This window comes from Zingiber officinale, chromosome 1B (assembly GCF_018446385.1).
Source record: "Zingiber officinale cultivar Zhangliang chromosome 1B, Zo_v1.1, whole genome shotgun sequence".
In the NCBI taxonomy this organism is placed as follows: Eukaryota; Viridiplantae; Streptophyta; class Magnoliopsida; order Zingiberales; family Zingiberaceae; genus Zingiber; species Zingiber officinale.
In genome coordinates, this window is record NC_055986.1 from 110,454,885 (window position 1) to 110,526,633 (window position 71,749).

Below are 71,749 nucleotides of genomic sequence, written 5' to 3' on the forward strand. Positions count from 1 at the left end.
ATTTAAGGAAATTAAACATTTTCTCATTTAAATCAGGTAGCTTAAACAGGCTTTACCCTGACCTAATAATTTATCCCCTTAACCTAGCTCTAAAAAATTCCCAGAAAAGTTTTAAAATTTTATAAAAATTATGTTAACGCTAGTTGCCTATTAAACCTTATTATTTTATTTTTAATTTGGGCACCATATTTTACAATAAAAATTATCAGTCATTATGTTATCAGTAGCTAGCAACTCTGACATCAATTGACACATATCATCGTAACATCTTTCTAAAAAATGATGTTCTGCTTTCATATTCAATAACCTTGAGTAACTAATAGTTGGGAATGACTAGAAGGAATGTCTTCCCACACTTCTCTTTTACTAGCCTTTAATATTTCATATAGTTGTTGATATTTGGGTGTTTATATTTTAAGTACCCAAGGATAGTTTTGATGTTAATCAACCGAGTTAAGTTAAGTCATGTTTGTTTGATATATTGTGTCTAAGTGTACAGGAATTTAAGAACATAAGAAGTTGAGCCGAAGATGCAATAAGCGAGAAGGACAACACGGGAAATGAGTCGACATGTTTGGTGCATCTGAGGGATGATAAGCTGTGGAAAAGTACACTGATGGATCGAGAACGACACATGCGGTGCATTCGAGGGATGAGAACCCAGGGAGGAAGCTTGCTCGAGGAAAAGACCAGAGTTGGGTTTGGGTGAGCTCTGATGGTGCAGTAAGCACCAATAATCAAACTTAGGTTTTGATGAATGACAAATGGATTAAAGTTAGATATTATATTATCTAACCTGGTTATCAAGTGTGTAGAACTTGATGAGTCTAAAGGACCTGATACCGGGCTGAAATCTAACTAGGTTTGTTGGACCTAATAGCTAGTGGGAATTTCAGATAGGTTAAGGAGTGACCCGATATTTGGCAAGAAGTCTGGCTGAGTCTACAGAACATGATAGCTGGCCGAAGTCAAGTTGGGTTTACGGACTTGACAATTGGCGAGAAGACCTGGTGGGTCAAGAGGCAAGTCAAGAGACTACAAATGATAAGTGAGGTAAGTCGTTGAAGGAAAGTGATCCAGTGAGGACGAGTCCTAGTGGGACTATAAGCACTAGTTCAGTTTAGGTCCATTTTAGAAACCTAAACTGAGACTATAACTTGATCCTGATCTTGGATAGATAGAATCTAATTAATAATCATTTTATTGTGTGCTAACTTTGTTTTACAGGTTAAATATCTTTTTGTTAGATTAACAAATTTTTACAGGAGCAAAAACAAAGTAAAGTCTCAAATGAATTGAGGCACCTAGGAGGGTCGAGGAGGCACCTCGAAGCTGCACGGAGGTGCCCTAAATCCAGAGGAGGTACCCTCGTGCGAATGAACTTTGAGGATAAAGTTATTACGGGGGAGGCACCCTGGAGTGCACTGGAGGCACCTTAGAGTGCTTGAGAGGCACCTCGGAGCACCTAGAAGGCACCCTTGAGTGGATAGAAGTTGCAGTTGGCGTGACTTATCACAACCGAAGCTTAAGGGATCAAATTTATACCTAGAGGCACCTCAGACAAGGATGGAGGCAGCCTCAACAACCTATAAATGCCTTGTTCGACCAGCAAGCATATAACTAATTCTTGAGCTTCCACGATTATACTACTGCACTGTCTTCACAATACTGCTACTACGCTATTGTTCCACGACATTCGACCACTGGCAGCAGACTAATACCAACACACGAGCTCGATTAAAGTCAATCCATCTAGTGTTGGTAACGAATTCTTAAATTGTGCATTCTTTTATAATTGTTTAAGGAACTGTAGGTTTGTTATAACGTCCTTTTTGGTCATTTGTACTCAATTCACTTTTTCAACAGATCCAAAAAAGGTTTTTAGTGGATTTCCCATTGATATGGTCTGAGGGATTGTGGGTCTTGGAGTAGGAGTCGCCGAAGGCTCCGAACCAAGTAATCAATCATGTCTTTGTCTTTTCGCCTGTTTTATTTTTAATTTTGCTGCATACTTTATTTCCAAAACTAGAAAAGATAGTTTTTTTAAAATACACATGATTTACCCCCTCTCACGTTCACCGATCCTACAAGCTCTACTCAGGACGACCGCAGCATCACCCAAGCAGGCGGAGTCCAAAAATGATCAACTCGGAACTTGACCATGAAAACTTGGAAGAACTTAGGTGTCTCAGTTGACTTGAGGCGCCTCAGATGCCCAGCAGAGCAACTATAGCATAAGAGACTCAAGGCGCCTCAGTTGTTTGAAGACACCTCGGATGAACAGTAGTTGAGGCGCCTTCAATTAGCAGAAGGCGCCTCCGATGGCAAGGAGACGTTGCGGCACGGATAAAAATAGGAATCCACATTAGCACATCCGAGGCGCTTCTGATGAACCGAGGCACCTCTAGAGCCACCAAATCAACCGAATATTGGTTAAGATGATAAACACTCAGCCAAACTAAGGCACCTCCATTAGACCCAAGGCGCCTCCAATAGAACTAAGGCACCTCCATTAGACCCAAGGCGCCTCCAATGGAACTGAGGCGCCTCAAATTGATTCAAAGCGCCTCCATTCGCCACGTTATCATAACGGTCATTTTGACTATTGAGTTATAAATAGAGCCCTTGAGCTCGAAATCTGAACAACACACTTTGTACCTTCACTTCTAATTGCATTATTTCTAGTTGTGCTTTCAATTCGTGTAAGGGGGTTCCCTGCCTGTGACATTGTTGAGGGAGTCTTTAGTGCGCTTGATTTTGCCTTGGATTAGCAACCTCCTCAGTTGTAAACTAAGTAACTATTTCTGTTGCCTTTACTTTTTATGTTATTTATTTTTGCTTAATTTGTGTGTGTTCTTGCTAAGTAAGTAGCAAGAGAAGATCGTAATTTAATTTGTCGGTTACACACTCCCCTCTAGCCGGTGTACATGATCCAACAGGTATTTCATTTATATTGGAACAATCAAATGCATTCATCACATCGTGAACCATTGATTGCATTACAATATCATTAGTTGATGATTCCCCAACAACAGTTGTGTCAGATGATGAACCACCAAAAGACTTAATTGGTTCATACAAATAAGGCTCTCCGTAATAGTACCAGTTGTAGTAATTCAACACAAAATCATTTCTATATATATATACTTTCACGGTATCATTATCACAGAAGACTTTCTTTATATATTTATAGTGATTACACAGACACCGCAATTGGTCACCATTCGTATATTCTGGATGACTCTTAGCAAAGTTTACAAACTATGCAACTTCGGCAATAAAATCATCTTTAATAAATTCATTTTCTAATTGATTGTGCATCCAAACTTTGCTCATATATATTGTTACCTAATGAGAATACAATTTGAAACATTATTAAACTTGTAGAATTTGAATTAAGCTTGTACATTATTAAACTTTAGTATGTATCAACCTAAATTACAAAAAACCTAAATTTCATATCAGACAAATAATATATATTATCATGCATTCAATATTCAAGAAACCTATAAATCACCAATATGATTTTAAACTATAGTCTTTGTAAAGGTTTTATTTATAAGTATTGTTTAATAAATTATACCTGAAGATGAGTAGCCGGAGATAAGCAACCAATGAGGAGCATAAAATGTAGTATGCTACAAAATGCAAAAAAAAAAAAAATTGCTACAAGAAATTACAAACAATCACAATAAAGGAACAATTGAGCTTGTGGCAGGCCAAGCTTGCGGTTGACCAAGCTCATAGCCACGAGCTAGGGCCAACCCAACTGCTCGCCGCAAGTTGGTGGCTGACCAAGCTACTGGTCATGAGCTGGCAGCAAGCCAAGGTCGTGACTGCAAGCTGGTTGCTACCGCGAGCTCGTGGCGGCAAAGCTCTCGGCCTCGAGCTGGCAGCCGACCATGCTTTCGGCTATGGGCTAGCAGTCGGCCAAGCTCACAACAGGGAGCTAGCAGCCGACCAAGCTCGCGATCGAGAACTAGTGGTAGGCCAAGGTCACAGCCACAAGTTGGTGTCCAAATAAGCTCATGGCCATGAGCTAGCAGTTGCCCAAGCTCGCAAGGAAAGAGAGACGATGGAGAGAGAGAAGTGTGTTGGGACCTTAATGTCTGCTAGAGGGGGTGAATAGCTCGTCACCCAAATCGTCGCTTCCTACACTTGTTAGTACGCAGCGAAAATACAAAACAAAACTAACAAGAAAAAGGTAGACCCTAGAAGACAAGAAATACAAACAAACCTAACACGTTTATGTAACATGGTTCGGAGATCACTTACTCCTACTCCACAATTGTCCGTAAAGTGGACGATCTTGATCCGTCAGTAGATGACTCCCAGGAAAACCTCCGGCTAGCTTAATCTTCTTGTGGGTGTAGAAACCTCATCACAACCTTGCTCAAGTACATTTGAACACACAAGAGGGCTTTGGTAGACTTCTAATAGGGATTCACCATCTCTATTTCGTCAACCTTGCCCAAGCACCCTGAGCTCTATTAAATAGAGCTCGAGAGGAAAACACCAAGCTATTTTTCCGCCACCAGTCGAATGGTAAAAGTACCAATCGACTGGTCCTAAGTGGAATTCGACCATTATAGGCCAACGGCTCGATATCAGTCGACTGCTACAGTGCACCAGTCGACTACTACAGTACTGCTATAGTACCCGGTTGACTGCTACAGTACTACTCACCTGTTTTGGCAATATCAAGCATAGAAACATTCTACGTCCTGCCCCAGTCAACTGGTCAAACCCTAACCATAGGATTTAACCCCTGAGTACATTCACTCAGCACTCGTCCTCGCCCGACCAACCTAAACCTAGCCTTCTAGCCTCCTCCATTAGCCTCGCGTCCATCGGATGCCTCCCCGTCCTTCACACCTTACCTTCTAGAGTTTCTTTTAGTTTTATCCTTATTGTCAGGTCTTCCTTTGCCAAGAGGTTGTGCCTCTGGGACTTCATCCATTGCTAAGTCACACTTGGACTTACGTTGCCAAGACTACATGCTTGGACTTACACCGCCAAGACTCACCCTTGGACTTCCCTCCTTTGCCAAGATCACACTTGGACTCTCCTTGTTGTACCTATATCCTGGACACTCACAATGCATATCAAATACAACAATAAACTTAACTTAAATATTTGCCCAAACATCAAAACCTAGGGCACCTAGATTGATCTGACAATCTCCCTCTTTTTGATATTTGACAACCCATTTAAGTTAGGGAAACATAAAAGTAATAATAATGTAAATAGACATGCAATCTACACATGCATAAGTCATGAAAAATAAGTCTAGACTCCCCCTTCACCTAAACTCCCCCTTGAGTTAGGATTTCCCGCAAAGGTAAACTTCTCCTCTTTTGCTAATAAATGAGCAATCACTCCCCCTTCACCTAAGTTCCCCCTTGAGCTAGGATTTCTTACAAAGGTGTGTAGGTTTCCCACTTAAACATAAACTTCTCCCCCTTTGCCATACATTAAAAAAAGCTCTAACAATATCCCAATTATTGGACTCTTTGACTTCTAATGACCGCAATTATTATATATTAACCCCCCGTAAGATTACATACATGTTCATCATCCTTTTGTCATTTTCTATTTCTAAAAAAATACTTCTAGCCTATATCAGTCGATTGACACTGACCCCAGTCGACTGACCTCATCAAATCGAGCTTACAGAAATATTTTGTGCTAAAAAATATTGTTATCAGTCGACTGGTACTCTGTTTTAGCAAAAATCAACCTTTCTGACCCACTTTCATAAATACACCAGAAATTCTACAGACCTCCAAAAATTTCTAAATTTTATGGAGAGGTCTATTTTATCAATGTATACTTGGAAAAAATACATATATGTAAAATATATTTATAAAAAATTCTAAGATTGACACAAAATCCAAAATTAGCGAAATAATTTAATTAAACCTTGACCTAAAATCCTAGTTTTTGTTTCCTCTTGATATATTTGCTCATACTAAACCATAATGCATCCTATCATTAGTTTATATGACATCTATACATCAAAATCAATTTTCATGCAATATGAATCCAAATCATATTTTCATGCATGAAACTTAACCCAATTGTGCAAATTCCCTAGGTTTTAGACTCAAGTCCATCTCCAAAACCCTTTAGCACATTTCATGGCTCTTTTAGACTCCCAAGTAATACTCACTTGAGATCCATTTATCATATGTCCGAAAGACTCTTTGAGATCCCCCTAGAGCTCTTAGCCTTAGCCACCTTCCTAAGTGACTCATCCACTATGGGTAGGTCACTTCGGTGCACCTCGGATGACACTTAGCCTACAAACTTTACCTTTTTAACCTTAGACACCTTGTCTTTGGTTAATTTCTTCTTGTCCTTAAACTTGGACACATCATCCTTGCCATAAACATATGCAACCCTAGCATATTTCTTCTCATTAGCTTCAAATGGCACTCCCTTGTCCTTGGTCACTCCTCCTTTACCAACGTCATGTGCCACCTTAGCACTTGACCTCCTTTTGGTCTTGGAATGACCTATTTTGACATTTTTTGGTCTTTGACTATCCAAGCACATGTCAAGTCCTTTAGGTCCAATAATGAACATATCTATGACTTTCTCCATTTCCACAAGTCTTGCCTTCAAGGCTTGATTTTCCAACTCTAGGGTTCTAACTGTTGGTGCAATATCCGTCAGGTCAAGGTTGACCTAGTTGACCAAGCTTGAGTCTTGGTCATGGTTTTGATGTTTGACAATACAGGTAGACACATGGACAATGTAGGTGCAGTTGTCTATGTGGGAAGAGTCTGATCAGGGACTGATCAGTGTGGATGAAGAAGAGTCAAGTAAGTCAAAGTTGACTGGATACTTGATGAGGAAAGTCCTAGTGAGTGAAGCTAGGTGAAAGTCCTGGTGAGTGAAGTCAGGCAGTTGAAAAGTTCTAGTGAGTGAAGCTAGGCAGTATGAAAGTCCTAGTGAGTGAAGCTAGGCAGTATGAAAGTCCTGGTGAGTGAAGCCATGCAGAAGAGAAAGTCCTAGTGAGTGAAGCTAGGCAGTATGAAAGTCCTGGTGAGTGAAGCCAGGCAAGGGAAATCCAGATGGGTCAAGGTTGACCAGACATTTGGTGAAAAGTCCAAGTAGGTCAAAGGGATTGATCGGATACTTGGCACAAGGAAGAAAAGACCAAGTAGGTCAAAGGGATTGACCGGATACTTGGCAAGAAGAAAAAAGCCCAAGTGGGTTAAAGAGATTGACCGGACACTTGGTGAGAGAGTCCTAGCTGATCAAGGGTGACCGGATGCTAGGTTTTATGTACCAACAAGTCATGGTTGCCCGGATGTTGGTTTGGGAGGCTTGGGACTTGGTTTTGGGTAAAAACCAAGAGCTGAATCAATCAGTGGATCGATCAGTGGATCGATCCAGGCTTTTCCCAGCGAACAGAAAGCCTCTGGATAGATCAGTGGATCGATCCAGGCCTCCGGATCGATCAGTGGATCGATCCAGGCTTTTCCCAGCGAACATAAAGCCTCTGGATCGATCAGTGGATCGATCCAGAGGTCTCAATCGATCAGTGGATCGATTGGGACGCTGCTGCTTCGCGCGATAAGCGCTGGATCGATCCGTGGATCAATCCAGACATTTTTTCAAAGCACAGAGGCGCTCTGGATCGATCCGTGGATTGATCCAAAGCCTCCCCAATCGATTAGGAGCAATCCAATCGATTGGGATTCGACCGTTGGCGTCGTTTATAGCTGTTGGCGTGCGATTCCTTCAGTACAACTTCACCGATTCATTCCAGAATCATCACAACTCCTCCCCAGCACTCTCTAAGCTCCTCACCGCCAGTTCTTGAAGGTTCTTGGAGGTTCATCCAAGTCAAGAGGCGAGTTGCAACGAGAAGAAGAAGAAGCTAGGGTTTTTACTGCATCTCTTGTAAGCTTTTGCTTATTCTTTACTACCCTTTCTTCTACTTGTATTGAGAGTCTTGTAGGGCTTCTCCGCCTTCGGTAGTTACCGAAAATGAGTGTTTATTAGTGGAGGTGTGTGTGTGTGCGTGGATCCTTGGACTAGTCACCTCTTGTGAGGTGGATACCAAGTAAAATCCTATTGTTAGCATTGTTGTAGTTTGTTTCTTTGTATTCCGCTGCGCATCACTTTGAAGAAACAAGCAACGAAGCACGACGAGCACACGCAAAGCTATTCACCCCCCCCCCTCTAGCTACTTTTCGGTCCTAACATGTGGTATCAGAGCAAGGTTGCTCTTCACCGGAATCACCGCCGGAAGGGGCAAACATAACAAGCAAAGCTAGAGGGTGAAGAAGTTGGAGCAAATTCATCAAAGTCAAAGAATTCAAGAAGCTCAACTTCAAGATGCAATTCCAAGATGGACTTGGATTTGATACAAGGGTGGCTCCACCATACACATCCACAAGCTTCGATTCTTGGAGATCAAGAATTGAAAATTTCTTGATAATGGAGATAGAGCAATGGTTTGCTCTAATGGAAGGTTTTAAGGCTCCAAGGAATTCAAAGGGCAAAGTTCTCAAAAGGAGCAAATGGAGCCAAGAACAAATCCAAAGATGTGAGGCCAATGACAAAGTGACCAAACTTTTGGTCAATCTATTGCCGAGCAACATCTTGGAGAAAATTGGAGAAGTTGAAGATGCCAAAGAGCTATGGAGCAAATTGGAAAAGGCTCATGAGATCCCCTCCACTGTACCTAACCAAGAAGAATCCAAAGAGGGTGACTCATTGGAGCAAGATCAAGAGGAGGACTCCGAAGTTGAGAGATGCTCAACTTCCGAAAAAGAGGAAATCCAAGAAGCTTCATTCTCAAGGGAGTGTAATCAAAAGAGCAAGGAAGGAGCATATTCCTTGTTTCATGTACAAGAGGATGAAGAAGAAGGTGAAGCCTCCACCTCTAGGATTGAGGGGGAGCAACTCTTGGTGACACCGGATCAAGAAGAAGGAGAATCCTCCACATCCGGGTCAAGAGAAGAAGAGGATGAAGAAGCTTCCACCTCCACAAGTCAAGATAAATCAATTGGAGGGAAATCGATTTCGGATCAAGAGGAAGCCTCTACATTCATATCAAATGGAGGAGCAAGTGTCACCCCTACACAAGAAGGTATAAATAGTTCAATTAATAATAAGAATCATATTATATGTTTTGAATGTAGGGAACATGGGCACTACAAAAGCAAGTGCCCTAAATTGGCCAAGAAGAAGGGCCAAGTGGCACCTAAGGGCAAGGAGAAGCCAAAGGAGACCATCCCCGGAACAAAGAAGAGCAAGGAGCACATTGTGTGCTTCTCTTGCAATCAAAAGGGGCATTACCGGAGTCAATGCCCTAAGGGGAAGAAGATGGTCAAGGCTCAAGGAGGAAGCTCAAGTCAAGGGGGAGCCTCTAAGGTAAAAAGGAAGGTAACTTTTATTGAGCCTACCCCTTTACATTATGGTAAAAAGCATGCTAGTTCTAACTTATATCATTTTAATGCTATTTACCATAAGAATAGAGAGCATGGTAAAATTAAGGAAAATAATGTAGCTTACCATGATAAAACTACCACACCTAGGATTAGGAAGGTAGATAAAAATCTAGGCAATCACACTAAGGACCTTAGCTACAAGCCTAGAAATAAAAATGCTCATAAATTTAATGGAAAACCAAAAACTAAGGACTTAGTGATAGAAAATCAAGTCTTGAGGTCAAGGCTTGATAAAATGGAAAAGACCCTAAAAAGGATGGAAAATATCCTAAAAGGGCAAAATGAGCATAGCCTAGGTCTAGGAGCACAAAGGTCATCTAATGGCCATAGGGGTTTGGGATACAAACCAAAGGCTAAGAAGGATGTAATCTCTTACCATAGGGTTCCATATAGTTATGGAAACAACCCTAGGTCTAGTGGTCAAGCCAAAAATACAAGGGAAGTTATCCCTAAGAGTATTTTTGCAACAAATGTGACTAAGACTTCTAAGAAGTCTAAGAAAGTCACAAAGAAGGTTACAAGGGAAGCAATCCCTAGAGTTGACCTAGAAAAAGTGACCAAGACTTCTAAGAAGCCAAACAAGGTCACTAGAAAGGTATCTAGGGAAGTTATCCCTAGTGAATACCTAGAGCATCCAAGGAGCACCAATAGGTTTTGGATTCCTAGGAGCATTTTCTCTATCCCATAGATGGGTTAGAGAGTGTCAACTCTGAGAAGAAGGGTAGTTAACCCAACTTTGAAGAAATTGACACTCAAGGAGCATTTTCAAGGTTTTTGTTAACTTTTGAAAATGAAATGGATTTATTGTTACTCTTGGAAAGAGTAAAATGTGCTATAAAGGAAGAAATTTGAGATGACTTTAAATGGCACAAGAAATCAAGTGTTAAGAAATACCAAATTGGGACTTTGGTATTGTCTTAGGAATTTAAGGCAAATCTAAGCCTTAATTTAAAGTGATTACTCTTATGGGAAAATGAAATATGCCAACATTTGAGGAATGTTTTAAATTTTTAATTGGCATAATTAATTCAAGAGATTAAAGAAATGTCAAGTTGGGTTTTGACATTTTCTTAAGGAAATTGGGCAATCTAGGGTTTATGCTTTAGGATTAGCTAAGGGTTAAGGATACTTAGATAGATAATCTAGGTATATTTTAATTATGCTAAATCTTGTCATGTTTGGTTGCCCATTATATGCCATGACATCATGTTTTATTTGTGCATTCATGACTTATTATGAAAAACTCAAAAATACCATGTCATGATATACATACATCATGTAGTTATAGGAAATTTTCTTCTGAAAATTATTTCTTTTTGATGTATGTCATAACATTATCATGCATTATGTTATTTCCTTAAAATTAAGGACAAATGGCAGTTATCATCAAGTGGTATACCAAATGACATCCTAGGTGGATGGTCAATATCCACAAGATGCCTAAATAAATATGCATGAACCCTAGGTTAGGGCAAAATCAAAATTAACATCTCACAAAGACCTATAAGATGACTTGTATGTGTTTTATGCACAATAGATACAAGTGAGATGTTAGGAAGACGAACAAAACTCAACATGCTGAGTTAGTGCATTTCCTTGAGTTTTAAGTTCATCAAAACACATAGTTATGTGTTTTCCCATCATTGGGAAAGCTAATGTACAAGTCATGTGCATTAAGCCCAAGGAACATGGTGGGATATTGGTTTTGAAAATATTTTTAAAATGCTTTTGGAAAACCTTGGTGAAGGCTATCTTTTGATAGTAATCATCATTGAATAGTTAGACACAAACTTGAAGAAAACACTAAAGTTTTTGCAAGTTTTCAAGTTTGTGTCAATCTTTGAAAATATGAAGTATTTTCTTAGAAAACTATTTTTCCATTATAAAGTATACCCTAAATAATGTCTACACAATTTTTTACGATTTTTGGAATTTTGTAGATTTTTCTAGGGGTTTCTGAAATTCACTGAAAGTGAATTTCAGAAATATCAGGGCTTCAATCTATCACCCGATCGATTGGAGTGCCTCAATCGATCAGTGGATCGATTGAGAAGGCAGTTTCCGCGAGCAGAAGCTCACTGGATCGATCAGTCGATCGATCCAGGAAGCCTGAATCGATAAGTGAATCGATTCAGCATGGTCCAATCGATTGGAACCCAACTCCAATCGATCCAAGTTGCTGATTTTAGCTGGGAAAGCCTAATTTCAGCACTTTTGAACCATGTTTAGTCTAGGGAACCTTTTCAAACCCTCTAAATACATTTGTATACATAAAAAGGGTGTTTTCATGTTGAAAATAAGGATGGATTGGCTAAGTGAGACTAAGAAGAAGTTTAGGCTGAGGTTGTTTCAAATTTTGAATATTTGAATCTCGAAACTTCTAATTTTGGGTTTCCTAAAGGTTTAGGGATTCCAAGTCATTGTTGGTGCAATGACAGAAGTTACCACCATGTCTTTAGGGAGAGTTACTCACTAAGGGCATGAAACCTATTTTTCATGAACCTTGGAAGGTGGTTAACCTTCTTTTAAAAATATGCTCAAGGTTGAGCGTTGGAACTTTAATGGGGAGTGCATATCCTCATTGTTCAAGTGGTTACAAGTTGTGACACTTTCAAAATGCTCAAGGATGGGCATTTGACTACATTGGGGAGAATGTAGATTTTAGGATAAATGAAGGGTATGGGACCTTCTTTATCGTGTTGATCACAACAAGTGAAGTTGTGAACAACGATGAGCAACTCTTCAGGGGGAGAGTCTCAAAGGGGAGAGTTATTCAACAAGTTAAGTTGTTGATGTGTGCCCATAGATGGGGGCATGTTTGTGATGTGTGCCAATAGGGGGAGAATGTATGATTAAGTTAGGTCTTCATTACCTAAAGGGGGAGTTTGCCCTCTAGAAAAGGAGGAGAATGAAGGAAACCATCATTTATATATTGGCATGAAGGGAGTTGAGGCTATGGGATTAGTCAAATTTCCTAACTCAACATGTGGTATTGTCAAACATCAAAAAGGGGGAGATTGTTGGTGCAATATCCGTCAGGTCAAGGTTGACCTAGTTGACCAAGCTTGAGTCTTGATCATGGTTTCGATGTTTGACAATACAGGTAGACACATAGACAATGTAGGTGTAGTTGTCTATGTGGGAAGAGTCTGATCATGGACTGATCAGTGTGGATGAAGAAGAGTCAAGTAGGTCAAAGTTGACTGGATACTTGACGAGGAAAGTCCTAGTGAGTGAAGCTAGGTGAAAGTCCTGGTGAGTGAAGCCAGACAGTTGGAAAGTTCTAGTGAGTGAAGCTAGGCAGTATGAAAGTCCTAGTGAGTGAAGCTAGGCAGTATGAAAGTCCTGGTGAGTGAAGTCAGGCAGAAGAGAAAGTCCTAGTGAGTGAAGCTAGGCAGTATGAAAGTCCTGGTGACTGAAGCCAGGCAAGGGAAATCCAGATGGGTCAAGGTTGACCAGACATTTGGTGAAAAGTCCAAGTAGGTCAAAGGGATTGATCGGATACTTGGCACAAGGAAGAAAAGACCAAGTAGGTCAAAGGGATTGACCGGATACTTGGCAAGAAGAAAAAAGTCCAAGTGGGTTAAAGAGATTGACCGGACACTTGGTGAGAGAGTCCTAGCTGGTCAAGGGTGACCGGATGCTAGGTTTTATGTACCAACAAGTCATGGTTGCCTGGATGTTGGTTTGGGAGGCTTGGGACTTGGTTTTGGGTAAAAACCAAGAGCTAAATCAATCAGTGGATTGATCAGTGGATCGATCAGTGGATCGATCCAGGCTTTTCCCAGCAAACAGAAAGCCTCTGGATTGATCAGTGGATCGATCCAGGCCTCCGGATCGATCAGTGGATCGATCCAGGCTTTTCCCAGCGAACAGAAAGCCTCCGGATCGATCAGTGGATCGATCCAGAGGTCTCAATCGATCAGTGGATCGATTGGGACGCTGCTGCTTCGCGCGATAAACGCTGGATCGATCCGTGGATCGATCCAGACATTTTTTCAAAGCACAGAGGTGCTCTGGATCGATCCGTGGATCGATCCAAAGCCTCCCCAATCGATTGGGAGCAATCCAATCGATTGGGATTCGACCGTTGGCGTCGTTTATAGCTGTTGGCGTGCGATTCCTTCAGTACAACTTCACCGATTCATTCCAGAATCATCACAGCTCCTCCCCAGCACTCTCTAAGCTCCTCACCGCCAATTCTTGAAGGTTCTTGGAGGTTCATCCAAGTCAAGAGGCGAGTTGCAACGAGAAGAAGAAGAAGCTAGGGTTTTTACTACATCTCTTGTAAACTTTGTCTTATTCTTTACTACCCTTTCTTCTACTTGTATTGAGAGTCTTGTAGGGCTTCTCCGCCTTCGGTAGTTACCGAAAAGGAGTGTTTATTAGTGGAGGTGTGTGTGTGTGCGTGGATCCTTGGACTAGTCACCTCTTGTGAGGTGGATACCAAGTAAAATCCTATTGTTAGCATTGTTGTAGTTTGTTTCTTTGTATTCCGCTGCGCATCACTTTGAAGAAACAAGCAACGAAGCACGACGAGCACACGCGAAGCTATTCCCCCCCCCCCCCCCCCTCTAGCTACTTTTCGGTCCTAACACTAACCCTAGAGTCAACATGCTCACCTTGGACATTCCTAGACCTACCCACCTTCTTAGGCATATGTCTCCTCTTCTTGGGAGTAATGCCTAGGTTTTCACCGACTTTCCTTCCTTTAGGCAAAATGGTTTGGGTCTTATTAGGTCCATCCTTACTAGATTTAGCATGAATAAGTCTTCTAGGGTTATCACCTACATTAAGCATAATCCTATCATTATATCCAAATCCATAATTATACTTGGGTAAATAATCTACATTATTTCTAACAAGTATATAAGAATTAGAGATTGGATTAAACTTCAAAATAGGAATTACCTTCCATTTTACCTTTAAAGCTCCTCTTTGACTTGAGCTCCTCTTCTTTTCCCATTTCTTCAAGTGCGTCAATTTCTTGAGCTCCCCTCTCCTTGGGCACTTAGTGTGGTAGTGACCATACTTACCACACGTGAAACATCTAATATAATTCTTCTCCTTCTTCTTCCTACAACTCACATTAGTTAAATCAACCTTAGTGAGTTTAGGGTTTACCTCCCTTATCTTTTGGAGTGATGGACACCTACTCTTATAGTATCCCATCTTACCACACTCAAAGCATTTGATGTGGCTCTTCCCGCTCTTCTTGGTGGATGAGGTGGAGGATTGAGCTTCCAAGATCTCTTCTTCATTGGATGGCTCCTCTTCCTCTTCACTCGAAGATGTGGATTGTTCCACTTTCTCTTCCCTTGAAGATGTGGATGACACTTCATCATCTTCCTTCTCCTCCTCGGATGTTAAACACATGTCAACATCCGATTGGCCCTTCTTCTCTTGGACCAACGAGCCCTTCTCCTTGGGCTCCTTCACTTATTGTGTTTATGTAGGGTTCTCATGAAGTGTGATTACTTTGCTCCATAACTCATGAGCACACTTGTACTCACCTATATGTGACACAATATTAGGAGGTAATAAATTCAATACAATTCTAGTTACCTTCTTATCCGTCTCTGCTTGCTCCCTTTGCTCCTTAGTCTAATACCAAGGTCGGAGACGCTTCCCCTTCTTGTCTGTCGGAGCTTCGAATGGAAATTCCAATGCAGTCCAATGGTTCCAATCCATTTGGAACCAAGTCTCCAACCGCTTCCTCCAATACTCGAAATCATCTTGATCGTATGGAAGTAGGATTCGGATATCCCATCCTAGAGGTCTTTCAGACTCCATCTTCCTCTAGCACTTTGCTCCCTCGGCGATTAGTCCGTAGAAGAGTGACCCGCTCTGATACCACTTGTTGGGACTTTGACGTCCGCTAGAGGGGGTGAATAGCTAGTCACCCAAATCGTCGCTTTCTACACTTGTTAGTATGTAGCGGAAATACAAAACAAAACTAACAAGAAAAAGCTAGACCCTAGAAGATAAGAAACACGAACAAACCTAACACGTTTATGTAACATGCTTCGGAGATCACTTATTCCTACTACACGACTGTCCGTAAGATGGATGACCTCGATCCATCGATGGATGACTCCTAGGAAAACCTTTCGCTAGCTCAATCTCCTTGTGGGTGGAGAAACTTCACCACAACCTTGCTCAGATACACTTGAACACACAAGAGGGCTTTGGTAGACTTCTAATAGGGGTTCACCACCTCTATTTCATCAACCTTGCCCAAGCACCCCGAGCTCTATTAAATAGAGCTCATGAGGAAAACACCAAGTTGTTTTCCTGCCATCAGTTGACTGGTCCTAAGTGGAATTCAACAGTTACAGGACAATGACTCGATACCGTCGACTGCTATAGTACACCAGTCAACTGCTACAGTACACCAATCAACTGCTACAGTGCATCAATCGACTGCTACAATACTCGGTTGACTGCTGCAGTTCCATTTACCTGTTTTCGCAGTCGTCATGCACAGAAATATTCTATGCCCTGCTCCAGTCAACTGGTCAAACCCTAACCCTAGAATTTAACTCCCAAGTACATTCACTCAGCACTCGTCCTCGCCTGTGTTGGAGTGTATACTAAAAGCCTAGCTTTTGTATAAACATTTACAAGAATCACATTGGTCAAGTGTCTACATTTATATATACCAAATGTATATGTTCAATTAATTTATATTGTAGATAACATAGTGTGTGGTGTCACACACAGAAGATTGTGTTAACGGTTCTTTATAAATTATAAACAGTAGCTCATGACTAAGATGGAAAGGAACAAACCATTGGAATAGTCGTAGTGTAATTAGGCATTAGTTTATCTTGACTAATAAATTACACTAGTACACTTTAAGTATATTGAGCAGGACCATTTAAGGTAAGTTCTTTTTATACTGATTTAATAAAAGAACTAGACCTTAGTTATTATGGAAGTGTGTGCTCTTAATCCTAATATAATAACAAACACATATATTTAATATTTATTTCTTTGACTTATCAAAGGGTGAGATTTAGTTCGATAAATTGAAATGCCTGATAAGTTGGGAAATGATGTTACTTATAGTGTGACTTGTTGATTATAGAAGGAAACTGTGTCCTAGTAATCTACGTTGATAATGTCCCCAAGAGGAGCTCAAAAAGATTATCATGTTAAACCCTGCAGGTGGACTTAGTCCGACATGATGATAAGGTTGACTGGTACTACTCTTGGACTTAGATATTAATTAAATGAGTTGTCAGTAACTCACTTAATTAGTGGACATTCGACATCTTAAACACAGGGAGACTAACACACTCATAATAAGAAGGAGCCCAAAAATGTAATTTGGGATTGGTGCGGTAGTTCAATAATAATTCTTTAGTGGTATGAATTATTATTGATGAAGTTAAGTTGTGTGTTCGGGGCGAACACGGGAAGCTTAATTTCATCGAGAGACCAAAACCAATTCCTCCTCTCGGTCCCTATCGTAGCCTCTTGTATATAGAGATTTATACCCACCACATACCTACCTTCTTACCCACTTTTGGTGGTCGGCCAAGCTAGCTTGGAACCTAAGCTAGGGCCGGCCAAGACTCAAAGGTTGAGCCAAGTTGGTGGCCGGCCAATGCTTGGAGTCTAAGCATGATGTGGCTGGCCACATCATATTAAAAAGGATTTTATTTATAAATTTTTTTTCTTATGTGGATTCCATGGTTTTAAAAGAGAGTTTAAAATTTAAATCTTTCCTTTTATAGCTTTCTACAAAGGATTAAGAAAAGATTTGAAATCTTTCCTTATTTGTAGATTGAAAGGTAGATTTTAATTTTGTGAAAACTTTCCTTTTAAAACCATGTTCATGATTTAAAAGAGAGTTTAAAAAATTAAATATTTCTTTTATAAGTTTCTACAAAAGATTAAGAAAATATTTGATATCTTTCCTTATTTGTAGATTGAAAGGAGATTTTAATTTTTAGAGACAACTTTCCTTTTTGGAAATCATCCACATGTTTAAAAGAAAGATTTTAATTTATAAAATTTCCTTTTTATAATCCACCATGAAGGGAAAAATTATTGGAGAAATTTTTTATAAATTTCCGGAGACAAATTAGGAAGTTTTAATTCTTGTGTTAATTAAAACTCTTCTTGTTTTGTTTTTAATAGTGGCCAACCATTACAAATTGAGAAGAGAAAATTATTTTTAATTAAATAAATTTTCCTTTTCATGGCATAAGAATTAAGGAAGTTTTTATTTAAATTTCCTTATTTGCCAAGACCAAGGATTATAAAAGAGGGGGTAGAGATGTCTTCATGGCTAACGATTCTATTCTTTTTCTCTCCCTCTTTTCCTTGGTGTGGCCGGCCATAGAAGTTCTCTCTTCTTCCTTTTCTTTTTTCTTCATTGGCTGAACCTCATCATCTCATGGAGCTTGAAGGTGGCCGGATTCTGGCATGGAGAAGAAGGAGAGAAAGGAAGCATCCCTTGGAGCTTGGTGGTGGTGGCCGAACCACATCTATTCATGGAATATTTATGGTGGCCGAATCATGCTTAGAGAAGAAGGTGGCTTAGGTGGATTCTCATCTCGGTAGATCGTTGTCCACACAACGTCAGAGATAAGAAGAGGAACACGGTAGAAGATCAAGAGGTCATTAAAGTTTACAAAGGAAGGTATAATTAGTAATTAATTTCCGCATCATACTAGTTGTATTTCTTTTGTATGAATTCTAAATATAAGAGGCAATTAGATCTAGTTTTTTGAAATAGTTTTTCGAGTTTGTGTTTTCTTCTTTTTCGAATTTGTGATTCGATTGTTCTTTTTGGTTAACCTAGAGTTATTTAAGGAAATAAATATTAACTTTCCTTAAAAGACTTTGCCTAGGCGGTGATGGTTGCTCCCATATCCAAGAAGGTCATGTGCCTCGCCATGCAGCCCTGGAAGCCAATTTTAGAAATTAATATTTATGGAATTAATAACTTCGGTAGATTTGAATCAATAGTGTTAAGTTCCGCTTGCGATTCAAATCTAAATAATTAAGAATAGATAAGTTAAATTTGGAATCAATGATGTTAAGTTCCGTCTGCGATTCCTAATTTAACTTCTAAAGAACACAATAGGTTATTTAAGGAAAGGTTCGACACTTGTACAAAAAAATTTTGTACAGTGGAACCGGTACGTTTTCCTAGGACTAACCAACAGCCTGACCAACCTAGACCTAACCTTCTAGCCTCCTCCATCAGTCTCGCGTCCCTTGGATGTCTCCCCATCCTTCACGCTTTACCTTCTGGAGCATCCTGCAGCCTTGTTCTTGTTGTCGGGTCTACCTTTTCCAAGAGGTTGCGCCTTCGGGACTTCATCCATTGCCAAGTCACACATGGACTTAATTTGCCAAGACTACATACTTGGACTTACACCACCAAGACTCATCCTTAGACTTTCCTCCTTTGCCAAGATCACACTTGGACTCTCCTTGTTGTACCTATATCTTGCACACTCACAATGCATATCAAATACAACAATAAATCTAACTTAAACATTTTCCCAAACATCAAAACCTAGAGCACCTAGATTTCTCCAACAAAGTGTACCTAGATCGAAGATGCCGCTGGAGAAAAGACGTCAAAGCTGATCGATGAGATCGCTAAGATCGCTTGAAGAGGAGGGGGGCTACGCACGTAAGAAAAATTAGGGTTGAGCCCTAATTTTGACCCCAATCTATCGATGGAATTGATATTCTATTCGGGCATTCTAACGGAATCACATTTCCGTCCATAGACCTTCCCAATGGTATTGATATTCCATCGGCAATGGTCGGCGGAATCACAATTCTATCAGTAGACCTTCACAACAGAATTGAGATTCCGTTGGTAGACCTTCTTGACGGAATTATAATTCCATCGGCAGCCTATGTGAAAATTAGGGTTTACTCTTCCCTTCCCGACCGAATTGTGATTTCCTTGGTAATCCCGACGGAATTTAAATTCTATAGGTCATTCCCAACAAAATTGCAAGCTCATCGTAAACCCTCGATGGAAAACAATTTCGTCAATATTCCCATGGCTCTCTAATTTGCTTGTAATGTATATTTATCAACAATTGTAGATTCTCTTCTTTTGTTAATGCTTCGTTGAAATTTTTAAATTTTTAAAAATATTTTCCCTTGTTACTACTCCGGAGCAATGGTGCAATGAGATCTTCCAACGAATAACTAAGGGATCTAAAATTTAAATCTCAATTACGACGCACTGTAAGAAATTTTCCTAAGAAGCGGACCTAAGAATATTAACTGTCTAGATGTACCTGCATGAGTACTTCATAAATTATCCTAATTATCTATGAAAAATTTTCATAAAATCAAACTAATCATTCTAAGATTAATCGATTTAAAAAAATTAGATATTCAATATAAAAAAAATCGATGAGTATTGATGCTACATAAAATCTTCAGACCAAACATTAATCAATTCTTATTTTAATATAGCCAAACTTACTATAATATTGTAGCATTGCTAAAGGTACTTTCAAAATTATATATATATATATATATATTATTTTTTTAAATTACTCTTTTAAGAAAAATAATAATTAAGGGTGCCTTTTTAATTTTGGCACCATCTAATTTTAGTTTTGCTGAAGATACATGCAAAATGCCTTGTGCATTGATTGAAAACTAAAGGGAAAAAATCATTTAATGGACATAAACATATTACACTGTTAACAATCTCTATCAATAAAGATTATAACACAACCAAAACAGCTACAAGAGTGCCAATATATAAAATGCATCGACATGCATTGATACAATTACGAAAATTGTAGTTCGCAGGAATCCAACTCAAAGTAAGTGTCAACACAAATGGGAGAAAATTCCGAAACCCAGCTTTAGAGAAGAAGATATTACCATTGCGGAGGGATCGAAAGCTGTATGTTGCAAGAGAGATTGGCAGCTCCATCAGATGCTCATCACACTGTTGTAGAGAAGCTGTCTTTACTTGCATTTACTGAACTGTCTGAGATACATTGTTGGTCATTGTCTGTGTGACACGGACAAAATAGGATAGACTTAATCCTATATAAGAGAGAAGTTACAGCCCCAAGCTCACAACAAAACTATTGGAATGCATATACTTTGTGTTCTAGGAAAGAAATAAAGTAAAAGCTTGCTGAATAAGCATTACAAGAATAATAATTTAAAAGGCTTTTTTTATCTACACCACAAAATTCTCCATTTCCCATTATTTTTAATAGTGATTTATTCTGTCTGTCTTTGAAGAAGATGAAGTCCAGTTACGTTTTCCCACCAACTTGGAAGTGCAATTCATTTTGCCTGTTGAAGAACTTCAGAACTTGACGAAGTTTTTCTCCTTCAAGCTCTCAATGGTTTCCTTAATGCTTGTTTCGATAGGAATGTAATCAAGTCCTAAACTTCTATACTTATCCTTGGAGACTTGGTATACTGGCACAAAGAGTTTATCATCAGCACACCTGGAAATATAGCAAATAAAGAAGATTCAAATAAAAGCTTTACATGTATCGCCTGTCGCTTGATTGTCCATTCAAGTAAACAGACCCTTGGTGACTTACTTTTCAGGTAGCTGAAGGGAAGGATAAAGTTTGCGTATAGTCTTTACAACCTCTGAATAGTGAGCAACTCTTTCAACTAGACAATATCTTCCAGAGGCTGTGGGAATTTCAAATGCCAGAATGTGTGCCATGGCTACATCTTTAACATTTACCCACCCAATCGAGGAATTCCAATATGTAGGCGAACCTAAAAGCATATGCCAAAATAGAGAGAGATAAGTCAACTGTGCAACTACAAATCATTCAGAAAATCAATTGCCAGAGTAGGAAAGAAATGATGAATCAAATAATGCAAATCTCAAACTAAACAATCCACAATGTTATATGCAAGGAATCCATACTGTTAATGTTTTTAATAATTAACCAAAGAATAAATCAAAGTACACGAGAGATAAGACTTTATTTATACTCTTAAGACTAGGCTCATAAAGGTGTTAAAAGAATTCTCGCCCCTTTGTTTCCTTTATTGATTCAATGACAATACAATCAAGATTTCCTTTAGAGATTTTCATCTATCTCTAAATGAAATCATCAATTAAGGCATGCAACCATGAGATCACTGATTGAGTCACACGACCAAGACTCTCCTGTTCTGGAGCAGGTTCTCCAGAAAATTCATTTGATGGCTTGCCATCAATGCAAATTACTATATAATACAATTTGATGCACCTCGTTGTCTAAAAACGCACAATAAATTAAACAATCCCATCTAAAGGCCTACATTTTCACGTCACTCTCTCATCTAATTGGTACAATAACTTATTTAACTCGATATTGGCAAATTTCAAATATACAAGATTTGCTACCTTAGGCGGAAACATCTAAAGACTTCAACTTTCTGTTTACAGGTTGCACTTGCACACGTGCTCATCTAGTCTCAATGTTAAAACTCTCACCATCTCACCCATCTTTTAAGACATAGTGAGCCATGGACAAAGCTTCTTGCTTGCAGTAACTTGCACCATTTCCTTATTCATTACAAGAGACAACTAAATATAAAGCAGAGGATGAAGCCAAAGCTTGGTTTGCTGAAAACCACAAAAAGACAAGCTTTTCCTTATTGAAAGGGACAACCAAGGGGCAACAACTCGTCAAGAGTATATTAGAAATTCAATGTCAAACATATAAATTTAAATTTTTTATGAAGTTATTAATCTCATTTGTCTTAAAATTTTGCTTTAAAACCTTGCAAAGCCTATTATTTTTTTGTACCAAGTCTAGAAAACCTAGTACAATTTGTACTTTTTTTTTTACAAGAATAGGCTCTTGTAATAGTCTATAGATTGACCCTAGTCATTTATTTTGCTCATTCATTCAATAATATACAATCAAATTTCCTTTGGAGAATTGCATCTTCTTTCCACGAGATTGTTAATTGCGGAACGTGACCAAAGAGGTATGCAGGATTTATCCAATTCCTGCTCATGTTACATTACAACAATATCATTCATACATTTAGAACTACTAGTTACCTACCTATCGACAAAGGCGGAGAGACAATTTTTTTTTATGCATACAATAATTCCATCAAGTTAGTTCTTTGTATTATTCTCTTACTCAACATATTTAACTTATTGTGTTGAGAAAATAACGTAAAGAATTTAAGAAAATCATCAACAGCTGCAAATTACAAGAAGCTATGGAATGTAACATTGTAGACATAACAAGTTAGCAAGGCAAGGTTGGCACAAAAGGTTGGTGATGTTGCACAACATAAGAAAAATGAGCAAATCTCTCTCGAAACAAGCAAATTGAGATTTTTATTAGTTGAAAATGATGAATTATAGGACTTTAGGCCACTTTTTAATATCGACTCAAAAGAAAATATAAAAATAAATATTCTAAATATATAAAATGTGCTAGACTACTGGACTATAATTATCCCTTGTTTATCACCAAAAGAGAAATTATCAAATTGGCTCTAAATTTTCAAATCATAAAATCAATTTAAAATTTGTTGCAGGTGAGCCCAGCAACTCAAATGAATGAATGATTCTTCAACTTCTTTCCTATTTTGCATTAATTGGCACTTCTGATCTTCAGTTTATGGCAACCAAGGATAATTGCACAAATGATCAGGACTCAATTAATATGTTCACCTAATACCGCAACCCATGTAATTGTTGTCTACTTCTAAAATGAGTTCCTAATAGTCATTGGCCCATGCAACAATATCTAGGCTTGTTCATCGAGAACTACCTAATGTGCACCATGCAATGTACTCCAAGGATATATGAGACCTAAATTCTAATACATAGTAACTTTTTCCTCAATATCTAGTTGTTCATGATTGAATATCATAGAATCATCAAAATTTTGTTCAATTTTAGTGAAACGATGATGATTTTTGCCTTTTGTCAAAAGGACCTAAGAGACAATCAATCAGCATACCAGAAAATGACCTCATTAACAAATTTAATCTATATCATCATCAAACAGGAAAACATTGAAAATGGGCCCTTGGATATATCATAATTATTTTGGGAGTAAGAAATATAAGAATTAATAAACATGATGCTAAATCTTCAATTTGTAGAAGCCTAGAAAAGTTGATCAAATAAAATTGAAGGAGAAGGTTCTCTGAAAAAGAATGACATGGTTTGTCAAGCATTTACATGACATCGTATTGGAAATTTTCATGCCTAACACTGATGTATCATAGAACTCCTCAAAATTCATCATACACAGAGTAGCAGAGTTAATTGAAGAACAAAAACAAATACATTTTTTGTTTTGTTTCCCTGGTAGAAGCGGAAAGGAAAAAAAATCCAGCTGTAAGCATTTTGATAAATTGATTGTTCAGAGTCCAAAAGTAGGATCATATTTGAAATATTAAGTCTCCATACCATTTATCAGGTTAAGGATTGCTGCGCAGCTTGTGTTCAGTGTTGGTTGGAGAAGAGGGCCTATAACCATTGCAGGATTTATTGTGACAATATTCATGGCATTCTCCTTAGCAAACTTCCAAGCAGCATCCTCGGCCAAGGTTTTTGAGAGAACATACCATAGCTGATGCAATATGAAAGTGATCTTAAAAAACATACATAACAAAAGAAGAATTCTACAATAAGACATGTATTAGACTTGGATAATATCTTATCTTGTAAAGTTACTAAACTCATTAGATTTTCCTGATACCAAGAAAATTGTTACCAAATATAAATGTAAATACTTTTTTCTGGAGAACAATGAATGTTTAGACAATGAAGAAATTTAAATCTATGGCACAGAGATAATACTTTTGGTCACCTTCTCCTGTTCACAAAACCCAGGACTTGAAAACCATCTCTCATTGACTACCACATCAGGAGTTCGTGGTTTACCATTGTATGCAACAGCAGCCATTGATGATGTCACAACTACCCTTTCAATAGAAAACTTCTTGCAAGAAGCCAATACGTTGAGTGTCCCTTTCAATGCTGGATCAATTAACTCAGCCTGAAGGTTAAACCTTAAAGAAAAGTCAATACCACTATAGGTATATGTCATTTGCTGAAATGCCACATAATAAGGAACACTGTAAGACACAAAGGGTATGTAAGACCTGCATCAAGAATTGCAGATATCTCCAAAGCATAATACCATGACATACAAAACCAAGAATCAACTATTTGTGTTTTTTATTCTTTTTTTTTGCCCACGTGGATATGTAAATGTGCCATTTTGGTGTACTAGCAAAAAAATATAACAGTCCTAAGTCCTAACAACATAGAATCTGTACAAAGAAAATCATTTTTGAAAAAAATATATATATAATAATTTATATTGAGTAGTTAGTACAATGGATTAAGAGACCATAAATAAACATTTACAAGCCATATCCTGGTATACACCTTCAAGAGTTATGGCACTGCCTAATGCCTATATGAATGCTGATACGATTAACATTCCAGGAAGTGATTGATAAGGTATATCCACACAACTAAGTGAATATTTTTTTGAAAAGATCTTATAATCTTGTTTTAAATCAATACCTGGTGAAACTGTATTCCAATTCCATATAGGATAAGAATTTCTAAAATACTAATTCCAATTCTTACTCTAGAATTTAAGTGAGAAATGAGATTACATTTCCTGTAAGGAATTACAGTGAATAAAATGTATCCCATTTTCTATTGCACAGTCCTCAGTATCTTGAATTTTAGAGAATTCTCAAACACAAATATCAACAATTCTGATCGGATTTCAAAATCACAGATTTTTAGATGATAGAGCCCTAATTCCTGTCCTTTTATTTGCCAAACATATGAACTGAATCTACATAATATTTAGAAGTACAATTCCAATTTTGTAAGGCATTATTCTTCCAAACAAATTGTCAAGAGCTATGTACATTGCAAGAGGTGGCATATTAGATTCAAAATAAATAGATTAAGACCACCAAACAGCTTACATTTGAGAACCTGATACTGTGACTAAAGAAAGCAAAATTCAAGACCACCAAGAACAACAAGACTTTGATTTTTTAAAAACACAAATGCAAACCTGTGGATCAGTGATTCCATGATAATAAGGAGATGCAGTGTGAAAAACACCATCGCAACCTTCAGTTCCAGCATCAAAGGAGCCCTCCTCGAGCAAGTTGGCTTGAAATAAATGAAGCCTCTCAGTCGCCCCATCCAAAGAACGCAAATGTTCAGTCTTCTTAGTATCAGCTAAACATAAAACAAAAATACACATAACTATCTTTGATTCCATCATTAAAGTGTGTGAAATCATGAATCAACAATTCAACATATATTCTGTTATAGTCACTTTGGATGCTTAGATGATTCATCTATCCCTCCATACTCATGTTAGATGTTGGCACACAAATACCAACACTCTGAGTGGACACTCATATTTCTAATGATCACATGTAAAAGAATTTTAGAAAAGTTGTGTTAGATACTTGGATTTGTATTCATGTTGGATCTTGGTACCGAAGTCCATTAACACAGATAGTACTTGAGTGGATGGAAGCAGGAAACCAGGTAGTGGTCCCCCAGCCTCTCCTTTCCTCCAAAATTGATCAGACCAACATTTGTAGATTTAGGAGGGAGGGAAGCGAAGTGGTAAAACCCATTACATTATACCCTTCCTTGGCACACAATACTGATCATCACTAAATCAGTTGTTGATTGTTCTCCTGACAACCGACTAACATACTCTGCTTGATGTTAATCAGATACTGATGGCATAGCTGACTGATGACCACCAACCAGGGATGACAGGATGAACCATTTGACCACTACCGCCTTCCAAACTAAAGATGTAGACGGCGTTAGAAGAGATTATAGATGGCTGAAAAACATCATATCATATCCCTTCTTTCACACCTACTGGACAGAAATAAGTGGGAAAAGGACTTTATCTTTGATCATGTTTCTATTTGATTTCCACTCAAAATTGGACAGAAAACGGACAGCAATAAAATTTACACGTCGGCAAATTAATATTTTTCTTATATCAATTCCGTCGAAATAAACAAGATAAATAAAACCGAATATACTAAGATAATACAATTCTTTTCTTTTCTTTTCTTTTCTTCACTCTCTACAAACTATTTCATTTGTTTTCTAATTTCTTCGATGGAAGGAAAAGCTCATAGTATACGTTGTTTCCCACTGTTGTGCAGAATGGGAGGAGGCAAGTAGGTGAATGATTTCTCAATTTTACCCCATTTAGCTTCCGTCCAAATTGGGAGAAAGCATTAATTATGCGTCTTCGTCCGATTTTGGACCCAATTTTTTTCACTAAATCTATGAGATTAATCAATCTTTCCATATCTTTAAGCAATTAATTTTAGAAAATCTAAACTTTCCCTACCTCTTCTTTCCCTCCAAGGAATCACATTTCATTTCCACCAACTTGTTTTCCTTAGCAATTTCTCAAAACTGGCCCCAAAGCACTGATCACGAACACGATCCCTTTCTCAGGGAATTGGACAGAGCTACGAAATAAATAAAAAATCTAGTCTTGGACACCCCAATGAAGAGTGGATTATCTGAAAACATTGATAGGAAAGATCTGAGGTGCAATCGAAAACTGACCAGGGTCGCGGACGGTGGCGCGTACGGTGTATCCACGCTGCAGAAGGAACTTGACAAGCCAGGAAGCAATGTAACCGGAGGCTCCGGTGACGCACACGACCTTGCCGCTGCTCATGGCGACGACCGCCGTCGCTCTCGCTGCCGCTCGCTTAGGGAAGGGGGCGGCGATTGGATCGGAACAAGAGAGATGCAACGGTGAACGCCGTGAGGCGACACTATCAAATGGACTGAACAAGCGAAGCATGATTGCAATATGCGGCGGAGCAAGGGGCGGAGCACTCGCTGTTATTTTGACATCGATTTGGTAAGTGGACTGGAACAGGGCGTTGAGATAAAATCCTCCGATTACGGAGCACTTAGCTAAAGTCCGGACCCAAATCACTTGCGGGTGTATTCAATCAAGTGGTTGAATAATTTTTAACTTTTTTTTTAATAATAGATTTTTATAAAAATTGATAAATTTTTATTACTTCTATAAATCTTATACAGTTGGACTTGTGAGACGAATTTTATGTAAACTTTTTATAAATATTTATAAATTTTATAAAAATTTATGAATTTACGGAAAAGAAAATTTATAAACATCATTTCACATTCCATTTATTATTGCAATAATATTATTAAAATAAAAAATATAAATATAATAAAATTTATTTAGGAATTTTTAAAATTTAAATAAATTTTATAAAATATTTTTAGGTCTAGTTTCATTAGACTTTATTAAATTATCTATTAATTAAGTTGAGAATTAATTTGATTTATTAATATATATTTTATATTAAAACCTAATGTCTCAAGTTTCTCTTCTCTATAGGCACAACGCGACCGTACAAATCGACTTTGACTTCGACCTGCTCGCGAGTAGCTGACGGAAGCATCACCGGTCACCTCAAAAAAAAATTCTGTTTGTTTTCCTCCTTTCAGACGCACCGTAGGCTTCACCGGATGACACTTCTCATTCTTTCCCATCACGAGCAACCGGAATAAAATTTATGTCGGTAGCCTGCCGCGGCCTGAGAAAAATGCTACAAGCGGTTGTCGTTCCATTTTTGTTGTTCTGATCCATTCTTTTGTAGTTATAACGTCGGAGAACATTGTTTCAAAGTAAGCCAAATTATTTACCGGAACTTTGGAATGGCATGAGGTGTTCCGTGTTCCCATGTCGGAATGCTCGTTCTAGCTGTTCCACTTCTGTTCCGACGAACCATGGCGAGAGCACTCGACAAAATGCTTCAGAGGACTCTCAACTTCGCATGAAATGCATGCTAAGAGGTTGATGCAGGCCGCTGAGAGGTTGAACAAGGACAGGGCCTTTAAGATCAAAGAAATAATCAAAATTGAGGAGCGAGAAGAGGAATGACTTATTCATAACAATTACGACGATTTGAAGTCTATAGAAATCTCAAGGGTGAAGAAAAAACTTTTTATTTTATTTTTAAAGTTGTACTAAGTATTTTGAAGAGCTCTTATTGGTTAAAATTTGTATCCAAGGAATTCTAAAAGATCCGGTGGTAAGGACGGGGGACCCTCGTTGGCGGAAGGTCAACGACACGTGGAGGTCAAAGGACAAGAGATTCAACCCTGAGACCCGACCGACCGGACTGAGAAGGCCGATCGGCCTCCCAACCGACCGGACTGAGAGGGTCGACCGGCCACGAATCCCCCGAGCCAAATGAAAGACAACCTGACTAGAGGTCGGGTTTCCGATGCTCAAGGTAAAAATGTTTCAGGGCCGAGCAGGCTGTCCGTTCGGCCGGGGCACAAGGCAACAAAGACAGGCAGGAGCAATCTCATCCGAGCATACGACCGGGAGTCCTCCCAGTCGGACTGATACCTACAACTGAGGCAGAAGTGATATGTCTACCGAACGGCCGAACCCTGGAACAGACAGGAGGCGCAAGAAGACAAAGGAGACAAAGGATAATATCATCCTCGAGACATCTGCCGCCGATAGGCAGCAGGGTTGGCGGCCGAGCCGTACACAGGATCATACGGTGGAAGCTTCCACCGTCACATCCGGGATATGCTCGGACGATTGCGGAATGGCGTCATGGGTACTTTTCTGACATGGGCTCGTTAAGGTATATTTGGGGAAGCGTGCATGCATCGAGAAGTTTGCCCGTGCTTCCCCGGGGTCCTATATAAGGACCCCCAGACGTCGACGAAGGTATGTGGAATCCTCACTGTAGTCACAGTTACGCTACCTCTCTCATTTCTCGTTGCCTGACTTGAGCGTCGGAGGGTCGTCACCAGGAAACCCTTCCCGGCTCAACTTCTTTGCAGGTTCGTAGGAGATCTACACCACCATCGGAGATAGCGGAGCGTGCCACATCCCTAGCGTCCGTCGACTCAGCGCTCGGACAGGATCAAATTGGCACCGTCTATGGGAACGCACCTGAATCCGAGCCTAGAAGATGGAAGAAGCTGGACGTCAACTTCTGGTAACGCTCTCTCCTGAGTAGCTCGAAGTGCTCATCCAAGCGCGGGTAGCAAAAATCGTGGAGCAGCAGCAGAAAGCTCAGGCCGAGCGGGCAGCGCAGCAGGCGACATCAACATCGGGGGGCCGAGCGCCACCCGAAGAGCAGCCGGAGCAGCTCTCAATATGGGGGCAAAATAAGGGACCAACTGGCACCCAGATGGGGGCGCCACCCGCCCCGATACCTTTTCATAGGGCTTTGTTCCAGACGCCCTCGGAGGTCGTGCAAGCTAATCAGGACAAAGGATCTTCATCGGACGAAGCACCCGTCCGGGACGTCAGAAAAGGAAAAGCGCCCCGAATGGACGCGTCACTCGAGCGGATCAATCGACAATTCTCAGATGTCATCCTGCGTGATCCCCTGCCGAAGCATTATGTGCCCCCTGCGATCAGGGAATACAACGGGACAAACGACCCAGACGACCATCTGGGTAAGTTCGACAGCACTGACACGCTGCATCAATACACAGATGGTGTGAAGTGCCGAGTGTTCCTCACCACCCTTTCGGGATCGGCGCATCGGTGGTTCCAGAGGCTGCCAGACGGATCTATCACAAGTTTCAAAGAATTTCGAACGGCGTTCCTCCATCATTTTGCGAGCAGCAGGCACCACCAGAAAACCAGTGTCAATCTATTCGCCATCAAGCAAGGCGCGAGGGAATCGCTCCGAGCTTACATCCAACTCTTCAACCAGGTGGCCATGGGCATTCCAACGGTCACCTCGGAAACAATGATGAACGCGTTCACGCAAGGGCTCGTGGATGGTGATTTCTTCCGCTCGCTCATCCGGAAGCCGCCTTGGGACTACGACCACATGCTGCATAAGGCCAACGAGTATATCAATGTGGAGGAAGCCCAGGCGGCGAGAAGAAATGAAGCCCTGAATGACCAATCAGCTTCCGCCAAGCGAAAGCAACCCGTCAGCCACCAGCCCCCCAGAGGACCGCGAGCCGAAGTCGCCCGTCCTCATCAGCACACTCGGCCACACGCCGTCCAGCAAGTAGCAGTTGATCGGCCCAAGCTTAAGGGGAAGGTATGGATCCCGATGTTTTGTTCACTCCATCAGTTAGCTACTCACAACACCCGCGACTGTCGGAGCCTCCCTCCCATCACTCATCCTGCGCCAAAGAGCTACCGTCGCCGATCACCTTCACCAGACCGGCGACATCGACAACGGAGCCCCATTCAAAGAATAGAAAGGAGATCCCCCGAGCGGCATCATCATCAGCAGCCCGGAGCACACCATCGGGCGTCGCATGAACGACCTCGACCATCCGCTCGGGAGGAGGAGAATAGAGGCAACGCATCTCGAGGCGAGATCAACATCATTGCAGGAGGCCCGACCGGAGGAGACTCCAACAGAGCCAGAAAGGCACACGCAAGGCAGCTAAGGATACATGCGGTCGGCTGCAACCAAGAGAGGGCGAGCGGACCCGAGATCAGCTTCGGGCCTAGGGACCTCGAGGGGGTCGAAGTCTCACACGATGACGCCCTGATCATTCGAGCGGTAATAGCTAACTATAGTATTCACCGTATTTTCATTGACACAGGCAGCTCGGTCAACATAATATTCAAGAAGGTCTTCGACCAACTGCAAATCGACCGAGCTGAACTACTGCCAATGACAACCCCCCCTATACGGGTTCACTGGGAACGAAGTCTTGCCGGTCGGCCAGGTCCGGCTGGCTATCTCGTTGGGAGAAGAGCCGCTCAGAAGGACAAGGACCACCAGCTTCATCGTGGTTGATGCTCCTTCTGCGTACAACGTTATCTTGGGGCGACCGGCTCTCAACGAGTTCCGGGCGGTCGTCTCTACCTTCTGCCAGAAGATCAAGTTCCCGGTGGAAGATCAAGTAGGGGAGGTGCGGGGAGACCAGCTGGCAGCTCGAAGATGCTATGTGGAGATAGTCCGAGCCGAAGCCAAGTCCGCTCGGAAAGTGCCGCGAGTCGAGACTTGATCGATGAGGAGCGAGCCAAAGCGTCCGTCCGGCTGATGGCCTACAGGCAAAGAATGAAGCAGAACTACAACCGCCGCGTGATTCCCCGAGCATTCCAGGTGGGTGGCTTGGTCTGGAAAAAAGTGAAGCCGGCCGGGGACGTAGGCAAGCTGGAGGCTCCCTGGGCAGGACCCTCCAAAGTCGTCGAGAAGCTCCAATCGGGAGCCTACTACTTGGAGGATGAGGATGGATGACGGCTAAAGAGACCATGGAGCGCAAACCACCTCCAGCCCTATCGGGCCGGATGAAAGGTGCGCCGGTGTAATATATTTTATGAATATTCCGTTCGGCTGTATCTTTTGGATGCAGGAATGAAAGTTATAAGAACAAAGCAAAGGCATGAGCATTGTGCGCCAAGCGGGTAGCTGCATGAAGGCGTGGCAAAGACCCCATGTCGTTCGGTCGGGCGTATATTATCCGAGCCACAGGCTCGATGTCGAAGACCCCGTGCCGTTCGGCCGGGCATATATTATCCAAGCCACAGGCTCAATGTCGAAGATCCCGTGTCGTTCGGCCGGGCGTATATTATCCGAGCCACAGGCTCGATGGCGAAGACCCCGTGCCGTTCGGCCGGGCGTATATTATCCGAGCCACAGGCTCGATGTCGAAGACCCTGGGCCGATCGGTCGGGCGTACATTATCCGAGCTAAAAGCTCATTGTTGAAGACCGTCGAGCAGCGACGTTAAATCTTAGAGTCGAACCGGCGATTATAAACCCTCCGTCCTGAAGACCGTCGAGTAGCGACGTTAAATCTTAGAGTCGAACCGGCGACTATAAATCCTCCGGCCTGAAGACCGTCGAGCAGCGACGTTAAATCTTAGAGTCGAACCGGCGACTATAAACCCTCCGGCCGGAAGACCGTCGAGCAGCGACGTTAAATCTTAGAGTCGAACCGGCGACTATAAACCCTCCGGCCTGAAGACCGTCGAGCAGCGACGTTAAATCTTAGAGTCGAACCGGCGACTATAAATCCTCCGACCGAAAGACCGTCGAGCAGCGACGTTAAATCTTAGAGTCGAACCGACGACTATAAACCCTCCGGCCTGAAGACCGTCGAGCAGCGACGTTAAATCTTAGAGTCGAACCGGCAACTATAAACCCTCCGAACGGAAGACCGTCGAGCAGCGACGTTAAATCTTAGAGTCGAACCGGCGACTATAAATCCTCCGACCGGAAGACCGTCGAGCAGCGACGTTAAATCTTAGAGTCGAACCGGCGACTATAAACCCTCCGCCCGAAAGACCGTCGAGCAGCGACGTTAAATCTTAGAGTTGAACCGACGACTATAAACCCTCCGGTCGGAAGACCGTCGAGCAGCGAAGCAGAAAACCCATGAAAAATGGAAAGTCATTTGACCGATCGGCACAGTAAAGACAAACACCCCAGCGACAAACTCAGAAGTCCCAGGCATAGTGGGAGGTCGTTTAGCCGATCGGTAAAATTAAGAAATTCCCTGCGGGAAAAAGGTCTAGCGACCGGTCGGCATAGTTAAAAGGAGCACTCGAAAGGAAAGGCTAACGCAGAAAGAGTGGGCATTCATTTAAAATTAGCATTTAAAAGTTACAAACGCCGCATGAAAATTAAAGTCTAGCCGGTTGGAAGAATTACTGAAAATACTTCATTCAAGGAAGTCAAAAATATGCTTTGGGATAGTGGTGAGAAGCGTCGCATGCTCCGTAGCAGGGATGACCATGGACTCGGGGAGCTGACCCTTGGACTTCAGATAGTCCGCTGTGGCGGTGATGGCCAACTCGAAGGTGATGACCAGCCGGTCGCACACCTTCTCCACAAACTCCGCCGAGCGGATGTAGTTTTGCCTCAAGGCCGCGACGCAGCCCGGCTTCACCTCTTGGTACTCTTTGAAGGCGGCACGAGAAGCATCAAGAGCCTCCTGCAAGGCCTTCAAATCGTCCTTGAGTTTGGTCATCTCCTCCGAACGGCCCTTCTGCTCCCCTTCTAGTAGCTCGGCCAGCTCATTCAAACGTTGTTGCAGAGCTCGGGCTTCCACATTCTTCTTTTCCAGATCAACGATGGCGGTGTTCTTCCGAGTGGTGGCGAGCTCAATTTTGTGGTCATAACTTTTGACATGCTTGTTAAGCTGGTCCAGCATGTACGCCTGGTCGGCCGTCTTCTTTCTCTCGGCCTCTAACAGATCCTTGGTTTTGTCGAGCTCCTTTTGTAGCTCGGCATAAGAAGGGCCTCGCGAAGAAGACGGGCCGCCCTGACTCTTCAGCCTCTTCAGCTCCTCCTCCACCATAGCCAAGCGGTTGGAGATAGCAATCTCTTCCACCCATTGCTGATGTACACAGAAAGGTTAAAAGGTCGATCGGGAAAACTACATAAAGAAGAAAGAAACCTTACCCCTGTGGACTGCTGCATGTGGCTGTCAGCTAGCTTGTCGAGCAGTATCATGGCCACCCGGGCCCGAGCGTCCGCCCACATCTTAGCAAGGGGCCCCTTCATAGTGATCATGTGTTCGGGAGTCGTCGGCCGATCGGACTCGGCCATGAACGCCTCAGTAGGGAGGTGCAAAGTGACCCTAATAGTACGGCGCCGGCCCGGGATCGTTTGAGCGGATGCCAAGGGGTCGAGGCGGGGCTGGACAATGTGGACAAAATGCCCGAGCGGAGGACTCGGCGTGGTACGGGAGGAAGGGAGCTAATCGGCACCGCTTCGATTGGCGCTGCAGGCGCATCCAGCTGAGAGGGAGTCCGGTCGGAGGAGAGCGCCTCCACCGATGGTGTTTTGCCGCGTTGAGAGGCGGTGGCTATCCGCTCAAAAGCTTGCACCGTGGAGGTTGCCTAGCGGAGAGGCTTCTCAACTCACCGTCTTTTCCTGTCGAGCGGAAGCTCGTCCTCTGGTTCGGAATCTTCCTCCCGAACAGACCATTCCTTGCTAGGAGTTGCACCGCTAGCCGCATCCACAGGCGAAGCCTGAGCGGCCGACCCCCCTGCTTGCACTTCACTCTCATCCTCGTGCGAGCCGACCGGGGCGATGCCCAACTGCTCCATCTCCTTGGCCACTGTCGCTTCTAGCGCGGCCGCTTTCTTCTTCAAGATTCCGAACAACACGGACTCCATTATGATATTCACTGCAAAGAAAAGAGAAGGAAATCAGTTAGAACTCAAGGCAAATGTACAAGTGAAGTTCTTACCAAAGCTGCTCGGAATGGGGGTCCGGCTCGGACTCAAACCAAATATGTACATCACTCCTTCAGGTAGGAGCTTGTTGATGTCGAGCTTCAAACCGGCTAGCAGATTCGCTACTTGAAGATAGTCCGATCGGGTCTTAAACTTCTTCAGCTCGGGAGAGACAGGCGGTCCGACCTGCCATTTCGTACGGAAGGGGAGCCGCCCGGGAACACGAAGGTAGAAAAAGTTCTCTTTCCAATGTTTGTTGGAAGAGGGCAGCTTATCAAAAAAGACTAAGCTGGGCCGAGCTTGAAACAGATAAGTGTCCGGCTTGGATTGCTTGGGATAATAAAAATAGTAGAAGACCTCCGGGCGGAGGGGAATGTTGTGTATCTTAAATAAGACCACAACTCCGCACATGAGGCGAAAAGTGTTGGGAACCAATTGGGCGAGCGGAATGCCAAAAAAGTTGCAAACTTCAACAATGAAGGGGTGGAGGGGAAACCGCAGACCGGCTACGAATTGGTCGCGGAAAAGACAAAAGGCGCCGCTCGGTGGTTTGTGCGGCCGAGCGGAAGGTGAAGGTAAAATCAGTTCAAAATCGGAAGGGATATCAAAAGCGTTAAACAGGCTTTTGGCATCGCGCTGATTGGTGGTATACCATGGGCCGAGAGCTGGGTCAGCAGGCTGAGAAGAACTTGCCATCGCCAGAGCAATGGAGGAAGCAGAAATCGAAAGGGAAAGCAAATGAGCAAGCGAGAAGAGGAGCAAAGCAGTAACCAAAAGACAAAACGCGGCCAAGAGCGCGAAGAAAACACAGGAATCAAAGGAAGAAAGGCGGAAGAACCTTACAAAGAAGCGAAGGATCGAAGGAAGGAGGTGGGGAATTGTCGGAGAACGGAAAATCGGAGTCGTTGGAACGCTGAAGCACCGAAGAAGGCTGCGAGACACGCGAAGGCAAAGGTGCGGCGGAGGAAGAAGGTGAAGGCTTTATAAGGTCGGGCCCGATCGGCCTCGACCGTCGGATGTAGGTCACAGGAACCGAGGCTCACATTGGGCCGTTCATTTCAAGCCACCGATGTCCCCTCGGACACATCGACAAGCCGTACGATGAGGCCAGTGGAGGCGCCACGTGGCACCATGCCACAGGGGCGCATTTAATGAGCGTCATTACGGTGTACTGCGCGCGTGCTCGATATTAATAGAGAGGATTTGCACGAATTCCGAGGAGATCCGAAGGGCGTCAACGTTGACCGTCGACACGGTTGCAAAGCCAGTAGCAGTAAGAGGCCGAGCGGCCATGAGGGGGAACTTTCCAAAAAGTGGCAGAGCAGCGTCACTCCGGCCGACTGGCAGTCCAGTCAGTCAGACTTAGCACCTCCTTTGACTAGACTTGAGGGGGAGGCATGTGATCCGGTGGTAAGGACGGGGGACCCTCGTTGGCGGAAGGTCAACGACACGTGGAGGTCAAAGGTCAAGAGATTCAACCCTGAGACCCGACCGACCGGACTGAGAAGGTCGACTGGCCTCCCAACCGACCGGACTGAGAGGGTCGACCGGCCACAAATCCCCCGAGCCGAATGAAAGACAACCCGACTAGGGGTCGGGTTGTCGATGCTCAAGGTAAAAAGGTTTCAGGGTCGAGCGGGCTGTCCGTTCGGCCGGGGCACAAGGCAACAAAGACAGGCAGGAGCAATCTCATCCGAGCATACGACCGGGAGTCCTCCCAGTCGGACCGATACCTACAACCGCGGCAGAAGTGATATGCCTGCCGAATGGCCAAACCCTGGAACAGATAGGAGGCGCAAGAAGACAAAGAAGACAGAGGATAACATCATCCTCGAGACATCTGCCGTCGACAGACAGCAAGGTTGGCGGTCGAGCCGTACACAGGATCATACTGTGGAAGCTTCCACCGTCACATCCGGGATATGCTCGGACGATTGCGGAATGGCGTCAGGGATACTTTTCTGACATGGGCTCGTTAAGGTATGTTTAGATAAGCGTGCACGCATCGAGAAGCATGCCCGCGCCTCCCCGGGGTCCTATATAAGGACCCCCAGACGTCGACGAAGGTATGCGGAATCCTCACTGTAGCCACAGTTATGCTGCCTCTCTCATTTCTCGTTGCCTGACTTGAGCGTCGGAGGGTCGTCGCCGGGAAACCCTTCTCGGCTCGGCTTCTTTGCAGGTTCGCAGGAGATCTACACCACCAGTCGGAGATAGCGGAGCGTGCCACGTCCCCAGTGTCCGTCGACTCAGCGCTCGGACAGGATCAACGAGCAACCGGAATAAAATTTCTGTCGTTAGCCTGCCGCCGCCTGAGAAAAGGCTACAAGCGGTTGTCGTTCCATTTTTGTTGTTCCGATCCATTGTTTTGTTGTTATAACGTCGGAGAACAGTATTTCAAAGTAAGCCAAATTATTTACCAGAACTTTGGAATGGCATGAGGTGTTCCGTGTTCCCATGTCGGAATGCTCGTTCTAGCTGTTCCACTTATGTTCCGACGAACCATGGCGAGAGCACTCGCCAAAATGCTTCAGAGGACTCTCAACTTCGCATGAAATGCATGCTAAGAGGTTGATGCAGGCCGCTGAGAGGTTGAACAAGGACAGGGCCTTTAAGATCAAAGAAATAATCAAAATTGAGGAGCGAGAAGAGGAATGACTTATTCATAATAATTACGACGATTTGAAGTTTATAGAAATCTCAAGGGTGAAGAAAAAAATTTTTATTTTATTTTTAAAGTTTTACTAAGTATTTTGAAGAGCTCCTATTGGTTAAAATTTGTATCCAAGGAATTCTAAAAGAATCCTTCGGATACCCAAAGATTTTCATAGAATTTTAAAAAGTGAAATTTGAATACCACATGACTTTTTAAAACTCTATAAAAATTTAATTTAGATATCACTAGATTTTTATAAAATTTATAAAAGTCTAGATTGAATAAATCTATAACTTTAAAATCCACAAAAATCAATCAAAATAATTAAAAATCAAATATTAAATACACATAGACAGTTGATATATTGTAATACCAAGATTCAAAATTACGATGTACTCATTTTTGCCTGAATTAATTGATATATTATAGCAGCCCTTAGGGACCACCGTATAGCGAAAGGGTGTCAAGTTATCACATAGGCACTCGTGATTCAATTTCTAACTGTGACGTATTTATAGAAATTTTTTCTCCAAATAAGAGGCTCAACCACGGGATATTGGGTTTTTGGGTCGCTCGCCGCAAATGATTTTCATTTACTTTGGCGGCCGATGGAAAACTTTCGTGGGACCAGATTGGTTACCCTAGGTTCAATAGTACCTAGTTTAACATTAATTGATATATTGTAGCAATTGATTTATATATTGTTCATCACCATAGTAATGTTCTGTCCTCATGGGGTGCTCAATTGGTTAGAGGATGATAAATTTACTAGGGACAGAAATCAATTATCGACAGGCACATGCCCTAAAAAAAAAACACTCCTCCCATCCTAGCCACTTGGCAGTCGATTATAAGTTGACTCCGTGATTTACCTCCTTTCACATAACCTGGGGACGAGTTGTGAGGGGTGGGATGCACGTAATCACATTTTTACTACAATCAACATAGTAATTGTTGGAGCAATCAGTGTATCCTTAGGGTTTGATGTTTGGACAAAGAGTTTAAACTAAGGTTTACATCTGTATTTGATATGCACTATTAATGAGTGCGCAAGTGATAGGTGTAAAGAAAAGTCCAAGTGTGATTTTGGCAAAGATAAAGTTCAAGCATGAGAGTCTTTACGATATAAGTCCAAGCTTGAGGTTTGGCCATGTAAGTCCAAGTGTGATTTGGCAAAGGAAACCCCGATAATAAGGACAAGGCCGAAGGAAGCACTTGAAGGCAAGACGTGAAGGATAGTGAAGCATCCGCTAGTAGAATTTTGGCTTTTTACTTCGCCACTCTTTACTTCGGCGATTGTTAATTACGAAGTAATATATAACAATCAACTTCGTTAATAATACTAGCGAAGTAAAATATTATTTTTTACTTCAAAATTTAAAAAATAAGGGCTTCACTATTAATTTTAACAATATTTTACTTCGGTACATTAATTTTGATAAAGTAAAAAAGTTTAAAATATATATAATTTTTTTTCGTGTGAAGTTAAAAGATGAACCGGATGCCATTAATTACACTTCTATTTCCCATCTCACTTTTAATTTCTACAATTCATAATTAACATTATTATACCCTTTCTAAAATAAATAACGTAACCTCAAAAAAAATTCCAAGCCCTAGCTAGCGTGCGTCTCCAGCCTTCACCGCACGCCGTTTTTTCTTCTCCATGAGCTTGTTTCTCCGTCCTCCACATCTCTAACCGTGCCTCCATTTTTTATCTAGCTTGCGTCTCCGTCCGTCTCAAGCCTTGCATCTCTGTTCTCCGCGTCTCCAGCCTGCGTCTCCAGCCTTGCGTCTCGGCCCTCTATTTTTCTGCGTCTCCAGCCGTGCGTGTGCGTCTCCAGCCGTGCTTCTCCAGACTTGCATCTCTGTCCACCATTTTTGCATCTTCAGTCTTGCATTATAGGGTCAGTCTTCTACTGCCTTCTCTCGAATCTAATTTGATGTTTATAGAAATCTGCAATGAGTTCTTACTTTGACTGATTTCTAGTTCATCGTCTTCGATTCTCAAGGAATCAGTGATCGTTGAAATTTTTTCTGATGTGAAAGTCTCAAATCTTTAGGATCTTCATGAGGAATATATTACATATCTTCGACGAGATATCATACTCTTAGGTGGTGTTATGTTAAGGCTCAAGAAATGTGTCTGTCTAAGTAAAAAATAGATATTGAGACATGTATGTTTCTTGTTCAAAACGTGATCAAGAAATGTCAGCCTGTTGGGATGACGAGCCATATGCAGTCATTGAAATGGAGTTAATTTTGAATATAAATCTTTAACGGCCTACAAGTTTCCAACATATGGCTTGAATACATTTGATCATAGAAGTCCAATTTTTCTTGTACATAAAAAAGTATGCAATAAGCACTTCGTTTAACCTTAAATTGGAAATCATACCAGTTCATATAGGATGACAATTAGTTGAATAGCATTAACTTAATTAAGAAATATTATAGTCTATAGAATACAAAATTTACCCAAAAAAATTAAATGGGCATAAAATCTGCATATTTATAGTCTGATTATGCTTCATTTGTGGATCCTGGCAACATACCTACATGACCAATTGGTAAAGATGGTCATGGCATATCACAACATATTGCCGATCAGTTGGAAGAAGTGTGTAGAGACAGCATCTGCCTCATCCCATACAACACTGGGTAATATTTTAATTATTTATCGATTCTTACTACATATTAGTCAATGTTATATTTTTATTTTTGCAGGTACCATTGGATCTTGACTATTGTCAATGAAGATAAAAATATGATATATTTATTGGACTCTATGTCTAATAGAAACCGAGACGATGCATGGAAAACTATGGTGACCAAGTAGGTAGTAGATTATGTTGATTTTGAATGCATTCACTTATAAATATGAAAAATATAACTTTTTTACTTTTTAAAATGTAGTGAGGTCAAGATGTACAATGCCTCAAAGGGTATTGCTAAAGCACCAGGTTTTAAGTAATTGACGGTATGTATTGTACATATATATTAGGACATGAGTGGATGGTTCTTATTATTTGGATTGTAATTGTTGCATTACTTTTTTGATTACATTATAGGGTAATCTAAAACAAAGTGGTTCTGTTGAATGCGGATATTGTGTGATGAGGTACATGAAAGAGATAGTTGAATGTGAAAATCTATAGTTGGAGAAGTTGGTGAGTTTCTTCTTTATAATATATAATGAATGTAATGATTTTATAAATCTAATGCATTTTTGTAGATTTTATAAATCTAATGCATTTTTGTATTTTGTTTTTTATATAAAAGTTTGCAGGAACAATCAAGAATCAATATTACGACCAATGTCAATATGATGAAGTCAGAAGTGAATAGAGCGAATTCATCTACTCGTATCTAGGTGCCTAAATGGGTCTTGTACGTTAGGATAAATATTTTATTTTACATTATAGAGTTTTGGACATACATACCTGTGGATATACACTTTTGGTTTGTGGATGTATTTTTTAGTTATGCTTGTGGATTTATGGATATATATATATATACTTGTGGATTGATGGATAAATTTCTAGATTGTTATGGTATTTGTCATTTTATATATATATATATATATATATATATATATATATATATATTGTTTAATTTTGATGAAGTGAAAAATATTTTTATACTTCGTCACATTAAAATTGTGTCGAAGTCAAAGGTAACATTTACTTCACTACAGTTTAATAATTGTGAAGTTGTATCTTATCAATTACTTCAGTATAATACAAAATAATGAAGTCTTGACAATCAATTACTTTGTTAATAAATATAAACTATGAAGTAATATAATACCAACTACTTCGATTAATAAAAAATATGGTGAAGTTATAGATGAAATTTTACTTCACCAATCAATATAAACCGTGACGTTACATATCATCTATTACTTCAGCATGTTATACAACCGATGAAGTAAAAGATATTTTTTTACTTCAGCAATCCATTTAAATCGTGAAGTTATATATCATTTTTTACTTCGGCACTTTACAAAACAAATGAAGTAAAAAATGTTTTTTTACTTCAGCATCGGTCCAACTTTGAACCGATTTTGCATCCTTGAACCGGTCAAAGACTTCGCTTTTTTCCTGGATACGACTTCGGTAATATGATGAAGTAAAATAGTACCCTATTACTTCACGTGCGTCTACTTCGGTAATTATCTATCTATGACTTCGGTGAATATACGAAGTAAAAAAGCCAAAATTCTACTAGACACAAGACTGATGGAGGAGGCTAGAAGGCAAGGTCAAGATTGTGTGGGCGAGGATAAATGCATGAGTGATTGTACTTAGGGGTTGCAGTCAACTGACCAGTTGACTGAGCAATCGACTGGGAGCGAACAGAATGCTTCTGTTCGCTCAGCCCATGAAGACCAATAGACTGATCTATGGTGAGCAGCCGACTGGAATCGAGCTGTTAGGTTGTAACGGTACAATTCCACAGAGGCCAGCCGACTGGTAAGTATGATAGTCGGCTGGTGGTGGAAACACAGTTTGGGTGTTTCCTCCCAAGCTCTATATATTGGAACTTATATTGGTTGTCTTTGATGATGAAATTAGATGTGCTTAACCCCTAATAGAGTCTCTAAAATTCAAAGCAATCAAAGAGTTCTTGATCGAGTTTGTGGTGAGATTCCTCTACCAACAAAGAGGATTAGGCTAATCGAAATTCCGAGAACTAATCCATCGATGGATTGAGGGATCATCCACATTATGGACAACCGTGGAGTAGGAGCATCGCCTCTAAACCACGTAAACAAATGTGTTAGGTTTTTTTTTTCTTTCTTCTTGTCTCTAGTGTTAGCTTTCATATTTGATTGTGTGTATTTCCGTTGCGCTAACAACTATAGAAAAGCAAACGAAGTGGGTAGCCGTCTAATCACTGCCCCACACCTCTAGCCAGTGATCAAGGCCCCAACAGTAATGCCCTGAATCAATTAATATATTGTAGTAATTAATTAAAAAGTTTAATCCGTGTTAAAAAAATTACAACTTTTAATATGAAGTATGAAAATAATATTTGAGAACATGAATATAATCAAGAGAATTAAACAAATACATAGTACATGGTTTAATGTCATTCAGAGTTCTCTAAGTCCACCAATCAGTTTCAGTCGAAATCGACTAGTGGACCTAAAAAGCTCGAAATGATATGAAACCAAATTTGATGTGTTTGTCTATTTCTCTTAATTATATTCATGCCTTCAAACATCATTTACATACATCATATTGAGAGTAACATTTTTCTTAACATGAATTCGATATTTTAGAAATATTGATATTCAAAAAATTATTGCTCTCAATCTAGCATATGGAAATGATGTTGGAGGAATAGATAATTAGGAAAACTAAATGAATGCATAAAGACCTAATTTCATGTCATTCGAAGCTTTAGGTCCATAATTCGATTTTGGCTCATTTTCGACCACATCCGACTGATAGATTTAGAGAGTTCAGAATAACATAATCCTATATGTTTGTCTAGTATCCTAATTATATTTATGTCTTTAAACATTATTGAGATACACCATATTGAGAGTACTAATTATTTGAACACAAATCGATTCAAATCAAAATAGATTGATAAATATAAAGAGTTCAGAAATTATAAAAAATAAGATTCTTTGTATTTATTTAGTTTTTTTATTATATTCATATTCTTAAATATTAATTTGACATATTATAATGAGAAAAAAATTATTTTTTCAATTGGTTTCCGACCGATTTAAATTCCCTCAACTGATTGTTCAAGCCATATAATTACTCCCAATTGATTGATAGATTTATCAATATATTGGAAACAATAAGTGGGGTAAAATGGATATTGAGTATCTGATTTAATCATTTTAAAATTTGAATATGTGATTTTTGATATTCCAAAACTTTGGTTAAGTAATTTGTCAAAATTTTAATCCAAAATCTTTTTTTTTTCTTAAATGAGATAAAATTAATAAAATTTGAATATTTTACACGTAGGAAAAATAAATTATAAATATATGCTACTTGAATAATATATAATATATAATCCGATAAAGAAAAGAATAGATTAATTTATTTAAAATAAATTGGAAAAAATCATTTAAACAGCACGATTATACTATAGATAATACTTGTAAACTTTCAAAAAAAAAATCCACTCTTAATTATTGACGCACTTAATTAACTCACTTAACAAAATAATGATGCGGTCAATTTATAATAGTAATAATAATAATAATGTTAATAATTTTTAAATAAAAAATTAATGTACTATTTTTTAAAAAAAACAATAATGTATTCATGCAATTAAATTTGAATTTGATAACATAAATGAAAAATAATGAATTTTTAAACTCATAAAATTTGAGTAAATTTATTTCAAACTCGTATATTCGTTAAAATACATTATATTGTGCCATTCTCTAGAAAAGTGGCTAAGGTTGTATAAACTTCTATCATTTATCTCTTTTTATATTGTGTGAGGTCGTTACTTTAATATTATTAAGGTGACAATTTTACTTTTTGTCTAGAATAAAGATATTCACTAATTAACATCTTTTGAACATTTAGCCAATGGGTTCGGAGGACTCCTTGATTAAAAAAAATTTAAATTTTTTAATGTCTAAATGGTATAAGTCCTTTAGACAATTTTATCTAATGGATTTAGAGAATTTAAAAACATTTCAAATCAAAATTAAGATATTCATAAAAACCTTCTTAATATATCCATGTTTTCAGACCGTATAAATTAAAAATAGTGAAATTTTAAATTTATAAAGAATTAATTCAATTTATCATAAACTCATTATAAACATTGGAACAATACTCACTAATCAATCATGCTAAATCATGCTAATAAGTTCCTAGAATTTCCTTAATTCTAAAAATAAAAAAAATTTAAATTTTTAAATAATATAGATTATTAATCAATTTAGATCTAGAAAAAATCGAATCATTTCAAATATAAAATAATATATTCATGCAGATACCCTTAATATATCCTGCCATTGGATATAAATTTGATAATATAAATTGAGAATAATTAATTTTTACATGGGTCAATAAAATTTTAAATATGCACACATACAAATCCAAGAAATTATTTCCTATACAGGAGGAGGAAATGTGCTATGTTTTTTGCAATTGATAAAAGTTAGGTACGTGGATAATATTAAAACTTTGATGATTTAGTAAAATGGTATTTTTTTTAAGAGTATATTATAGGGATGACATGGTAGAATTTCAATCTCCTTTAGTATCTGTTTTTATTTATTAGATCTATATTCATACGTATCAGAGTATTTATCCGATATTTAATTCTAATACTCATCTTTATAATCATTGGAGAATTAGATATTCTTATTCTATCAATCATCCTATTACTATTTATCATTTTAAATAGTATTTACCATATCCATTTCTATATCTATATCTAAAAAATACCTATATCAGATTATCACTATTATTGGGTATAAAATTTTATTCGATATCCTCCTTTATTCGAATCTATGTCAAATTTTCGTTGGATTCGGAGGGATTGTCATCCCTAGTTATTATAGGTGGAACAATATTTTTTAAATGTTTAAAAGAGCAACACAAGTTTTGATTCAGAAAATTTGGGGTTATTTGAATTTTTAGGTCATTTAAGAAAATAAACTAAACTTTGACGGGTGAAATGCAATTTTCTATTCAAAGAAATTAAAAACAAAAGTTGATAAAGAAGCCTCTGGAGCTAAAAGCAGTCGGAGCCGCTACCAAAGCCAATCTCATTTGCCAAACCGGGATAACGTCGACTGCGGCCACCGACTCATCCTTCGCCTGGCGATGAGCGGTTGACGCAACCCTTGGCCGGCGGCGGGCGAGCGGGCGAGCGGGCGAGAGAAGAATCGAAGACTGATTCCGTCTCCCTTCTTGTCGTGTCTCCTTCTCTCTAACCCTAAGAAGAAGTGTTCCTTCCAGGGGATTTCGGATTTCTCTTATTTTTTTCTACGGTCGGGAGGGTTGAGATTCGATAAGGGATGGCACCGGGGCAAGGAGTGGGTCAGCCGCAGCAGCAGTTTCGCTATACGCAGACTCCATCGAAGGTGCTCCACCTACGGAACCTGCCGTGGGAGTGTACGGAAGAGGAGATCGTCGTCCTCTGCAAGCCATTTGGAAGGATTGTCAATACCATGTGCAACGTCGGCGCCAACAAGAACCAGGCCTTCGTAGAATTTGTACGTATCGAACCCTTCTCCCTGATCGTGATTCGCTGTGCAGTTTTTAGCATTTTGTTTAGATGGCCTATATTTCTTCTGTAAAAACTACTGAAAACTTAAATTTTATGGCATTCCACTTCTCAATTTGATGTTTTTTCCCTTCGTGTTTGGTCCCGAAATCTTGACATCGGACTCTGGAAATTTTGTTTATCCTTGATTTTCTGTCGGATTGAAGTTAGAAGGTAGCAATGTACAAAAACCAATAAACTGAAGAAATAAATATCAAACTCTCTAATTAGCAAGATTTCCCCATTTGACCTTTAGAGCAGGTGAATCGCATCCTTCTGTTGCTTCCTCTGTTTTACCCCAGTATACTAGATCTATATTAGCTAGGATACATAGGTTGGATTCTTTCTTCAAGTTCCAGCATCATTTAGCTTAACTCTTGGTTTTTACTCCGTTTTGCGATATACATGTCAGTGTAGTATACTTGTGAGATATCTTGGTTCTGAATCTACTGCATTAAAAGAGTTGTTTTGTTATGAGCTTTACTTTTAAACTCTTTGTTCATGGCGGTCAAACTTGAAAATTGTCATTTTATCTCAATGTAGGCGGACCTCAACCAAGCAATTTCAATGGTTTCGTACTATGCTTCTTCATCTGAGCCAGCCCAAGTCCGTGGAAAAACTGTTTATATTCAGTATTCTAATAGGCAAGAAATTACAAACAATAGGAGTACTGGAGAAGTTCCCGGGAATGTCTTGCTTGTCACTATTGAAGGTGTTGAAGCTGGTGACGTCAGCATAGATGTTATTCATCTGGTAAGTTGTTGATAGAATCTTTGTTACAAAATACAAATAAAGGTGTTTAAAGACTATGTTCATCCTATCAAATAATTGGTTTTTAGTTTATTGGACCTTTGTATTCCGTGAAGAACATAGAAACCTTGTTGCAAAATAAGCTCCCCTCTCCAATTCTTATTGACTTATGTAAGTTCTAGCTTGTTCATGTTGACTTTGAGAGCCTTGTAAAAAAAAACTCCTCATTAGGATTTAGGAAAATGATTAGCTTAAATTTATATACTTTTGATGTTAGTTTGACAATCTTATTTTGGGATTCCCATACTTGATCTTTATTTACCAATCACTTCAGATTTGGAAAAGCGGATGTTGTGTGGAACACCATATATTTTGAAACTAAGATAGTTGGAACTTATGGATAATTCTTTTTGGTCGTCTTCTTGTTTTTGAAACATTTCTATCTTGAAAATAATCTGTCAGATGCTTCATCTAATGATTTGATGAGGGCCTGAGATATTTCCATAGGCATAATAATTTCTATGTTGATAGTTTTAAGGAACACAAATGTTGTTGTATTTCTTCTTTTCAGGCTATTTTTATGATTGAGTTGCTTTTGTCCTTTATGGAAACTTTTAAGGTCACAATGTTTGTTTTTTTTCCTTGCATAAACTTTTGTTTGAAAGGGGTATCCACTTTTTGCCCTGAGCTGCATTTGGGTGACTTCCAATCATTTTTAAAGGAAATTAAGTTATGGTTCTAAACTTTACATTTATAGTCTATGTTGCATAGATTTCTTCATAATAATTAATTGTAAAATGCTCCGAAAAATGTTCCAGGTATTCTCAGCCTTCGGTTTTGTGCATAAAATTGCAACCTTTGAAAAAGCTGCTGGCTTTCAGGTAAGACCTCGTCATGGGTTTTTTTGATAGAACTGCAGGTTATAACTTTCCTTTCATTTGATGTTTTGCAGGCACTAATTCAATACACGGATGCAGAGACTGCTGCTAGTGCAAGAAATGCATTGGATGGGAGAAGTATTCCGAGGTTACAGATTTTTCCATGTTTTCATGTCGAAGTTATGACACAGGCTGTTGTTTTTTTTTAACTCATTCTATTTGAACTTGAGTGTTCCAGGTACTTGCTTCCTGAACATATTACATCTTGCCATTTGCGTATTTCATATTCGGCTCACACAGATTTAAGCATCAAGTTCCAGTCTCACCGTAGCAGGTAGGAATTGCTCTGCAATCTGGGGCAAGTAGTTTGGGATTGCTTATGATTTAAGTTCTGGCATCTTGATTCTGAATGTTGTACCTTGTTCTCAGATTACACAAGGAAAGCAACAACTAGAGTATGATTTTTCTTAGAATTTGCATCCTTGTCATATTCAGCACCTATCTTAAGAATGCATTGTCAGACAGGTTTCCTCTTGCTAAACTTGTTCTTGCATCATGATTTCTAATATCAACTTTTTAGGATTGACTAAGTCAAAGTACAATTATTTTTGGGCATATATGTTGTTTGTTTGATCTTTAGTTTAAAACTGAAAGCCATGCCCCATTAAGTTCGGCCTCCTTTTCAATCAAACAGGAATTAACCAGAGCCTATTCAGTAGGATTATTCCAAACATTGCAGGAGATTTAATTGGGCTATATGAAGATATAGGTCATCTTTTTATTAAATGAATACTTTTTAAACTCTTGCATTCTTTGTATTGCACTGATGCAAAAATTCTTTGTTTGACTTTTAGTTGAAAGGTTGTCTCATTAAATTCAGACTCCTTTTAATGATGCAGAATATTGTAGGAGATTTAATTCCATTATATGGAAATATAGGTCATGTTTATGTTAAATGGCTATATTTCATTTCCGTACATCCTTCATTTTGCAATAATGCAACTCTAAACTAGGAAGTTTTAATTTATAAGCTCTAAGACTGTATGATTTTCTTTTGGTAGATCCTCCTATTTATTTAAGGGAGTATTCTATTCATTAGCTAATGTTCTTGTTCAGTATAATCAGGTAGATATAAGTTTATTTCCAAATTTGTTTTGTTTAGGGCCTTTAAAAGTGACACCAATCCCTTATGTCAGAGGATCTTCAGTTTAATAAAATTTTGAATTCTCTTTGCAAGTTTTGTTTGCCCTGGTGATAAACCATGCAATGTGTCGGATCTTTTAATAAAGTTTCCTTGTGATTGTTGCAACTCCCACTGTCTCATTCACTCTTGTGATTTCTATTATTTTCCTTGTGATTGTTGCAACTCCCACTATCTCATTCGCTTTTGTGATTTCTATTATTTAAGCACTATAACACACAGTAAAAGATGCTTGTACAAACTTATGTCGAGCTGTGTACTGTTATTAAACTTGTACATGCAGAGCTCTTTCAGTCTTTCTCAAGCTTTTCAGATGGGTTTAGGGTTTTGATATCTTTGCATTAGCTTGCTTATAATATCTCAGGGGGCGTTTGGTTTAGGGGAATAGGAATGGGAATCATTGATTGTCATTGTTAATGTTTGGATTATGGGAATAGGAATACAAATAAGGGAATGAATCCTTGAAATTGGGTAATAGCTCATTCCCATGTACCTCCCTTTCAATGAGTCATTACCCCATTTTCATCAATCAAAATATTTCCTTATTCCAAAAATATCCTTGACCTAAAATTAAAATTTTCTCCCTTAATATCAAATATCAAAATATATTTATTTATTTTTTCTTTTGTATCACTTCTCTCTCCTTGTTCTCTCTCATCATATTTTCTCTCTCATCATATTTTCTCTCTCGTCATTTTATCACACACTTTCTCTCTCCTTAATCTCTCTTATCACACTCTTTCTTTCTCATTACACTTTCTCTCTCATCATACTTTCTCTCTCCTCAATCTCTTCCATCGCACTCTCTTCTTTTTTTCTCATCATACTTTCTCTCTCCTCAATCTCTTCCATCGCACTCTCTTCTTTTTTTCTCATCATACTTTCTCTCTCCTCAATCTCTTCCATCGCACTCTCTTCTTTTTTTCTCATCATACTTTCTCTCTCATCACTTCCTCTCTCATCATACTTTCTCTCTCCTCAATCTCTCTCATCACACTCACTGTTCTCTTTTTTCTCATCACACTTTCTCTCTCATCTTACTTTCTCTCTCACCGTACTTTCTCTCTTCTCAATCTCTCTCATCACACTCTCTCTTCTCATTTTTTTCTCATTACATTTTCTCTCTCTTCATCCTCACCCATCATACTTTCTCTCCCATCATATTTTCTCTCTCATCTTCTCTTATCATGCTCTCTCCTATCACTCTCTTTTCTCATTTTTTTTTCATCACACGTTCTCTCTCTTCATTCATTGACATCACACTTTCTCTTTCATCATACTTTCTCTCTCATCATTCTCTTTCATCATATTTTTCTCTCACATTCATCTTTCTCTCATATATAATTTTTTCTCTTATTTTCCTTTAAGGGTATAAAAGGAAATTTTGATTTATTCCGATAGAAATTATGCAACTAACCAAACATTGCTTTTAAGAGTGATATCCATGCTCATACCCATTCTCATTCCACAATACAATGATTCCCATTTCGATTCCTATTCCTAGGAATGAACCAAACGCCCCCTCAGTATCTGTTATAGTACTACCACATTGCTCTAACATTATCACGTGGTCTATGTGATTTTTTCTCAAGTTATATTGATATTAGCTTTATATAAGTTGTTTGCAATCTTGAATTTTCATAAAACTTATAGTGATCTGTTTTAATCTCTTTTCAAACAGGGATTATACAAATCCTTATCTTCCTGTGAATCCTTCTGCTATAGACGGAAGTGTACTGGTAATTTTTGCACAACTTATCCCTGCCTCTTTACCTTTTCTTCTTCCATGTTCTTCAATGTTCTTAGGAGATGTTATTCACAGCCTGTGTCAGGACCTGAAGTAAAGAAACAGGAGCCTGAGAGTAACGTACTGTTAGCTACTATTGAGAACATGCAATATGCTGTGACAGTTGATGTTCTTCATACGGTAAGATGTTATTTCTATCTCTGGCGATTTTTAGTATTTTGAATTTTAGCTAACGCATGACTGTTAAGTTGATGTTCTACAAATACAGGTATTTTCTGCCTTTGGAACTGTGCAAAAAATTTTAATTTTTGAGAAAAATGGTGGCGTACAGGCCTTGATACAGTATCCTGGTAAAATTTTTGAATGAGTTACAAAGTGTATGCTCTGTGTCTGGTGTTTCATTCTGATTGAATGCCCAAATTTACTGAAATTTTGCTAGTCCTACATATCCTCCTTAAGTTGTCCATTTTTCATTTCTCCGTTTTACCAGATATTATGACTGCTTCAGTTGCCAAGGCTGCTTTGGAGGGACACTGCATCTATGATGGTGGTTTCTGTAAGCTCCATTTGACATACTCTCGTCATATCGATCTCAGTGTTAAGGTATAGATTAATTCTTTGGATTAAATGGAGTAACATAGGTTTCAAATTTGATTTTGTTGGAAGATTTTCCACTCAGGGAAAAGGAATAGTGTTGCATCCGTTGATGCTCTTATGCCATTGTATACCCATATTTGAATGATGTTTTCTTCGTCTATATGCAATGAAGATGTAGTCAAAGTTGATTCCATGTTAGCATGGTGTTTGTTTTTCAGGTGCACAATGATAGAAGCAGAGATTACACCGTCCAGGACTCTAGTATACAAGCAATGCCCCAAGCTCCCAATTTGCCAGCATCCTCTTCTTGGCAAGCATATCCACAATCTTCGTCTACATATATCAGCAATGATTATGCTGTCCCTGGACAAGTAACAATTTCACAGGGTCAGATGCCCACATGGAATACTGGTACCTCAGGCACAAGTTTGGCCTCACCGTCAAATCCTGTTTCTTATTACCCTACTTCAAGCATCTCTGCGCCTCCTCCTACTTGGCCACTTCAACCTTCATCATCTCAATTTGGTCAACTGGCAAATGCACAGCCTTCTGCTGCACCACCAACTCAACCTCCGTATTTTGCTCAATAAGCTGCTTATTTGTGCATTTTTTAGGTCAGTTATATGAAATGACCGTATGAATTTATTCTCCAAAATTATAGTATCAGTCAATAATAAATAATAAATGACTATATGTTCAGGATCAAGGCTGGCTGGTGCTTGCTTTGAACCTGTATGCATCTTGTATTCTCATTGATATAATTTGCATCAGGTTTTCATTATGCAAGGAACTCTTGTCTTGTGTCTTTTTTTACTATGCCTTCTTAAGTTTGACAAAATTGAGTTTGAATTCTGATGGAGTTTGACAGCTTTCCATATATTTCCTTCTGAATATCCAACAATTCTGTTGGTTATACTATCACATTTAATTTTCATTTCTCTCTCTCTCTCTCTCTCTCTCTCTTATCAATCATTCAGAATTTCCTATAACCTTTATAATATTATGCAGATGTTTGGCTGCCTCCTGCAAATTCGATAAATGTCTTTTTATGTCTATGAGAAAGTTTGATAGCATCAAACTAAATCATCTTCTCAGAACTAGTAAATCTTCAACTTAGTTTATGCTATATTTCATTACTATTTTCCGCAGTTTGGTTTAAGCAAGCAATGACCAGAGCACATGACTTGCAGATGTATCAGGAATCTGGTGAAGTCGAATTGACATATTTTATCTCCCCTTCTGAGCTTCCCTGTCTCTGCATATTTAAGGTTTGGAACTTCTATGTTGTCAAAACTTGGTTTGGTATGTATCAGTTCGCTATCATCTGGATTTTCTAATTTGATCGGGCAAGAAAAAAGTAACCATGTAAAAGATAGTGTTACGTTTTCACCTAATGAGGTTTTTTAATAAAATGTTTGGAAGTTGTGCTAAATCTAAGAGCTATTTGACCTGCTCATAAGACGTTCTTATAGATTAAGAAAACAAATCTTTTTAACTTGATATCGGCTATTTGCTTTGTCTTGATGCTCATGGTAGTAGTGATCAGTGGTTACATGGTATTGGAGTCTTGCAAACTCTAGGATTTTGATATGTTCTGGTTGTATAATTTATGGGTTTCTTCTGATTGTATTCCATCTCACTTGGCTACTTGTGGAGATCTGTTGATTCCTTAACATGAATAATTGATGGCATTGTAATATTTCAGATGTGTTTGGAGAAATAAATTAAGCATTCCTTTATGTTTAAGATGCTATGCATATTTATTTTTCATTTTATGAATTCAATTGTTTAAACTATCTATAATATTTAAAAATGAGTAATAGTATTGATTTTATAGGATCTTACAAAGTATATTGGTCTGATGACCGTTTGATTCCCTCCAGCATTGTTGACAGAGGTGGAGATTCCTCTTAAAAAAGACAACCTTTTGTAAGTTCTTATGTGTTCCTTCTCCGATGGCATATGGGGTGCTAAGACAACCTTGCTACGACAAGCTTCTTGCTTCAGCCTCAAGTCTCTGAGGGGTTCTGTCAGCTCACGATAGCGTCCTTACCTGAGTTGGATAAGTGTTCAAGGAGGCTGCTTTATCTAATGAGTTGATGTCCTTTATATTTGAAGCCCTTTCCTCTCGTGCTAAGCAATAGTGTCCTAAACTAGGCTTGAAGCTTGAACCTCAGCTTCCTCTCGAGGTCCTTCAATTCTACAACACGAGGCTATCTTAGGTTGCTTCACACGAACTCATCTTCATTTCAAACAACGTGGTTCTACTTTCACCGACTTGTAAAACTTGAGCAACACCGAGAGATCATTCTTTCAAACATTTCTTACTTTCACATTGTTTCACAGCGTGGAGGAGAGCCCTCAAGGATATCAATAGTAACAGAGTAATAGTGGAAGGAGTTCGATTACACAGGATATTTTTGAGTTACGATGAGCAGTTTTATTTCCTCGCAATAGAGGCAACAATGAATGGCAGAATGGTACATACTGAATCTAACATGATAACTTTCAAGGAAACCTAGGAAAAAAGCAGGACATCGAGTTATTGTGCGTGGTAAGACTGCACGATCCACATGAAAATTCTCGTGCTAAATGGAAAACACAACAATTGGTTCAAACAATAATAAGTTGGCAAAAGAATACAAGAAAGTGATGAGCAGTTTTATTTCCTCTCAATAAAGGCAACAATGAAATGGCAGGATAGTTCATACTGCATCCAACAAGGTAACTTTCAAGGAAGGCCAGGAACATGCAGCTACATCGAGTTATTGTGCGTGTTGAGACTGCATGATTCGCATGAAAGTTCTCGTGTTAAATGGAAACTCGGAAGAAGTAAAAGCACTCAGTGGTAAATCAGGATCAAGGACAAGGGAGAAGATGAGAAGGTGGTTACATAAGAAAGTCTTCTATCAAATCCTAAAAAAAACCTGAAATTTCAAAAAGGCAGATATGTAACGCTGGTGATATCGGTATTCCTGCATATTCTCCTTAACTGAGCAGTACATGAAGCAAGTTTTCCAATAAAACTCAGCAGCCCATGACAGCGCAATTGTACACAAAATTCCCACAATGCTTGCTGGCAATCATGTTCCAAACCGGAGGTCCATCTCTCGGAGTCCACGAGTTGAGTTCAATTGTTCCACCCCCAAGCATTCTAGGCCCGCCAATTACTATGAGACGTTCACCGCAAGCACGGAAAGCCAAGCCCCAACCATTCACTGAATCAGGCCTCTCGGGCAATTTGCCCAAAGTTATCCAAGTGATGTTTTCCTTGTCATACTTCCTAACTTCCTTTTCTGCATAATCAGCTGCATATAGTTCATTGTTAACCACTGAAACAAGCGGAGGTGCCCCACTAGGGCCATTCAACCCCTGGGACATGTTTGGAATGATTCTCCAGGAACATTTCTCCATGTCGTATTCTTCCCCACATGTTAGCAATTCTGTTGGGCTACTCATTCCACCGATCACATAGAACTTGTTGTCCATGAACACACCTGAACACATCTTCCGTGGTTTATTCATGCTAGGAAGAGTAACCCAAGTTTGTGTATCAGAATTGTAAAGCTCTACGGAGTTCAATATATTACCTCGAGCATCTATGCCACCAGCAACAATAGCTCTCTCTCCAAAACTAGCAGATCCAAACAAGCACCTGGGGTAGTTCATCTCGACGCCTTGGGACCAAGAATTTGTCAAAATGCTATATCTCAACAAAATATGGGAAATTCGAGAGGTGTAGTCTCTTCCGAAAACGAGGAGCTCTGTGCCCACAGCCAGCGATTCCTTATCCGAGCACATGAAGAAATCATTAGGGGGCATTCTTGGCAAGGAAATCCATCGACCACAATAAGGATCATACGCTTCCCATTCGAGTATGTTGCAAGAGAAATATACCCAGTGTTCTATGATGCCCGCCTGCCTTCTCAACTTGTAGAGCTCACCATTTTGTATGAGGGAGTTAAAAGCTCGGTTCAAGGAAGCAAGGGTGCCATAGTTCGATCTGGAGCAATGAAGGAGGCACTTGATGGACATGTCGCGGCCAATTTGACTAATGAGAGAGGTTGTATCAGAGTAACTGCCATCATCGTAGCCACCGGGGCAACTGAGTTCATCAGGAGGTAATGTTGCCTCTTCTTGAATGGGAGGCTCTGTGGACTTTTCCCGTTTCACTTTCGCTTCGTCTAGCTCCAAGGATTCCACGGATGGAGGGCGTTTGTTGGTTTTGATCTCAATGAGCTGGTATGTCATGTAAGCCCACTCGGATTCTTGCTCAAGGGAGCCCCGCAATGTTCTCCTGGTCAAACAACACTCATTCTCTATCATTTCCTTCTCTCCTTCGGAACACGTTTGGACCTTCTGTGTCACCCTCAAAGCTCCTGTTCCTGATGAGATAGACAAAAAGAGGTTAGCAACAATGATAAATTCAAACCCAAATTGAAGCATTTATCCAAACGAAAATGATAATTCAAAGTTGGTACTCCATATTAATGTCAGGTTCTTCAATCAAGGAAATAGAAATGTTTTTTTCGGTAAGAAGGTGAAATCCAAATGAAAGAAACAATTTTGGGGGAACTAGCACAAGATCACAGCATCAGCATCCGATCAATCTAATAAAGCTCATCACAAAACAAGCACCAAGAAAGACAACAGCACCATGGAAGAAAAGGAAAGAGTATGACGAGCTAAACCCTAGAAATGAGTGCTACCAGGCCCAGATCCACAACTCCCGCTCCATAAAAACCTTAATTTCGAACTATTTGCGTGTTCCCTCATCTGCATCCAGCAATTCCAAGACTTTCCACCAGAATCCCAGAAGAAGAGATCACACAAACAAGTAAACATCACAAAATCCCCTCAAAAGTTCATCTTCACTAAATATCATCACGGGAGCAAGAGAATCAACACGGAAAAAAAAACATAACTAAAAAAAATGAACTTACGTGAGAATTAACCGAGAGGAGGAGGAAACGGAGAATCACCGACACGGACCAACAAAGACGACGAGAAGAACCGAAACCAAATCGTTACCCCCCGCCGATCCCCTTCTTCTGTCTCCTCCTCCTCAGGGCTATCTCCTGCTGCTTCTGCTGCTGCTTCGGCCTCGATTCTTCCTCGCGATAGAAGAGGGGCCAAAATTCATAGCGATTGCGGCGGCGCTGGCAGATGTCTTCACGAGCTGCTCATTCTTTGCGCTTTTCCTCCCTTTTCTCTCGGCCCCGGGATGCCTCCCAGCCTCAACCCCTCACCGCCTCCTTTTATTCTGCCATGGCCTCTCTCTCTTCCTCACGCTATTTATTGTTCTTCTTTATTTTTTTTCCTCTTTAGGAGGAAACAACTGTTCAAGGCAAAATCTAAATACAAGAGCCCTTTTTTGAATAATCAACGCTTAACACTCACATACAGATAATTAAAATATAAAAGATTAGCCCTGGAGTGCGTAAGACCTTCTAATAGACAATTAAAAGGCTAACTGAGATTAATTTTTTTCCTAATAGATAATTAAAGTTTCTAGTGCGTAATGCAGACGATGGATATATGATATCTCTTATGTAATGACTTTCATTATGGTAACTATAGGAATTTTTTTTTCAGTAAATAGTGGACCTAAAAATACTGTTGGAGATATGTGAATGGAGAAGAGGTGGAAGAGACATGGAGGTATATTGCGAATGAGACTTTAGTTTTACATTGGGAGTTTCAAGGTAAATTGATTGGCTCATATTGATTCATATGTTTTCACGATGTGAACAAATGTATGGGGAGAAGCTCTCTCTCACGGATGGGTGCATAGGGGGTGCAAATTCAAGGTCCAGATTGTATTGAACCAAATTGTCTCGTGTGCAAGTACGACCTGAGCGCGCTGGGGAAAAATTTACCCAAGTGGAATAACCAATATTTAAGGATGTAACGGATGCATTAATCTTACTTTAATACAGCCGAGTGAAACGTCGGTATTTCACAGCTGGCGAATAATGATAATTAAACGATCATTAGCGCTACCCATTAATCTGAGCTCAACAAGTTGAAGCTCTCTACCTCTGTCGTACATCTCTTGCTCGGAAGAGTGTCCGTGATAGTAATTGGGTACCTCTCAGTTCGCACTGACCATCAGTGCTTGGTGGAAATCACGGTTCACCTTTGTATCCTAGGAACACAGACGACCTGAGAAAGCCCCAAAACACAGTCGGAGGTGGGACGAATCTGTTTCAAGGAAACTGCGTTCATCCTAAGCGTCGGTTCACTTAGTGCGCTTGCCCGACCGGTTGTTTCGTTCGTTCGGTAGAAGCTCGCTTGACCTCCAGATCACTCGGGCGTTCAGCTCGCCCAATCGGCCTCTCGCCCGACCACTCGTTCAGTTCACTCGGTTGCTCACCCAATTCGATTGGCCGCTTGTTCGCTCGGTCGCTCCGTTTCCGCCTAGTCGACCACACACTCACCCGGTCGCCCTTTCGTTCGACCACACACTCACCCGGTCGCCCTTTCGTTCGCTCTATTGCTCTACCCAACCGACCACTTGGTTGCTTCGCTCACTCGATCGCACATTCACTAGGTCACCCGCTTGGCATATTTGCCTGGTCGACCCCTAGCTCGCTAGGTTGTCTACTTGCTCGGCTAACTCACTCGGCATGCCTCTCGCCCAAGCAATCGATCAATTCGCTCACCCGACCAGACTCTTGTTAGACGCTCGCTCTGCTCGCTCAACCACTGTGAAGCTTGTGTTCGGCACTTAGCAAACACCAGCCCTTGTTGACAGTCTGAGATTATCAGCTCAGGTCATTTCAACAGATATGTTGAATTTAAGATTATATATTTTAAATTCGGCTAAATTCTCAAAATCTCCTGTAGATTGTTTTTGTACGACAAATACTAGCCATTTAGATGAGCCTCTATTAGTGTTTTTTAATTTACACTATATATATATACTCTTATTCTTCACATTTCTGGGCGCCTCTTACAAGTTCGGGCACCTAGATGCATGCTCGGGTGCCCCGATTCTTAAAAAGTGAATCATACCGCCCTAGAGTACTTTCGGGAGACTGGACATGTGAGGACGCCCATGAGTGTGCAGGATGTGCAAGATATCAAATCTCTTTCTTTTTATATATATATATATACTCTACATATTCTTATTTTGTACATTCCTAGATGATCCTTATAGGTCTGGACATCCGGGAGGGTATAGGTAAGGGTGTGAATATTAAATATATATATATAATTAATAAATTAATTATATATTTTAAAAGATAATAAATTTATCAGAAATAATAAAAAATATTTCTAGTTTTTTCCGGTAAATATATAATCTATTTTGAATTTTCAGAAATATGTTCCTACTTTCAAATTTCAACTTTTCTCATTTTTCAAATTTTTTGCATTGTTAATATTATTCGTTCAAAATTTTTGCATTGTTAATATTATTCGTTACGGAAATTCAAATTTTGATTATAAAATTCAGAATTATATATATTTCTCAATTTTAAAAGTTATATAATAAAATATATTCTTCCCCCATTTTCCGTACGAATTAGTGAATAAAATAGGAGTAGAAGTAGGTGGTGCCTTTGTGGCTTGAAAGGAACGTTTCATATCATAATACGAGGCAAGTGTTCCACCTTATGAATAAATTAACATAAATATTCTTTTGTTTTAATTCAATTTTTTTCCAAGTAAATAACAAGGTTAATTGCTGGAGTTATTATGTACTTTAAGTGTCTTAATTAACTTGCTAAAAAGTTATTAATTAATTAATTAGAACTAATTAAATCAGCCCAAGAATTCGATTCCGGGTCAAATCTTGATCACCAAATTATTTTTTTCTTTTTCACAATTCAATTGGACTCAGTATTTATATTGTTTGAGTTGGGCTAACCAATCAGCCAGAGATTTGACTTCTGTAGCCAGTCAACGTGTTGACGTTGACTTTTATTGTTTGTTGTTTTTATTACGTTCACTTTTTTGGATTTCCCATTGTGGCGTTGTATGATGATTTTAATTAATTTAAAATTATTAAGTTGAAATAATTATACTTATATTTTAGCTAAACTTTCTACTCTTATATAAATATATATATATATATATATATATATATATATATATATATATATATATATAATATCCTTTAAAAAAGTTGATATTTTGCCTTAGAAAGTTTATATAGAATAATATAAATAGATTTAATTTTTTTTCAAATTTTATTTACTCTTAGATAATATATAATTAATCATTTTAAAAATATAATAAACTTGTAGTGACTTGGACATGACTCATACATATGAAAATAAATACTCATCACTTAAAATTTTAATAATTAATAATTTATTATTTGAAAACAGTATTTTCATTGATCACTAACAAACAAAAACATCACCACAGCAAAACTAAAATAAAATTCATTTAATATTATTTAATATTCATGGAAACACATGGGCTGCACGTGTCAAGATCAAGCCAGATAAGGGCAAAGAGGCCCACATCCAACTCTCTCTCTGTTTTTAGATAATTCCACAATTCATGAAATAATCAAACTTTGCAAGCATGCATTTTCATTAAAAAAAAAATAAAGAAGATATATATTTTTTAAAAATAAATTATAATTTCTTGCAAGTTATTAGCTAATTCGAAGAAAAACTAATTATATACATATTTTGAAATTTTAAATTTTTTGTTTATTTCTTTTTTGAACTAATGGTCCTGAAATTTTGGATGGAATAAAAATAAATCTTGAACTATTTTTGTTTTAAATGAATGTCCTAATCATCCATATTAAAAGCGGCATATTAATTAAATTGTTGACAAAAAAACAGGGACAAAATTTAAAGCCTCTCTAGAACAAATTCTAGACGTCTAACTTCAATGAAACGTAGAGGATGTGGTAAGTTTAATCAAATGGAATAATGCTTTAAAAAATTAATTAAAAATCTATATATATATTATAAATGTAACTTATATATATATATATATAATATGCTAATTGACGCTCGTGCATGATCATGAGTCGCATACATGATGTTGCCAGCTCGATTTTTCTTTTTTAAAATATTCTATTTATTCTCTCTCCCCTTCCATCTTCTATTTAAAATGACGGCGAGAATTTTTCCCAAATGTAAATTTCCCTCGCTCTCTCTCTCTCTCTCACTCCTTCCTTCACTGTCGTCTTCCATCGTAGCTTGCTCCTGCCGGCAAGCAAAGCAAAGACACTGCAAGCTAAGCACAACCTATAGTCATATGCTTGTTCTCAAGCTGACTGAAGCTCTCCAAACTGCTACCGAACACATAGCTAACGCTTGTTTGCTTAGCACCACTTTTCATTCTCGATTGTAAGTCTTTCTACTCCACTGTCTGTATTTTCAGTTTTGTACAATATTTTTTAGCTTTGATATATCTACAACGCACAAGCCCTAGTTGTTTTTTTACCAGTTTATGCTTATATAATTTACAGGGAACTTGCCAAACATTAATTCCCATATTTCATAAGCAATGGTAATTCGTTTCATTTTAAGTTGTAATTTTCGATCATGATTCTAATATATATTAAAAGAATTTATGCTACAATGTACAAGGCCGACGCCTGCTACAACGCTGCAGCCACTTAGACAGTTAGCTGCTATAACGTGTAGCAGCTACTTGGTAAGTTATTTTATTTTAAGTTATAATTCTCTCCATTCATACTATATACTATTTATACATGATTCTAAATGTTTTATTTAATTAATATAGAGAAAAATATATGTTGACTTTATTAGATGTCTCGAGTGTTAAACTGTTAATTAACATAGCTGCTACAATGTTGTATCAACTATTTTGAATGTTAGCTACTACAATATTGTAGCAGATACTTGTAATGTTAACTGCTACAATATTGTAGCAGCTACTTCGACGGGCAACTGCTACAATGTTGTAGCAGCTATTTCATCAGTTAGCTACACAACGTTGTAGCAGCTAATTCTACAGCTATCTGCTACAATGTTGTATCATCTACTTCCATAGCTAGTTGGTACAACATTATAACAGTTACTTTAAACAACCTTTGTTACCTTTTTTTTGTTATATAATTTATAGAAAACTTGCCAATGTAATAGTTACTTGATTGATAGCTGATACACGTTGTAGCAGTTACAACTTGTAGCAGCTATCCGATAGTAACTACTACACAATATAGTAGCTACCCCACATTAATTGCTACACGTTGTAGCAGCTAGCTGACACTAATTAATATATGATGACTCATCAATTAATTTTAATGGAGACCTAGCACTCCGGTTCATTGATCTGTCACTTCTATAGAAGGACCACTTATACCTGTTATAAACTATGACCTATGAACAGAGGCAAAATCTGACTTGGGTAGAAGGGCAACTGTGGACACGTGTTACTCCTATTCCTGAATTTTACAGCGCCCTTATTTTCCTATAGAATGATGGTGTCGCAGAGGGATGCTTCTCATTATCACCTCTACATCATCACTCATTTACGATCCTTCTCACTTTCTTCGTCATTGATCTTGTCCGAACGCTGAATCAACGGACGCTGGGCACGTGGCGCTCTCCGAACTGATGACGTGGATCTCCGGCCGGTCGTAGGGGTCTCCGGCAAACCTGCAAGGAAGTCGGGCCGGGAAGGGGTTCCCAGCGACGACCCTCCGACGTTCAAGTCAGGCAAGAGGAAACTATGGGGTGACTTCGAATATCGGAGAATGCGTACCTACGGCGAAGTGTGAGGACTCTTATATAGAGGTGTGAAGAGGCTTATGCACACATACCGAGGTGAATACGTGTCCTCTTACCATACCTCAGTATGGACTTGTCAGAGGAGCTTGCCTGACACCATACTGCTACAGTCCGAGCACTTCTCTGATGGGACGGCAGAACCTTCTGTGGTAAGGTTCAGTGTATGACTTGATCGTTGGACATGCCTGTTGTCAGAAGATGTTTCTCGATGTTTCTCTTGTCCTTTTGTCTCTTTTGTTCCCGCGCCGAGCGTCCGGCCGCTCGGCAGTCCCATCACGTCCGACCGGACATAGGTACTGATCCGCTCGGGAGATTCCAGGTCGTGTGCTCGGATGAAACTGTTCACAACATTACTGCTTTACGCCTCGGCCGAGCGGGCAACCCGCTCGGCCCGGCGACCTTATTCACCATGAGCGTCGGAGACCCGACTCCCCGTCGGGTTGTCTTTGATTCCGCTTAAACTCCGTTCGGCCGGTCGGTCCCCCTTTTCTGGTCGGCCGTTTGACCTTTGACCTCCACGTGGCGTTGACTCCCCTCAAAGGGGTCCCGCGTCCGTACCGCCGGATCACTTGCCTCCCCTTCAAGTCTAGTCGAAGGAGGCGATTAGTCCGACTGACTGGACCATCAGTCACGCCGAGCGGCGTCTATATGCAATTATCCTCCACTCGGCCCCCATGGGGGTAGCTATAACGCCCGTCAACGCCAACATTCCTTGGTATCTTTTCGAAGTTTTCGCCAATCTCCATCATTAAGGTCGAGCACGCGCTTTGTGCCTCGATAAGGCGCTTATTAAATGTCATCCCGTGGTGGAATGCCACGTGGCATTGCTGCCGTCATCGTACGGCGGCGGCGCCGCGGGTGATGAGACCGAGACGGTTTGAAATGGACGGCGCGATGCGTGCTCCGATTCTCGCGACTTGAATCCGACGGTGGAGGCCGCTCGGGCTCAACCCTATAAAGCCTTCGCCTTCTCCGCCTTCGCCGCATTTCTGCTCTCGCGTGCGCAGAAGCTTCCTTCGGCGTTTCAGTGCTCCGGCATCTTCGGTTCTCTTTTTCCGGCGATCCCGCGTTCTTCGTCGATCCTCCTTCTCTGTAAGGCTCTTTTTCTGTTCTATCTTTGGTTCTTGTGTTTTCTTTGCCTTTCTTTTCCCGAGTTTTGGTCCTCGGGGCGTTGTTTCGTTTGCCATCTTCTTTCTTCTGTCTTCTGCTTCTCTTCGCCTTTTTTGATTTCGTCCGCTCGGACAATGGCTAGTTCCTCTCAGCCTCAAGAACAAACTCTTGGCCCATGGTATACTACCCTGGAGTCGCGTTTCGATCGGCGCGACGCAGATATTCTGATGGGAAATTTTGATATCCCCTCTGACTTTGAAATCATCCTACCCTCCCCCTCCGCCCGACCACACAAACCGCCACGCGGAGCTTTCTGTGTTTTCCGCGACCAGTTCACAGCCGGTCTGTGATTTCCAATTCATCCCTTCATCGTTGAAGTCTGCAATTTTTTCGGCATTCCGCTCGGAAGTCTAGTCCCCAACACTTTCCGCCTTTTATGCGGCGTCGTCGTCTTGTTCAAAATCCACAATATCCCCCTCTGACCGGAGGTTTTCTATTATTTTTATTACCCTAAACAGTCCGAGCTGGGAACATATATGTTCCAGGCTCGGCCCGGTTTAGTTTTCTTCAATAAGTTGCCCTCTTCCAATAAGCATTGGAAAGAATTCTACTTCTACCTTCGTATGCCCGAGCGGGCCACTTTCCGAACCCAATGGCAGGTCGGACAGCCAGTCTCCCGAGAGCTCAAAAGGTTCAAGATCCGACCGGATTATCTGCATGCTGCCAACATGTTAGCCGGTCTGAAGTTTGACATCAATAAGTTCCTGCCTGAAGGGGTGATGTACATATTTGACCTGAGTCCGATCAGGACCCCCCTTTCGAACGGCTTCGGTAAGAATTTTACTTGCGCATTTGTCTTGATTGCTAACTGATTTTCTCCTTTTTTTCCTTTGCAGCGGACATCATCATGGAGTCCGTGATGGCCGGCATTTTGAAGAGGAAAGCGGCGGCGCTCGAGGCCGCGGCTGCCAAAGAGATGGAGGTGCTTGGCATCGAGCCGGTCTGCTCGCATGAAGGAGAGAGCGACACGAATGCAGGGGAGTCGGCTGCTCAGGCTTCTCTCCCGGAGCCGGCGGTTGGCGTGACTTCCAGCCGAGGGCCTTCCGCTCGGGAGGAAGGCTCCGCTTAGGAGGAAGAGCGTCCTCATCGACAAAAGAGGCGCCGAGCGGAGACACCGCTGCGCTCAGCTACTTCCGCGGTGCAGCCGTCCGAGCGGGCCACCGCCGATTCTCGCGGCAAAGCCCCAGCGGTTGAGGCTATTTCGTCCGATCGGACTCCATCCCAACTGGACGCGTATGCGGACCCGTTCCAGTCAGCGTCCTTCCGCCCCGCTCTACGCCGAGTCGAACGCTCGGCCATTTTGTCCCAGATGTCTGCACCGGCCTCCGATCCTTCCCCGGCTTCCGCCCAGACAACTCCCGGTCGGCACCGTACCATCAAGGTTACCCTGCATCTTCCCACAGAAGAGCTGCTGCCCGAGTCCGCTCGGCCAACTACGCCCGAGCACATGATCACAATGAAGAGGCCTCTGGCCGAAATGTGGGCCGACGCTCGGGCACGCGTCGCCATGATTCCACTCAGCAATCTGGCCAACAACCATATGCAACAGGTTACCGGGGTAAGCGTGTTTTCTCAAGTCCTTTATGCGCTCTTTCCGATCGGCTATTAATGATTTTGTTAATTGCAGAGATGGGTAGAGGAGATCGCGGTCTCCAACCGTTTAGCGATGGTGGACGAGGAGCTAAAAAGGTTAAGGAGCTCGGGCGGCGCACCCTCTCAGGGTCCATCATACGCCGAGCTGCAGAGGGAGCTCAAAACGACCCAAGATCTACTGGCAGCCGAGCAGAAGAAGACGGCCGATCAGGCCTACACTCTGGGAGAACTTGAAAGGCAGGTGAAGACGCTTGAGTGGAAGAAAAACCTCGCCACCGAGCGGAAGAAAACGGCAATCTCCAATCTGGAGAAGAAGAATGTCGAGGCTCGGGGTTTGGAGCAAAAGGTTAAGGAGCTGATGGATCATCTGGCTGGCGAGAAGGCGGCCCGATCGGATGAAGTGAAGAAGCTTGAGGATGGCTTGCAAGAACATCAGGCAGCTGCCGATGCTTCTCGAGCGGCTCTCAAAGAATACCAGGAGGCTAAGTCGAGCCGGGTCGCCACCTTGAGGCAAAATTACATCCGTTCGGTCGAATTCTCCGAAAAAGTCTGCGAACGGATGTACACTGCCTTCGAGCTTGCTATGAATGCCACCACAACCTACTTGAAGTCCAAGGGTCATCTTCTCGACTCCGTCATCATCTCGGCCCAAGATCAAGCGACGCTCCTCAGCACCATCCAAAGGACATTTATGATTTTCTTGAGTAGAAGTCTTCATGTAATTCGGCCGCTCGGCCTTAATTTCTCTAATGCTATGCTTTTGCTTTCTTTTTCTTTTGCTAATCAAAACGAGTGCTGTCCGCTTGGCTCGCCAACTACCATTGTTCATGTTCCTTCACTTCTCCTCGCTATTCGCTTTTCATCCCACCTTTCTTGTGTTCGAAAGGGGTTTTTTACGAAATATTTTGCGTAGCTGGTCCGCTCGGCTGAATATAACCTGTTTCGCAAATGGGATTTCCGCCAGATGTTCACGGAGTACCTTTAGTTACTTGGCCGATCGGCCAAACGACTTAGAAGTCGACCTCTATATTGTCTTCTTCCGGCCGGAGGATTTATAGTCGCCGGCGCGACTCTCGATATTTAACGCCGGAGCACGACGGTCTTCCGGCCGGAGGGTTTATAGTCGCTGGCACGACTCTCGATATTTAACGTCGGAGCTCGACGGTCTTCCGGTCGGAGGGTTTATAGTCGCCAGCGCGACTCTCGATTTTTAACGTCGGAGCTCGACGGTCTTCCGGCCGGAGAGTTTATAGTCGCCGATGCGACTCTCGATTTTTAACGTCAGAGCTCGACGGTCTTCCGGCCGGAAGGTTTATAGTCGCCGGCGCGACTCTCGATTTTTAACGTCGGAGCTCGACGGTCTTCCGGCCGGAGGGTTTATAGTCGCCGGCGCGACTCTCGATATTTAACGTCAGATCTCGACGGTCTTCCGGCCGGAGGGTTTATAGTCGCCGACACTCGATTTTTAACGTCAGAGCTCGGCGGTCTTTCGGCCGGAGGGTTTATAGTCGCCAGCGCGACTCTCGATTTTTAACGTCGGAGCTCGACGGTCTTCCGGCCGGAGGGTTTATAGTCGCCGGCGCGACTCTCGATTTTTAACGTCGGAGCTCGACGGTCTTCCGGCCGGAGGGTTTATAGTCGCCGGCGCGACTCTCGATTTTTAACGTCGGAGCTCGACGGTCTTCCGGCCGGAGGGTTTATAGTCGCCGGCGCGACTCTCGATTTTTAACGTCGGAGCTCGACGGTCTTCCGGCCGGAGGGTTTATAGTCGCCGGCGTGACTCTCGATTTTTAACGTCGGAGCTCGACGGTCTTCCGGTCGGAGGGTTTATAGTCGCCGACGTTACTCTCGATTTTTAACGTCGGAGCTCGACGGTCTTCCGCTAGGAGGGTTTATAGTCGTCGGCGCGACTCTCGATTTTTAACGTCGGAGCTCGACGGTCTTCCGGCCGGAGGGTTTATAATCGCCGGCGCGACTCTCGATTTTTAACGTCGGAGCTCGACGGTCTTCCGGCCGGAGGGTTTATAGTCGCCAGCGCGACTCTCGATTTTTAACGTCGGAGCTCGACGGTCTTCCGGCCGGAGGGTTTATAGTCGCCGGCGCGACTCTCGATTTTTAACGTCGAAGCTCGACGGTCTTCCGGCCGGAGGGTTTATAGTCGCCGGCGCGACTCTCGATATTTAACGTCGGATCTCGACGGTTGTCCGGCCGGAGGGTTTATAGTCACCGGCGCGACTCTCGATTTTTAACGTCGGAGCTCGACGGTCTTCCGGCCGGAGGGTTTATAGTCGCCGGCGCGACTCTCGATTTTTAACGTCGGAGCTCGACGGTCTTCCGGCCGGAGGGTTTATAGTCGCCGGCGCGACTCTCGATTTTTAACGTCGGAGCTCGACGGTCTTCCGGCCGGAGGGTTTATAGTCGCCGGTTCGACTCTCGATATTTAACGTCGGAGCTCGACGGTCTTCCGGCCGGAGGGTTTATAGTCGCCGGCGCGACTCTCGATTTTTAACGTCGGAGCTCGATGGTCTTCCGGCCGGAGGGTTTATAGTCGCCGGTGCGACTCTCGATTTTTAACGTCGGAGCTCGACGGTCTTCCGGCCGGAGGGTTTATAGTCGCCGGCGCGACTCTCGATTTTTAAAGTCGGAGCTCGACGGTCTTCCGGCCGGAGGGTTTATAGTCGCCGGCGTGACTCTCGATTTTTAACGTCGGAGCTCGACGGTCTTCCGGCCGGAGGGTTTATAGTCGCCGACGTTACTCTCGATTTTTAACGTCGGAGCTCGACGGCCTTCCGCTAGGAGGGTTTATAGTCGTGGGCGCCACTCTCGATTTTTAACGTCGGAGCTCGACGGTCTTCCGCCCGGAGGGTATATATTCGCCGGCGCGACTCTCAATTTTTAACGTCGGAGCTCGACGGTCTTCCGGCCGGAGGGTTTATAGTCGCCGGCGCGACTTTCAATTTTTAACGTCGGAGCTCGACGGTGTTCCGATTCGTCTGACGATGCCTTATACTTGTGCTAATTTCTCGATTTTTTACTCCTGCATTTCAAATATACAGCCGAACGGAAAATATACAATATTCATTACATTGGCGCACCTTTCACCCCGCCTGATAAGGTTGGAGGTGGTTCGCGCTCCATGGTTGATCCAGTTGTCATCCGTCTTCATCCTCCAAATAATAGGCACCCGAGTGGAGCTTTTCAATGACTTTGAAGGGGCCCGCCCAAGGAGCCTCCAGCTTGCCAACGTCCCCGACCAACTTTACTTTCTTCTACACTAGATCGCCGACCTGGAACGCTCTAGGGATCACGCGCCGGTTGTAGTTCTGCTTCATTCTCTGCCGGTACGCCATCAGCCGGACGGACGCTTTGGCTCGCTCTTCGTCGATCAAGTCCAACTCCAAGTTCCTCCGCTCGGCGTTGTCATCATCATAGTTCTGGATCCGGACGGACTCTATACCGACTTCAACAGGGATAACCGCTTCGCCGCCGTACACCAAATGAAATGACGTGACGCCCGTTCCCTCCTTTGGGGCCGTGCGGATAGCCCATAGGACGCCCGACAGCTCGTCCACCCAGCTTCCTCCCATATGGTCGAGCCGAGCCCGAAGAATCTCCCGATTAGCTACTTCTGCTTGACCATTGCTCTGGGGATAAGCCATGGAAGTAAAGTGTTGTTCGATGCCATAGCTTTTGCACCATTCTTCGAGCTGCTTCTCGGCGAACTGTCGCCCGTTATCAGATATGAGCCGGCGAGGAATGCCGAACCGACAGATTATATGCTGCCAGATAAACTTTTTGACCATCTGCTCAGTGATCTTCGCTAGTGGCTCGGCCTCCACCCATTTAGAGAAGTAGTCGACCGCCACCAGTAGAAACTTCCGCTGACCGGTAGCCATAGGGAACAGACCCACATTATCCATTCCCCACTGATCGAACGGACAAGACACTATAGATGCCTTCATTTCTTCCGCCGGTCGGTGGGAGACGTTGTGGTACTTCTGGCAAGAGAGACACGTCACGACGGTCCGAGCGGCGTCTGCTTGTAGGGTTGGCCAGAAGTACCCAGCCAGCAAGATCTTCTTAGCCAGCGATCGTCCGCTCGGATTTCCTCCACACGATCTTTGGTGCACTTCATGAAGGATGTACTCCGCGTCCTCCGAGCTTACGCACTTCAAAAGTGGGCGGGAGAATGCCTTCTTGTAGAGTTGGTCTCCGACGAGCGTAAACCGACCGGCTCTCCTCCTCAATAGCTGGGCTTCCTCCCGATCGGAAGGTGTAGCACCTGAGCATAAAAACTCCATGATGACTGTCCTCCAATCGCTCGGAAATGAGAGGTCTTCCATCCGGTCGATGTGCGCCACCAAGGATACTTGCTTAATTGGCTGCTGGATGACGACCGGTGATATTGCACTTGCGAGTTTGGCTAACTCATCTGCCGCCTGGTTCTCCGCCCGGGGTATCTTCTGGATAATGACTTCTCTGAAGTGAGCCTTGAGCTTTTCGAAGGCCTTGGCGTAGAGCTTGAGCCGACCGTTGTTAATCTCAAAAGTGCCTGAGAGCTGCTGAGCGGCCAGCTGGGAGTCTGAATGGAGTGTTACCCGACCGGCGCCTACATGCCGAACTGCCTGTAAGCCGGCTATGAGGGCCTCGTACTCTGCTTCATTATTTGTGGCTTTGTAGTCCAACCGGACGGATAAGTACATCCGTTCTTCCTGGGTGGAGAGTAATATATAGCACACCTATCTCGCTCCCGAGCCGAGTAGACGATCCATCCACAAATATTTTCCACATTGCTTCGGGCTCAGGATTTTGCACTTCGGTAACAAAATATGTCAAGGACTGCGCCTTTATCGCCGATCGGGGTTGATACTGAATGTCAAATTCGCTCAACTCCGTCGTCCATTTGATGAGCCGTCCGGACGCTTCTGGATTCAGCAGTACTCTTCCCAATGGGCTGTTCGTCCGGACGATGATTGTATGTGCCAGGAAATAAGGACGAAGTCTCCGAACGGCGAGGACCAAAGCAAAAGCCAGCTTCTCGAGCCCAGTGTAGCGGGATTCAGCATCTTTTAAAATATAGCTCAAGAAGTACACAGGTTGCTCTTCACCGCTCGTCCTCACTAATGCCGAGCCGACCGCCCGCTCGGTTGAAGATAGATAAATACAGAGCGGCTCACCTACACCTGGCTTGGCTAATACGGGCAAGGAGTTCAGGTATGTCTTCAGCTCTTCAAACGCCCGATTGCATTCCTCGTCCCAATGGAACTTAGTAGCTTTGCGCAGGATCTTGAAAAAAGGGAGGCTCCGATCGGCAGTCTTGGCGATGAATCTTGACAACACGGTTATCCGACTGTCAGGCGCTGTACTTCCCTTAGATTTCTTGGGGGCGGCATATCTTGCAACGCTTTTACCTTGCTGGGATTTGCCTCTATACCCCGCTCGGTCACTATGTAGCCCAAGAAACACCCGTCTTTTGCTCTGAACAGACATTTCTGAGGATTCAGCTTGACTCCAAACTTCCTCAGCGTTCGGAAGGTCTCCTCCATATCCGCAAAAAGATCAGTCGATCGGACGGACTTGACGAGAATATCATCCACGTATACTTCTAAATTACGTCCGATCTGCTCCTTGAATACTTTGTTCATCAAGCGCTGGTAAGTTGCTCCCGCATTCTTCAGTCCGAACGGCATTACATTGTAACAGTAAGTGTCGTCGGCAGTGACGAAGTTGACCTTCTCTTGATCTTCTCGGGCGAGCGGCACTTGATGGTATCCCTGATAGGCGTCTAGCATGCATATCAGCTCGCAGCCGACTGTGGAGTCCACCAGTTGATCAATCCGCGGTAGAGGGTAAAAATCCTTTGGGCAAGCTTTGTTGAGATCCCTAAAGTCGATGCAAACCCTCCACTTGTTGCCCCGCTTGGACACTAGCACTACATTTGCGAGTCAGCTCGGGAACTGAACCTCCCTTATATGGCCGGCCTCCAGGAGCTTTTCGACTTCCGCTCGGATGATGGCGTTTTGTTCGGCGCTGAAGTCCCTCTTCTTTTGCTTCACCGGCCGAGCGTCCGGTCGGACGTGAAGCTTATGCTGCGCTATACTTGGTGAAATTCCCGGCAGCTCATGCGTTGACCAAACGAAGACGTCGCAGTTTCTCTGGAGACATTTGATCACCTCCTTTTTCCGGCTTGGCTCCAGATCGGCCGCAATAAATGTGGTGGCCTCCGATCGGGTCGGGTGAATCTGCACTTCCTCTTTTTCTTCATAAACCAAAGAGGGTGGTTTTTCGGTAATGACGTTCACCTCGATCCGCGGCGTCTTCTGAGCGGAATTAGCTTCTGCTCGGACCATTTCGACGTAGCATCGCCGAGCCGCCAGTTGGTCTCCTCGCACTTCTCTGACTTTATCCTCAACAGGCAACTTAATTTTTTGATAGAAGGTGGAGATGGCCGATCGGAATTCACTGAGTGTCGGTCGCCCTAAGATGACATTGTATGCAGAGGGAGAGTCGACCACGACAAAGTTTGCAGTCCGCGTCCTTCTGAGCGGCTCTTCTCCCAGCGAAATAGCCAGTCAGACATGTCCAACCGGCAGAACTTCATTGCCCGTGAACCCGTAGAGGGGGGTTGTCATGGGCAGCAGCTCGGCTCGATCGATTTGCAGTTGGTTGAAGGCCTTTTTGAAGATAATGTTGACCGAGCTGCCTGTATTGATAAAAATGCGGTGAATAGTATAGTTAGCTATTACCGCTTTGATGATGAGCGCGTCGTCATGTGGCACTTCGATTTCCTCAAGGTCCCTGGGCCCGAAACTGATTTCGGGCCCGCTCGCCCGTTCTTGACTGCAACCGACCGTATGGATCTGGAGCTGCCTGACGCTCGCCTTCCTTGCTCTGTTAGAGTCACCTCCGGTCGGTCCACCAGCGATGATGTTGATTTCTCCTCGGGAAGTGTTGTTTCTATTTTCTTCCTCCCGTGCGGATGACCTAGGCCGCTCCCTAGACACCCGAGGATTGCCCTCGTGCCTCTGAGGATAATGCCGCTCGGGAGACTGTTGCTGTCGCCTGTCGGGTATTCGCCGATCGGCCTCATGGTGTCGCTGTTGCCTGTCGGATGATGGCGATCGACGATGGCTATTCCGAGGAGCGGGATGGGCGATCAGGGGAAGGCTTCGGCAATCTCGCGTGTTATGCGTGTCATTCCGGTGGAATGAGCAAAACATCGGGGTCCATTTCTTTTTTGGTTGGGGCCGCTCGGCAGCTACTTCTTGAACGGCGTGGGACCTTGCGTGATGAGGGCGGACTGCTTCAGCTCGAGGTCCTCTGGGCGACTGGTGGCCAGCGAGCAGCTTCCGCTCGGCGGGGGCTGGCCACTCGGTTGGAGCTTCTTTTCTTCGGGCCGCCTGAGCTTCCTCCACATTAATGTATTCATTGGCCCGGTGTAACATATGATCGTAGTCTCGGGGCGACTTCCGAATGAGTGAG

General features: G+C 41.6%; 3 protein-coding genes across 9 annotated transcripts; 1 reads left to right on the forward strand and 2 right to left on the reverse strand.

Annotated features, from left to right (window-relative positions):
• Window positions 1-20,159: 20,159 nt before the first annotated feature.
• Window positions 20,160-27,383, reverse strand: LOC121971847 (phenylacetaldehyde reductase-like). Of its 2 annotated transcripts, none has more exons than XR_006109264.1 (6): window positions 27,070-27,383; window positions 25,523-25,692; window positions 24,287-24,475; window positions 23,884-24,046; window positions 20,982-21,224; window positions 20,160-20,909 (listed from the first exon to the last, which is right to left on the reverse strand). XR_006109264.1 is itself a non-coding variant. In XM_042523319.1 (6 exons), the coding sequence occupies exons 1-6, from the start codon at window positions 27,311-27,313 to the stop codon at window positions 20,794-20,796; spliced, it is 1,098 nt and encodes a 365-aa protein (XP_042379253.1). In that variant the 5' UTR covers window positions 27,314-27,382; the 3' UTR covers window positions 20,160-20,793. The 2 variants fall into 2 exon arrangements, 1 of the variants encoding a protein (XP_042379253.1); XM_042523319.1 differs by having other exon boundaries at window positions 20,160-20,938; window positions 21,038-21,224; window positions 27,070-27,382.
• Window positions 27,384-45,054: 17,671 nt separating this feature from the next.
• LOC121971859 (polypyrimidine tract-binding protein homolog 1-like) lies at window positions 45,055-52,206 on the forward strand. 5 transcript variants are annotated; one of them, XR_006109270.1, is made up of 12 exons: window positions 45,055-45,551; window positions 46,145-46,354; window positions 47,170-47,232; window positions 47,304-47,377; window positions 47,468-47,563; window positions 50,112-50,169; window positions 50,253-50,357; window positions 50,446-50,527; window positions 50,668-50,780; window positions 50,993-51,388; window positions 51,783-51,874; window positions 51,949-52,206. XR_006109270.1 is itself a non-coding variant. In XM_042523346.1 (11 exons), exons 1-10 carry the CDS (start codon window positions 45,354-45,356, stop codon window positions 51,362-51,364), a joined length of 1,371 nt encoding a protein of 456 aa, XP_042379280.1. In that variant the 5' UTR covers window positions 45,055-45,353; the 3' UTR covers window positions 51,365-51,388; window positions 51,924-52,206. The 5 variants fall into 5 exon arrangements, 3 of the variants coding, with proteins under 3 accessions (XP_042379280.1, XP_042379272.1, XP_042379292.1); XR_006109265.1 differs by having other exon boundaries at window positions 51,965-52,206; XM_042523346.1 differs by lacking the exon at window positions 51,783-51,874 and having other exon boundaries at window positions 51,924-52,206.
• Window positions 52,207-53,363: 1,157 nt separating this feature from the next.
• On the reverse strand, window positions 53,364-56,075 carry LOC121971878 (F-box/kelch-repeat protein SKIP11-like). Of its 2 annotated transcripts, XM_042523379.1 has the most exons (3): window positions 55,718-56,075; window positions 54,365-55,159; window positions 53,364-54,271 (listed from the first exon to the last, which is right to left on the reverse strand). In XM_042523379.1, exons 2-3 carry the CDS (start codon window positions 55,098-55,100, stop codon window positions 53,802-53,804), a joined length of 1,206 nt encoding a protein of 401 aa, XP_042379313.1. In that variant the 5' UTR covers window positions 55,101-55,159; window positions 55,718-56,075; the 3' UTR covers window positions 53,364-53,801. The 2 variants fall into 2 exon arrangements, with proteins under 2 accessions (XP_042379313.1, XP_042379305.1); XM_042523371.1 differs by having other exon boundaries at window positions 53,364-55,159.
• Between the last annotated feature and the right edge of the window lie 15,674 nt (window positions 56,076-71,749).

Coding starts and splice junctions, on each gene's coding strand:
- LOC121971847 (XM_042523319.1), bottom strand. CDS start 27,313: ATGCTTCGCTTGTTCAGTCCATTTGATAGTGTCGCCTCACGGCGTTCA. Junction 25,693..27,069: donor CGCCACCGTCCGCGACCCTG/GTCAGTTTTCGA, acceptor TTTTATGTTTAG/CTGATACTAAGAAGACTGAA. Junction 20,939..21,037: donor TCCCTTCAGCTACCTGAAAA/GTAAGTCACCAA, acceptor CTATATTTCCAG/GTGTGCTGATGATAAACTCT.
- LOC121971859 (XM_042523346.1), top strand. CDS start 45,354: ATGGCACCGGGGCAAGGAGTGGGTCAGCCGCAGCAGCAGTTTCGCTAT. Junction 46,355..47,169: donor GCATAGATGTTATTCATCTG/GTAAGTTGTTGA, acceptor AAAATGTTCCAG/GTATTCTCAGCCTTCGGTTT. Junction 50,358..50,445: donor CAGTTGATGTTCTTCATACG/GTAAGATGTTAT, acceptor CTACAAATACAG/GTATTTTCTGCCTTTGGAAC.
- LOC121971878 (XM_042523371.1), bottom strand. CDS start 55,100: ATGATAGAGAATGAGTGTTGTTTGACCAGGAGAACATTGCGGGGCTCC.